The sequence below is a fragment of the Cryptomeria japonica genome, chromosome 3 (assembly GCF_030272615.1).
Source record: "Cryptomeria japonica chromosome 3, Sugi_1.0, whole genome shotgun sequence".
NCBI lineage: Eukaryota > Viridiplantae > Streptophyta > Pinopsida > Cupressales > Cupressaceae > Cryptomeria > Cryptomeria japonica.
In genome coordinates, this window is record NC_081407.1 from 662993266 (window position 1) to 663065354 (window position 72089).

Here is a 72089-nt window from a genome sequence, read left to right on the forward strand (position 1 = left end):
CATCTGATTCAAGTAGTGTCATTTGAGGACACTAATGCAGATTACAGTCTTCTCTACCTGGTCATGTTCTATTTCAGTGGAGGTTCTTCATATCAACAGTTACTCTTTGATAGTGTTTGTAGCTATTTCATGATTTAGTGGTGTTCTTCATTCTCTTCTTTATGTTCCTATCTTCTGGAACACTCTTGTTTGGAGGCTTCTTAGTCCTTCACTTGAGCTTTCATCTCTTCTTGGAGAGGAGTTTTTTTCCCACAGGGTTTTCTCTTTTTTCTCCACTTTACAAAGATTTTATTGTACTTGGGTACCTCATCAGGCCTAGTTGTCGGGACCCATTGTTGCTTTCCTGCATTTTTAACATACTTTTTTAGTTCTTAGTTGTTTTTTAGCTACTCCTTAAGTTCATCTTAAGGAGGGGTGTTAGAGTAATCTTTTATTAGCTAATAATTATTTATTTAATTATTAGTCTATTATACTCTATGCTTAAGGTAAACTTAGGAATCTTATAATTCTTTAGGGTTTTCACCTTTAGGGTTTTGAGTATCCTTTTATAAGGATTCTCTCTTTGTATTTTCATAACAACTGTAATTATTGAATTGCATTCTTGTTGCACAATCAATATAACTCCTCTTTTCTAGATCTCTGAATTCTGGCCTCCATAGCTTTTTTGCATCTCTCTCTTTGTGACAGGTTTGAATGCAAGTGATCTTTGGGAGTTGTAGAGTTTATTTTTCCTCAACTCCAATAGGATAGGTAAAATAAGGTCAATTCTAGAGCTCATTAGTCAATAGGCAAAGATGAAGATATATCATGAGGGTTAGCGGGTTCATCCTCCTCAAGGAGTTCTGAAGGTAAATACTAATAACTTTTCCAAAGGGGATCTTGGGCATGTTGGGGTTTGTGGCATTGATAGGGATAGTTTTGGGATGTCTTATTTTTATTTTCTATTTATAAATGGGTAACATACAAATAACCCTGTGAAAGCCCTTTTTATTCTTTATATTGTGGAAAGAGGTTATGTCTTAGGTCAAAGATAGATTATCTATGAATATGATTTGCACGATGCAGTGGATATGTTAGATGAGCAAATGTTGGATGAATTTAATTGATACTTTGCCTCAGTGGGTAGAATTTTTTTGAGTCAGAGTGGTTCTTTGGAGTTTATTTCCTTTAGTCATGTTCTTAAAGAGTGAATTAGAGTGGCAGATTGTCTGGCTAAATATGTTTCTAAGTGTATGGAGGGTGAAATATTGGTGTCTGGGACTCGTGAAATGTTGGTGTCTGGGACTCTTGTCTTCTATTTTTTCTCAATATTTGGAGAAGTTAGTTATGAAGGACAGGATTGGGTAGGTGGTTACCCCTTCAGGGCTCTCCGTAGGCGATCTTTCTCCTATTTATGGGTTCTTCTTTGTTGGGCCTATGGCTCTTCTTGTTGTGTAATTTTCCTTTGAGACTAATAAATTTTTATCCTTGAATTTTTTTTTTTTAAATAGAGAACTTGGTGGTGCTAATAAGAATTGCAAAGCTTACTAAGATAAGGTGCATAAAAGTGCTAACTTCACCCTTGTACCTTGGGCAAGCCTCGTAATTGATTCAAATATTTTGTAACAAGTTGGAAGACACACAAAATAATGTGTTCAATAATTACATATGTATTTGACAATCATGCAATACAATAAAAATGAGTGCTTTAAGATAATGATGCAATAAAGCACAATGAGTGTCAGATTGTTAGACCTAATGCAAGAACTAGGTTTTTGACATTTGATATTTTTTTATGTAAATAAGGTGATTGATACAAAAGTTGAGCAATGACTAATGAGTGTTTCTTAAAAATAGTGAATGTATGAGGGATTGTCTTGATGATGATAGATGATTGAATTGACGTAGTGGTAATTCTTGTATACAAGTTCCAAGTGCATAATTAGAAATTTTTGGTATATGAGTTGTCTAGTAATAAATAACATTAAGCTGAGATCATTTGGGACCATGATCAATATAAATTTGAAAATCAGGAATCAAGACTACATAGAAAACCTTGAATTAAATTAAGAATATTAAATACATCTAGTTAGAGAAGAAAAATATTAAATTTAGATTATTCTATATAAAAATTATTGAATAAAAGAAAATCATACTCTACACATACTATTATTAAATATAAAACTAAATTTAAAATCAATAAATATGATGAATCAAACAAAATCATATTTAATACGCTCTAGTTGTATCTAGAATAGACACTCTACAACTTCCCGCTCAAACCTATTCAGATTTTAAATTTTTTTATCTCTGCACATGGAGCCTGTGGAGGGTGGGGGTCATGCTCCCCTGCCTACAGATCCTCCTCTAAGCATTGGGGTACCCAGTGCAAAGGATTTTATTTCAGATGTTGCTAAAGTGCCTGTGGACAATACCACTCTGGCGCACTCTACTCCTTTGTTTGTGAACTTTGTTGCCTCCAAATAGTATGGTTATGATAATATTGATAACTCCAACAAGTTGGAGATATCGAATTCAAAGGGTGTGAATCCATAGGGGAACACACATCCCAATGGATGGAAGAATACACTTGTTGGTGAGGTTCATAGTCAAGTGGACATCAATTTAATCCCAAAATGCTTACAGACTAAAGAAGGTCCTGCTATTGTGTTACCAAGTTCAGTGGTGGATTGAGTTGTTTCTTCAATGAAGGGCACTCTAGTTGTTAAATTCTTCTCTTTCAATCACACTATTGAGATGGTAAGGAGTTGGGTATCCCTAAAATGGAAGTTGAAGTGTAGTGACATTGTTAGTGTCATGCCTAGCGCTCTCTTCCTATTCAAATTTAAAGCGGATGAGGACTTAGCAACAATCCTTTCTAGTTGTTGGGCCTATGGGAAACATAATCTCTCTCTTTGCAAATGGAATAATGGTTTTGATCCTGCAACAAATTTGAACAAGTCAGGCCTGGTGTGGGTTCATTTGTTAGGACTCCCGCTTGAGTTCTGGGATGAACAATTTTTTTGATGGATCAACAACAATTTTGGACACTATGTATCTACTGATGAGGTGACAAGGCTAAGGTGTAGGTTAGTGTTTTCTCATTTCTATGTGTTGGTTACTGTTAAAAAAAATCTCCCCAATTTTATTACTTTGCAATCTAAGTTGGAAGTTGGACTCAAGCAATTATCTATGAGAATGCCACAATTTATTTGCAAATATTTTCTAAGCTAGGGCATCTAATCTCTTATTGTAAGGCCCCCTTGAAAAATCCTCTTAAACATAAGAAAATTGTTGTTGAGTCGGAGGTAGTAGATAATCCTTTGGTTAGGGTTACAGGAGAAGATGGCAGCAAGTGTTATCCCTTTACTGAAGAGTTACTCGAGATGATGGAAACCCCCAACAAGTCCCCTCAGGGGGGCCAAAAGTTTTCCACTTCTTAGATTGGTTCTTGATTGGAGGTTGAGATTCCCTTACCCTTTGTTGTTTTTCCTTGCGAGGGTGCATTAGCTAGTGCGGGGGCTTAGGGACCCCTCAAGGAAGGGGAGATTCCTTCCCGATTACCCCTCCCACTTGCTCCATTGCTATTGACACCCCGATGACTCCAAGGACATATAAATCCAGTGGGATCATGGCTTTTGCTGCCCCGCCTATTGGTTCTCCTCCCCAAATGTGGTGTAGTCATTCTCCTCTCTTGGTGCATCCTCTAGTGGTGGTAATCAGGCAAGTGATAATGGGTGGGTGACCCAAAAAAGGAAGACAAGGAACAAGAAGATTGATGTTTGACTAGAAGTGAAGTCGGGTCGTCCATCATAGAGAATGACTAGACAAAAAGAAATGGCAAGGGAAATCACCAATGATAGGTAAAAGACCTTGAAATAATCAACCATAATTAAAAAATGAAATTCCTATCATGGAACATAGGGGGCTTAAAGAGCTCCCAAAAAATAGCTGCCCCGTAGGGATTGCATTCTTGAGAGACAGATTGATATTTTTCTCCTTCAAGAAGTTAAGATGACAAATAACTCTTTTTGTAATATTGCTGGGAATACACAACCTGGTTCCTCTTTTCTTATTAGTAATGTGAATTGTGCCTCGGGGGGTAAGGTCACCATGTGGGACCCTTTGAAATTGGATGGCACTCTTATTTCTTCCTCAACTAGTTTTTTAACTCTGAAGTTCACTCTCCAATCTAATTCTTTGCATTTGATTAATGTTTATGCGCCCAACACTAGGTTGGGTCATATGGTTCTTTGGGATAAAATTTTAAATTTGATTTGTTAGGACCTAGAATACCATTAGATGATGGTTGGTGACTTCAACTTCCCTCTATTTCCCTCTAAGAAATGTGGAGGCTTGATGAATTACTCGAATAGTATGACTGACCTTGCATGCTTCATTACTAAGAACAAGTTGATGGATGTTGACTTTAGGGGGTAGCCATTCACTTGGTCCAATTATAGGAAGGGAATCCACCTTAGCTAAGTTTGATTGGACAAATTTCTAGTCTTGACTAACTAAGATATTGGATTTAATGCCTCTCTTATGCTCTTCGTCAAACAGTTTCTGACCACAACCCCATTCTCTTGGAATGGTTTAACAAACATGTCAGTGGGAGAACCCCTTTTCGCTATGAAATCATGTGGACAACACATCCTGAGATTAGGGATTGCGTTAGTGAATGGTGGATTACCCCAATTCATGGTACTTCTATGTATAGAATCTCTCAAAAACTTGACCTCATAAGGAAAAATGTGAAGGGGTGGAATTGATTCACATTTGGTAATATTTTTGTTAAGAAGAAAGAGATAAATGCAAGATTGATTGCTATTTAGGAAAATTGGCTCGTGGGGATTTTTTGGAAGCCACCCATAGGATCAAGGAGGATTTGAGGAGAAATGGAAGGAAAACTTGAAACAAGAGGAAATTTACTGGAAGCAAAACTCTAGAATCCAATGGTTAATAGAGGGGGATAGGAATTCGACCCTCTTTTATAGATTAGCATGTAAACACAAACGAAAGAATTTTATCCTAAGACTTAGTGACCAATCAGAATGGGAAATCAAGGATGATTCCTAGTTGGGCAGTATGGCTTCAAACTACTTTTGCAACACCTTCAAAAATGATAACAGGGCTAGGAATTTGCTTCTAGAGGACCAACTTCTATATTGTCTTCCTACTACTATGGATGAGGCCAATAATGCTCTAATATTGGTCCCAGACACTAATGAGGAGGTTATGAGTGTTGTTTTCTCTATGGGTGCCTACAAAGCCCTAGGTCCTAATGGTTTCCCCTCGACTTTCTTTTGGGACATTGTGAGCTTTGTTGTGATCATCGCTGCTAAGGACTTCTTTAGAACGGGTAAGCTGCTGAAAAAACTCAATAACACTTATATTGCTCTGGTTCCAAAAATTCAAGACCCCTTGAGGCTAACTAACTTTAGACCCATCAGTCTATGCAACTCTGTTTACAATTTTTTGTCTAAAATTTTAGTTTATAGAATCAAGCCTTTCTTGGATGGGTTCATTGATTACAACCAGAAGGGATTTGTTCCAGGAAGACAGATTCTTGATGTGGTGGTCACTACTCATGAAATTATCCATTATATGGATAGGTGCCACTAGTCGAGGATTTCTTAAGCTTGACATTTCTAAGGCTTATGACAGAGTTAATTGGGATTTTCTCTTTAAAGTCCTAATGAAGATAGGATTTGGGAATAAGTTGATTGGTTTAATCGGGGAGTGTGTTGCTATATGAAATATGAAGTGTTGGTCAATGGTATTCCAAAGGGATCTTTTAGAACTACCATAGGTATTCGGTAAGGGGACCACTTATCCCTTTACCTATTCATCATGCTGGTGGAGGTTCTAGGGAGGAATTTTCTAAATCTTATTAGCAATGGTACACTTCAAGGGGTTAAGCATGCTTCTTCTCTACCTCTGGCAATCTTGCAGTAGTTTGTTGATGATACCATCCTGTTTGAAGTTGCTTCTGTGGTGGAGGTAAGGGAGTGGAAGAGCTTTGTTAATCAGTATGTAGAAGCCTCAAGGCAGTTCATTAACTACAATAAAAGCAATATTTATTTCTTCAAAACTTTGGTACAACTTCATGACAAAATTAAGGCTATTCTTAGCTGCTAGAGTGTTGTCCTCCCAGAGGTCTACTTGGGGTTACCCCTCCTGGTTAAGGAGGTCTCTCATACCTTCTAAAACATGATATTGAAAAGAATACAAAGGAAGCTTGCTGGTTGGAAGGGCAAGCTCCTGAGTAGTGCAAGGAAACTTCAATTGCTTGCAGCCTCTCCTTCAAGGAATCCTAGTCTACTTCCTCTCCCTATTTAAGATTTCGGTTTCAATGGTAAAAAAACTTGAAAGGATTCAAAAGAATTTCTTATGGATGGGCATGGAGGAAAAAAAGAGAATGGTCTTGGTTAGTTGGGACAAGGTTTGTTTTCTCAAATATATGGGGGGCATGGAGATTAGGAGAATTTCATTGCTTAATAGGGTGTTGTTAGTGAAAATCAGATGGAAAATGGCCCAAAATAAAGCTAATTAGTGCAAAATAATATGTGCCAAATATCTTAATTAGGAGAACTTTTGTAAAACTTTTTCAACCTAGGGGCTCTAGAATAGCTCTAAGATTTGGAACAATGTCCTCAAATCTAGGAACATCATCCAATCAGGTTTATTATGATTGAATGGGAGGGGTGACAATATCCATTTTCATTCGGATACTTGGTTGGGTGATAAACCCTTAACTCTACATAGTTCTTTTAGGTGTGTCTGTGATAATGTTAAGGCCTTTTTTGGACATTGGATTTTGGACTATATATCCCCTACTAATTCTTGGAGGGATATCTCACAATGTTGTCGTAATCAACCCCTTCTACTACAAGCAAAACTTCAAGAGTTACAGGATTTGCTTAATCAATCTAGATTTCCCCTCTTCCAAAGAGAGGATAAATTCGTATGGTGGTTGAACCCTATGGGTGAGTTTACAGTTAAGTCTGATTATCTTTCTCTACTAAAAGACAACAACTCCTTGGGACATTAGGAAAAGGTTTGGAATCAACATTTAATTCCTAAGATAAATTTCTTTTGGTAGACCGCCCTTCATAACAAGATCCTTACCCTAGAAAATCTTTCCAAAAGGGGGTTTCAATTTTCAAATTGTTGTGTCCTATGGAAGTAGGAGGAGGAAATCCATTCTCATCTTCTTCTCCATTGCACCTTCTCCAAAACTCTGTGGGGTTTGGTGCTACAAAAGTTGGACTTTCATTGGGTTATGGATTGCGATATTTAATAATTTGTTTTGGGTTGGCATGGCCCCTCTTGTAATCCTCTAATCAAACTATTATGGAGGCTAATCCCACCCCATCTTGGTTGGAGCATTTGGAAAGAGAGAAAAAATATGATTTTTAATGATATGGAAAATTCTATTGATGTGTTGTTTAGGTCCTTCTCCAAACTCTTCTTCACGGTTGGATGATAAAATCACTTTGTGTTGGGGCCTTCCTCTCTCCTATGCCAATTTTGACAATTCGAAGAGGCTGCTGAGAAGGAACGCTAAATGGACTCCACCTAAGTTGGGATGGTGCAACTTTAACTTTGATGGAGTTGGGAGACAATCTACAAGGGAGGTAGCTGCATGGGGAGCTATAAGATTGCATGCAGGGGATTTGGTGGCAACTTATGTGGGGAATCTGAAAGGTAATACAAACAACCAAGCTGAAGGGATGGCTTTACTTTGGGGACTCAAAGTTTCCCTCTCAATTGGGTCAAAAAATTTAGTCATTGAAGGTGACTCAAAGCTTATAATTAATGTGACCAAGGGATTGTGCAAGACTAACTGGTCGATTAAGGGGATAATCAAAGACATTCACAAGTTTCTTATGGAGTTTGAGCACTTGAAATTTGGTATGTCTATAGGGAGGGTAATATGGTTTTTGATGCCTTGGTTTCACTTGGCCTTCAAGTTGAAGGATGGAGATGCTGGTGGAGAAACAACACCCTCCCCGATAATGTCCAGATACTCCTACAAGGAGAGTGCCTATCTACGAAGCCTAATGGGTAGATTTCATTTTTTGGGGTGCTAGCTTTTGCAACTTCTATTATCCTAGGTTAGGGGTTGGATGTTTGAATGGGGACAATGGGAAAATTTGAACTTTGAAAAAAGTGGGTTTTGGTTGAAGTGGTACCAGTTGAGGTGGACTCCTAGGTGGTGTGGGTATCGTCAAACTCGCCTTGGCAATCCTTATGTGCTAATGTGGATTATTCTTATGTGTCGTGTGTATTTTATGGTGTAACGTTATGATGCATCAACATCATTGGAATGAACCATGTGTACACTAGAGTAATGATGACAAATTAACCCCTAGGGAAAAAAGGCCTATGAATCTCGATTCAACTATCATTTGCAATGCATGTTGTGTTGTTAGCAAGAGCGAGGGATTAAGGAGATATATGGATGCATTTATGATTATGACGACCTATTAAAAAAGTTGCCTTCACATTTATTGTGAGAGTTCTGAAAAAATGTTTGTAATTTTCTCTTGTGTTTCTTTGGTTTTTCTGCAACTCTTTGTCTACTAGTAGAATGGGAGGCAACCTTGTGTGCACAAAGCCAGATAAGCCAGATGAGTTAAAAAATGTGGAAATTGTGTGGCATATTTGCAAAGAAGAGGGAGTTGATGGTTATCTTGAACAAATGCAAGGGTTTGATGAAGAATTGTAGATCTAGTTTGCTACTTCATGGGTGAATAGGAGGGTCACTATGGATGGTATCCCATTCAAGGTTAGTGAGAAAGCGATCATGTAGGTAATTGGCCTCTCCTTGGAAGGTAGGAAGTGGAAGAGGATGAGCCATGTTGCAAACAGTGAAAGTGTGAACCGAATTTTTAATGGGAAGGAAGCCCTTGTGAAATTGCAAGGTGGTTATGCAAGAGAATAACTTCTTGATCACTAGAAAATTGTATGTTTAATGATAATGAAATATTTCACTCTTGAAGGTTGCCATAAAGTCTATTATTTTTATCATACATGCCACTCTTGAACCATTTTAGGAACGATGACATCATTTCTTTCCCTTTCTACCTTTTCCACTCTTTGAGCACTCGGTTAAAGAATCCCTTGATCTAAAAAAACAAGACAAAAAGTTGGTGCCCTTGCACTAGGGTCTGATTTACAGGTTTTATTCATTCCATCTTGCCATTTGTCCACCGAGAAACATTATTGTTATGGAAACCCCTACCACAACTGCCTCCCCCTTGCTTATTGGTGCACCTAGTTCCTAGACCAAGCACTGCATTCCTCATTCAGAGGTTGCTTTTATGGCCTCCCCTAGAACCCCTTCCACTTCTGTGGGTTTAACATAAATTGAAATGTCTAAAACCCAAAAGGCCTCAACTGACAAAAAGAAAGGGAAGATTTCAAGCCGCAAAAAGATTACAAGTGTTGATGAGTCAAGAAAGGAGGAAGACGAGGAAAGGGAAAGTAGTCAAAATGAAGGCATGCGATGGTCACACAGGCTTGCCTCCCATGAGCTAGGAAGGGTAAGAGATTAAAGTTGGTGGATTATGGCTCTGAAGAGGAGGAAGGGGAATAGGGTAGAGAGTATGGAGAAAAAGGGGATGGTAGGAATATTGATGGTGGCGGGAAAAATCTGGATGAGAACCTTGAGAATTTGGATGGGAACCTTAAAAAATTGGACAACCCTGAAAAGTTAGTCAACAATAGTTGGGTAGAGTCGGGGGGGGCGACAGGGGATGAAAAACTAGAAGAGGTAGCCATGGAAGAAGATGTGAGATGAATACTGTGGGTGAAAGGTTGTGCGAGATGTTAGAAGGTTGAGAAGGAGCTGAGGGATATGGGGGAGGAGCTACAAAGACTTAAGGATAAACTTATTGAGTTGGAATCGAAGATGGGCAACATTTGCAAATTCGGCCTTAGAGTCATGCACAACTCAACTTCTTCTCTTTGTTTAATGCAAGAAAAAGGTTTGTGGTAATGCGGTGGGCAAATAAGACACTCACAGGGAGTTGTTTAAGTTCTTAATTGAGAACTGGAACAACGCCCTGTTGCAAGCGAGCAAGGGGGTTAAAAAATCTAGCAATGTCTAGTTGTTCAGGGGTCTTTCTTTTTACTGTTATTTCTATTTTCAGGAGCTTAACTCCTTTGATAAACTATATAGGTTACTATGATAGATTTCTTTAATAGCTAATACTTTGGTTAATGGTTTCTTTCCGGATGGTTATGATTATTACTATTGAATTGCTATGATTTTGCTATTACTAGTGTGTTGTAATTTTGCTGTTTAATTTGGTTGTTATAAGAACACCACCCTTATCATGCTGCTTATAATATTAAAAACAAGATCATATAAAAGATAATAAACTAATAATAATAATGCAAATCATTAGGACACTTTTTGCCTTTTCCTCTATTAGATCGCCATTTTTTTTCCTACTCTTCATTCCTTTCCTTTTATATTTTAATGAGTTTTTGAATTTTGCCAATCCCAATTACCTGCACCAATGTGGACCCAGGTATAAAAATTATATCGATTAAGGAAAAGGAAAAGGTATATATATATACGTTTCGTGGAAGATTCGATATTAATGTTATTCGGCCTCCAGTCCCACCCTGCCTTATCTACGAAGGTACATACACTTTGTATTTTCGTTTTATTAGCGATTCATATTGGGTTTTTTTAAAACTGTTTTTCGTTTTGATCGAAAGAAGTTAGTTTGCAGCATCATCGAATTCATATTTCAAGGTAAGACTCGGGAATTTCGGATATTTTTGGATCAATTCAAGGGTTAACAATGGATGAAGAGTTGAAATTTGAAGATACGCTTAGAACAGCTATATTTTGGGTAATTCGGGCTCAATTTTGCACAATTTCGTTTTATTTAATTTGCAGTTGTCGAAATTTGGGTAGCTTTAATGTTTAGCGTTCGGATTAGCTGGGAATATTTGTTGTTAGGGTTTGTCGTAAGATAAGCTGTACGTTTTTATCTTGATGAATCAGTGTTCTAGGTTATAATTTTAGGGGGATTCTCGTGAGGAAGATTTATAGGCAGATTCACCAGTAGACACAATTTTGGATCAATTCGCTGTCTATGCGTTTCACTCGTTTTTTCTGAAAAGTTTGAATTCTTGATTTTTTGTGGCTCAGTTTACCTGGATTGTGGTGAGGAAGATTTCTAGGAAGAGATTCACCAGTAGACGCAATTTTGGATCAATTCGCTGTCTATGCGTTTCACTCGGTTTTTCTGAAAAGTTTGAATTCTTGTTTTTTTGTGGCTCAGTTTACCTGGATTGTCGTGAGGAAGATTTCTAGGCAGAGATTCATCAGTAGACGCAATTTTGGATCAATTCGCTGTCTATGCGTTTCACTCGCTTTTTCTGAAAAGTTTGAATTCTTGATTTTTTGTGGCTCAGTTTACCTGGATGTAAGTGAGGTTATGATATATTGCAAGGCTTATTGGCCGCTTTCCTCTTAAAGAGAGGAAAACGTTTTAAGCAAAAATTCGAAGGGAATTATCGGCACGTGTTTGCATTCCCCAAATTGACCGCTATGGACTGAAGATTGTGAAAAATATGATTATTTTACCTTGGAATGCTGTGAATAGGGTTGACAGGAAGGTGTATCACGGTTTTTTATTATATATTTGTTTTTTTAGATTGAATTGTACGGGAATTGTTTGGGTGAGACTTTCTGGGTGTTTTTTTTTTTTGCTTGAATTGAAGGCACTTCTGGCTCGATTTATCGCTTTTGAATTTCATTCAGTGAATACGTGTGAAATTTTGATTGATATTATGATTATTTTAGATAGTAATTATCGCTTTTGGGTTTCATTTAGTGAGTATGTGTGAAAAAATTCATTGATTTCAGGTTTCCTTTAGCTACCAATTACCGATATTAGGATTGTATGGAAGGTATAGGGCACAGGTTTTTCAATAAAATTGTTGTTTAAGGCAAATTTAGAAGCGGATTTTTGATTCTAGGCTTGATTGACAGATATTTTGCTTGAATTGAGATAATTCAGCATCTTATAAGGCTAAATAATGGGAGGAAGCGATATGGATGAAGTTGATGATTGGGAACTAACAGGGACTTCAAATGGCGTGACAACTTTGGTTTTAGTAGGGCGCACTGGCAATGGTAAGAGTGCAACTGGTAATTCGATCCTTGGACGCAAAGCATTCAAATCACGTTCTAGTTCTTCAGCTGTTACAGCCACCTGTGATTTGCAGAAAGGGGTTCTTTTTGATGGCCGAGCTATAAATGTGGTGGACACACCTGGTGAGTATTTACCTTCTTTCTTCAACTGATTTTCAGTTTTTCCTTTTAATGAAGATTGGTGGTTAGCTTCATGTTACTATAGGTAGTGAAGGCTTATGAATATTTTCTTATGAATGCTTTTTATTGAAAATGGGATATTATTGTTGTAAGAGGGATTTTATGCATAATCTAGTATCAATATATATCTTTAGCTATTTGTTTATATATTCCGTTAAAAATAGGTTCCCTGAGGCTTTTTCTTTCTTCTGTTTTTGGAGTTTTTATCCTTAATGCTGTCTAAGCACACAATTTGGAGTGGCTTAGTACATTCTTTGATATCAAATCAAGATCACCTAGCTCTTCTAATGCCAATTCCATGGTCACATGTGCTGCATGGACTGAACGGTAGATAGATTTGTGAGATAAATTTGACGAACCCCTTTGAGGAACTATTCACGTAAGTGCAAAATTGGATTGGGTGTGAGTCTATATCTAACCAAATGCACATAGAACACAAATCGAATTCTATTTGTATGAAATCTAACTGTATGGCCCGTGTTTCAGGCATCAGGCAGATACTTGTTTCTGTAGTTAGTTCAAAGATAACAGTTCAAATGCAGAATTGTTGTTTCTCAATATATCTCTGTGACAAGATGCTAAGATTTCTATCACTTTCAAGGGGCTTTCTTTATGAGCTTACAAATTGTTCATTTCTATTAGATGACTTGTGAGAGCACGACTTATATATCAGTATACTGCCTATTATTTTCTTTAATAATTGAAGTCCCAATATTTTTGGGAGGGTCCAAGTTTATGCTTAAACTTATTAATCTCTTATTTGACATGTTAAGAGGAAAAATGACCTGTAGAATGTTGGCTTTACATGGTAAGCTTTGGTGCTCTCTTTTAAGGATCAGCCATCTCATTACTACCAATTTTACTTTTAACAGATTGGAGGTGGTCCTTCCTTAGGTAGACCTTGTTGCCTTTTTAACAGACTCCATTAATGCAAGCTTTATCTTTAGAATATAAGTAAAATGCATTTTCATATTTGCAATTATAAAATTTGACAACCTTGGCTAAGGCTGGTTCCCTGTAAGCATTTTTTAATCCTTTGCGAAAACTCATTTTGGATTTATTGAATCCATATGCTTGTGCCCATTAATGCTTGCTTTGTGAGGCATTATGGATCAATTACAGGTAGTTGGCTTGGATGTAGTAAATAAATAATTGTTTATTCGCATGGATTTACTGTTGTTGTGTAGCTAGGTCGGATCCCTTCTAGGGCCGACCTAGTGCACAAAATGCCAAGCGGCCTGTCGGCCTTGGCATTTGGATATCTCAGTTGTATGAGTCTAATTTGGGGCAGGCCCTATTTGGGCGAACCACTTGTGTGTAACTTGTGATTAAGTTAAATGTAACTTGCAACTAAGTGAGTGTAACTTGTAATATATAGGTCTGACCCTATCCTTGGCACCAAAAGTATATGGCTGACTTGAGGTCTATTAGGAGTTATTGACTCATATATATGCAAGGTCACGATTGCATCAATGGACATGAATTCAATAACATGAAGGACATGTAGTGTGCTCGGGGGTGACGATAAGAGCTTATTGTCTATGGTTGGGAAGGCAACAGATCTGATGTTTGCCTGTGATTGATGAGCACTACCATAAAATCAACATGGTATCAGAGCGGGTTCCTTCTATAGAGCCTAACCGCTTGAAGGTAGATCCTATGCTTTCAAGGGAATTCAATCAGAAACAATTGCAGATTTAAGATCTCTTCCAGATCAAAAGGCGACTACAGAGGATAATGCAGCGATTACACTTGCTGACCTCTGCCCTTCACTGTGGTGTCGGTCAGGCGTCTAAACGAATCAGGAATCTCCGACTTGATTTGAGAAGTACTGAAGAGTCATCAATTGCACAAAGGAGATTGGCTTAAAAGCAGAAATGAAGTTCCGAGCCTTAGCTGTTATTCACCAAATTAACATTCCTTAGCATATATATAAAATCATGGGAGTTTTGTCGAGTGCTGCGATTAAGTCAGATTGGTATTGAGATTTAGGAAGGAGCCGTTCATGGTTTTGAAGTATATTCGTATTGCTTTGGGAACTCGACCACTTCTTCAGAAACATGGGAGTTCGGGAAAGTGTGTTGATTCAAGTCTGGGCGTACTCATGTTCCTGAATTATTCTTGTGAACATTATATAGCTGTGTATATTCTTGACGTCACCATTATTGCGAGAGTCGCTTAGTCTTTTGTGGTGATATCTTCTGCATCATACCTATCTTGTGTTTCGAATATTTGCTATTGCCATCCCTCAACTTATAGCCAAGTCGTGGACAGTAAACAAGATTCTCAAGCTACAGAACAGTGGACAGTTGGTCAAAGAAAGTCAATTGTGAGTTCAATGCAAAAGACTGTGGGAACGGTTAGTGATATGAACAAAGACTATGACTGCAGGATCTAGAGGAAAAACTCAAGAAAGACTTTGAAGGTAGATTGAGTAAGATGGAGAATAAATACCAAAAAATTAATGATAATTTGATATCTTTGGTTAGCTTCAATCATAAAGTGGTTAAGAACTCAGCTGAGAGTTTAACTAACATGGTTGGAAAGCTTGCAGCCATCCATCAGGAAGGATCTACAATGGATGTGAAAGCGCTGGATAAAAAGCTTGAGGAAACGGTGGGACCTTGCAAGAGAACCAGAGCTAATCTAAAGAAGAAAACTGCTAATCAGGATATTTAGGAGCTGAAGAAGATTGCACTAAATATGACTCAGCTGGAAACTGAGGCTGTTGAGGCCCTTAAAAACTTATACTAGTTTCTTCCTTTTTGCTGTCCCTTTCCTTGTTTTTGGCTTTGTGCTGGTTTTTTGCTAACTTTGGGCTGCAGTTTAAATGGCATATCTTAATGCAACTTTTTGATGTAGTTCTCTGTTAAAGGGTTTCAAGTCCCTTCAAAACCTATTTGTTCTGTAATCAAAAACATTTTGCATATGAGCATCAAATTGTGAAATCTGCCAAGGAACATATAGACTGCTACGAAGCTATCAACAAATTGAACCAATTGATAAAAATGGCAATGAAAAATATTCACAATTATCTAAAATAATGGCTTTGGAACAGTAGTGTTCAAGAACAGTACACACTAGAGAGGGGTCACACAAAAAATTGAATATGTGGGTGTATGGACCCCACAAGCTGAATGGTCACACCAATGTGTCAAGGTTGCCAAATGGATATGTTCAATTTTGTGACCCAGATCAGTAATCAGATTTTCAGTATTTAATTGTTTGCTAACATTAAGTAAAGTAAATGACAGAATGACAGTAAGTGCATAAGAGACAAACACAAATACTCTGGAAAACCTCCAAGGAGGAAAAACCCAGCACTAAAGACCCATAGGTCAGATTATGTATTCAATCTTAATTGTACCAATACAATACTTAGCTGGACTCTTCAACTTCTTATCAGATCTGCTCCTTTTAACATATCAGATCTGCCCTTCTAATTAAGCCAAGTCTGCACCAATTCTGCTCTCTAACAGAAATTAGGAACACAAAATGTCTTTGATCTCCTTGGATAAGTTCGCCCAACTTTTCTTTTTAGTTTCGCATACTTAGTTGCAGAAGAATTTCGCTTTACTTGAGAGAATGGAGTGATGATTGAGTTTGATAAATGATCCTTATTTATATGGGCATATAACCCCAAGTCGGCCTTGAATGAATATAAGAACTTAGGCGCCAAGTTAAATTAGTGAGGTGATATTAATATGGGGCTGGTCCTATTTAGGGGCACGTTACCCTCTTTAGGTCCAGTCCCTCACGTGACCTTTAAGGGAAAGCCCCAGCCCGATAGGGGTTCGGATGTTGCCTTTACGCAAAAGGCAACATCCAAACCCTCTTTCCTAGTTACAAACAACAGGATAAATAAAAGAGCTTCATTGTAGGGGCGTTTGACCACCTATCAGATCAGGTCGTCTTCAATTGAATAGAAATTCAAATGAAAATTGTTTTGAAGAACAAACCCCATGCGTTTTGCACTCATTACCTCTCATCAACCAAATCTTTCAATAAATTTCCCTTGCCATTACAGCACTCATACGAGTTGAGAACCAAAGAAAAGTATTTTTCCTTTATGAAAAACCAAACTGAATTCAATAAAAGATAAAATGCTTGCATGGGAGCACTAACTTCAAGCAGCAAGAAAAAAGCAGCGTGCAAATGGTTAGGACAGCTGACATGCAAAGGACAATATTCAACACAAAAGCCCCTCCAAATGACCCATAATGCAACACAAGCCATGCCATGAGAATGTTTGAGTGACAGAGCACACAGGTTATGGAATGCAAGGTGTGTAGCAGGCAGGGCCACATGGAGACCAATTTTTAGACCCAAAATGAACCTTAAAAAATAGAAGTTTAAGAGTCACAGTACCTCCCTTACAAGTTAAACAAAAAACACTCCTAGGATTTTGGACCCTTCTACACATAATGATGCAAACATTTTTTCTACCTAAGAAGCTTCAAAAATGTTGAACCTGAAAATACATCATTTTGTCCATGTATGTGAACCAGCATAACAACAAAATTAGAACTCCGATTGAAAATGTTGGCATTAAAAGGGATAGCTATGATACCATATTGATATTGGCCAATTCATTGTGCAAATCACCCATAAATACCCATGTCTATCTACCTTTCACATTAACAATCAAATTACAAATGAAAATACAACAATTATAATGGACAATATATATAATTAAAAATATGTTATTATTAAAAACAATAATAAACATTTTTTTAACTATATATTATAATTTATTATTTTAAAAAGGTTTTTAATCGAAGATCCCCACAAAAAATATTTTTTTAAAGAAAAAGAAAAACATTTTGAAAAAAAAATTTACCCTCCCATTTTTAGGAAAAATGCTTTTTGATATAACAAATTCTGACAGCCATATACAACAAATAACTAGCTATGAGATTATAAAATCAGTAGGGTACATCCTACATCGATAAAAAAGTGTAAGATAGTGGGTCCTTATACCATTCAAGATGTGCATAAATTACATGAGCTCTAAGTGGCAGCTAGATAGGAGGCTTTAGTAGATTTTGACATGCCAAGCATTGTTGTGCCAATAATATAAGGAAAAGTTTGTCGTTGGGTATTAAGAAAACCCTAGTTTTAGTGGTAGTGCCTAACGCTACTACATTCATTGAATTTGTTGTATTAAATCAATAAAATAACCTTAGCACATTTAAGAGGTTTGATACAGACAGAAGAGATAAGTAGAAGACAGGTAATTATGGATAATACTGAAAAACGCATTTGCAACCATTGGAGGCAACCAGGTTTAGAATCAAAGAGAAACTCTGTAAAGAGCTTGATTAGGCCTAAATAAGGATTCTAAGAAGCAAAAAGATCTAAGGTACTGCCAGACCCCAAAGAAGACTATATAGTAGCAAAACAGAACATTAGAATTGCTTGAAAACAGAAATTGGCATGTTATGCAATTTAATAAGGTACACAAAACTGTTATTCAAATAAAGAAACAAGGAAAGGTAATATTTTGTTCATTCCATTGTCTATTTAAAAGTTTCAAAGGATAATACATAGATTCTGATGCTAGTCAAGACTCACCATACAACAATAATAAATCTAATCTGTATAAAATGAAAAAACAGCCGAAATTGCTCACAAGATTTTAATGTATAGAGTGTTGTTTCATACAAAAGTTAATAATAGTGAAGTACAAAATATATAATATTCTTATATCCATATGGACTAGAACAAATGCAAAAAGAAGTATGTGGTAAATGTTGATTTTATGGTAGTGCTCATTAACCACAAGCAAACATCAGATATGTTGCCTTCCCAACCATAGTCGATAGCCTCTTATCGTCACCCCCAAGCACACTACATGTCCTTCATGTTATTGAGTTCATGTCTATTGATGCAATCATGACCTTGCATATATATGAGTCAATACCTCCTAATAGACCTCAAGTCAGCCATATACTTTTGGCGCCAAGGATAGGGTCAGACCTATATATTACAAGTTACATATGAGTCTCCCTTAGTTGCAAGTTACATTTAACTTAATCACAAGTTACACACAAGTGGTTCGCCCAAATAGGGCCTGCCCCAAATTAGACTCATACAACTGAGATATCCAAATGCCAAGGCCAACAAGCCACTTGGCATTTTGTGCACTAGGTCGGCCCTAGAAGGGATCTGACCTAGCTACACAACAACACTCCCTCTTAGCTAGGGAGGATTCCTTCTGAATAACCAAGGCACATAGTGACTACCACCATGGCTACTCCCATGAATAATATGTTCACCATAGCTACTCCCAGAGGGTGAACAAGCACATCATGGAATTTCTTCCATGATACCCACCATACCTACTCGCAGAGGGTGGGCTCACCATGCCTACTCGCAGAGGATGGAAGAGGGCTTTCACCTCAACCTTCTCCCAGAGAAGGGTGCATCTCCACCATGCCTACTCGCAGAGGGTGGAATGAGGGCTCTAACCTCAGACTTCTCCCAGAGAAGAATGCATCTCCACCATGCCTACTCGCAGAGGGTGGAATGAGGGCTTTCATCTCAAACTTCTCCCAAAGAAGAATGCATTACCAAGGGATTGCACCTTGAACTTCTCCTTCACAGAGAAGAACTCATTAACCAAGTCTTCATGACGATGAAGCTCCCTCTGAAGCTGAAAAATGACAGGCTCCCTCTGAAGCTGAAATCAATCTTTTGACCTCCTTGTCCAAGGTTACCTCTAGTTATGTATCAACTCAGCTTTATGGCAGTAAGTTGTCGCTAGACTTCAGCCTGTGATGCTTCCTCACAGGATGCCTCAAAGTCTTCCTTCCTTGAAGAAACGCTACCGGCCATCATCTCAGTCTCATATCAGCAATTATCAAGTTCTTCCTTCCTCGAATGCAATCTCTTATGCTTCTTAGTCCATCCTGAAAGCATTTCAAAGAGATTATCTAATGCAAATGAAGCATACATGATTCACTATCAAAGTTATAGCATGAAATAATAATTATACAAAAAAATCATGTGCATTAATCAAGCATGGAATACTTATCTCTTATTTAATGGATCTCAAAACCTTAGTCTATTTTCACTATAGTAGGGACACAATTGGAGCGATCAGGCCGAGCTTTCAGCTCTGGCTGACAGTCGCATCACTATCAATAACAAAGTCATCTCCATCATCTTGGGCATCCACAATCCATCCCCTGGTAATGACACCTGACTGGAGTTGAATTAGTAACAAGGTGCCGATGATAATCTCAAGCTTCTTGACTATGAATGTCTTTAGAAGTGGTAGAAATTCTCATCCCCATATATCTCATCCCCATACACAAAATAACAATGCTCAAACTCCAAGTGAAGACTCAGCAGGTCCACGAATGCAATGTGCAACTCCCAAGCAATGGCAACAGCTGATGAAGTCTCATGGCTGGCAATGGAAGCCATGATAGCAGAATGGATATGACAGCAGTTGAAAACCTCACACAACAAGGGTTTAAATGCCTAGCATAAACTACATGGCTTCCCTAAACAAGTCCTGGCGCCAACAGCTGGGTGACTTGCCCCAAAGATCCTCATGCCACACACTTGCAGACCTGTAACATTAGACAAGGGCAGCAGCTATATCAACTGTGCAAGGCTGGCCACATACAAGGTCCCACAACTGCCTCCAATGCTAATTGCCTGAATTTTCACATTGATATCTTTAATTTCATGGAAAGCACATTTAAACATCCTTGTCAACAACAACATCACGGACTAAGGACAAAACATCATTAGGATTCTCCCTTTCCATGTTGAGATAAGGAGAGTTGGCATTGAGCTCCTTTGGGAAGGGGGGTCTATCACTCCGGTTCGAGGCCTGGACAAATTTATCTGGAAGTGACTAGAGGGAAGGTTGAGAATCAAAATTTGAAGTAGAAGCAGGGGAGGTTCTTTTGCGTTTAGCTTGGTGGTTAGTCTTCAAAGAGGACTTAGACTCAGATTCAGAGTCTTCCATAGCAGTGTTCCAATCTTCTTCATTCGAGGAAAGACTAACATGGTCCCCTTCCTCAGAACTGCTAGAAACATCAGGAATCCTAGTCGAAGGAGAGGGTGGGATTTTGATATGTTCATGGATGAGGAAGAGCAACCCACCATGCAGGACATGGTATTTCTTTTTTTTGTGGTCCTTAATACTAGCATTAATGGATGCCATCAAGAAGAAGGGGAACAAGATTTTCTCTTTGTGCCTAAGATGATTGAGCAAAACAAAATGATGCCCATAGGCCCTAGTAAATCTACCATCAAGGGTAACATACTTCATCAAAACCACAATAATAGAGCGCTAGATAGATTTAATGTTACCCGTGTCGTAGCTGCTTTTGTCGACTTTTGCAAGCTTTGTCCTCTCCTCATTTTTGGGGAATTTCTTGACTGCAACATCAGCCATTTTCTTGTCTCTGTAGAACTTCGCTCCTTCCATTGATAGGCCTGTGACCTCAGCAATGAGCTTGTCATCAACTTTCACACGTCTGCCCTCAATTTGAATATTTTTCTTCCTTCAAACCCTTGGCAAATTTCTTCGTGACATTTGCTTGGGCGCCATGCAATCTTTCAATAAAGGGAGTGAGCCCTCCCCGATCTAGGATACACCAAATTGTTTTATTCTTGTTGAGCTCTTCATAGTTCTAGGGCTCCACCCTTTTCCTTTCTCCTCCCATGGAATCGGCAATGGCGGTAATGAGTAGGGTTGGGTAATTCTAGAGCAGGCCACAAAATACCCAGAAAGCGTGTGACCCAACTAGAAGTAATGCAAGGATGACACATTTAATGATTGAAATGCGAGCCATCAAAATAAAGCATTATGTGATCATTTAAAACTTGTCTCCCCTAGGCCAAATCATACAACATTAAGGCCTTTATTTCGGCCGATAGATTGTCCCCTAGCCCCCATTCTTTTTCATCATTGCTACTAACTCCAAGGTTAGCAAAGTGGTCAGCCAAACCATTGGCTTCTCGATAGGCATGAGAAATGTTATGGTTTTGGAATGTTTTTAATAAATCCCTATCTTTCTCAATCCAACATTTTATATTCCATGAGGGCTTATAATTACCCAATAAACATTGGATAATGTTATTAGAGTCCCCTTCCAACCATATTGACTTAGCATCAATTTTTTTGGCCAACAATAACCCATGATAGGCGGGAACAGCCTCAGCAAGGTGGTTAGTCTGACATCCCAAGGGGAGTGCCACCGCTGCCAACAACCTACCATTTTCATCCCTAATCACTCACCCACACCCAACCGGCCCTAGATTCCCTTTGGCTGCCACATCAAAATTGACATGTGAAATGTTTTTCAGACTTTATGTTGCTTATTTTTGCAGAGGCAAGTTGTTTTCAGCATATCATGGGAAAACTACAGTATTTCATGCCTTACTTTTTTGAAATCACATATTTTTGTAGAGATTGCTATTGGTACTCTCATATTTCATATAGGATGCACTATTTTTTTTGTGTTGTAGTGGCGGCTTCTAGTGCCTCATTTTCCCATTTTTTCATGTACATGGATTTTAAGAGTGATTTTCCCCCCCGGTCTTTTATTGTAATGCATTCTAATACTGCTATGTTGATAGGAGGCAAATCATGGGCATCGTGGCAACACATCTTTTGATTGTGATCCCACTCTTTGTGTTTTGATCATAGTTCCATGGAATCTTGGAATGGGGGAACAAGGGGTACAAGGGCTTGAGTTTGGGGATGGTGGAGGACCATCCCTAGTGGCATGGAGGGACAACACCATTGGTGCATTGCCTATTGCAATTCCATTTTTCATGGTTTTATCACTATGTTTTCTGAATTCTCCAATACCAAGTTCCCACTATTTCTTATCAAATCTTCATTTTTTAGAGTGGCATGTCTTTTTATAGTTTTTTTAAGTGTTTATCGTTTAGGTGGGGCCAAATTGATTATTAGGCTTAGTGACCCATAGCTCGAAAAAATACCTGTTAAGAAAACTCCATTTTGATGTTTAAGGTGTGAAAGATGATTGGCAGTTTTAGGGTTATTGTAGAGACCTAAAAAGTTTCCAAGCAGTTTTGAGGATGTCCTAATGCCCCTTTAGTGTTCCCATAAGGGGGGATGCCTTAGAAATGTCCTCTCTTTGAGGGAAATGTCTTGGGGATGACACCTTGTTGCTAGGGGCAGCAAGGGATTGTCCTCTTAGGTCATACTGTTGAAGGGACATCCCTGGGGGCATGCAAACATATCCTTGTGGAATATTGGTTTTGGTGTGTTTTAGCATAGTAGTGACAACAATTGGAAGTTTGGTTATACCTTTTTTGGGCCATCATTGAAGCATTCCTTGTCTAATATGACATTTTCAGTTTATTTTTTTTTGTACCAGTAATGAGTTTTCCCCAAGTTAGTATGCTTTTTACAAGTATCATTAGGACATCTTCATAGTAGTTTTTTATTGGAGCCTTTAGGGTTTTCAACTAGATGTGAGCTTTACTTGCTTCAAAGAAATCTTGCTACCTTTGCAAGTTTTGTTATATAGTCCATTGTCTGATCTAAATTGGTTGTGGCATTTCCCCTTCTTTGTTTGATTGGTAACCCTGTCAACTATAGAAAAAAATCATTCTTTAAATTTTGATATTAACAATATTGAGCCTCTTTTTGCATTATCATTGTTGATCATCCTACCTGAACGGTATTAACTTTGTTCACATTGCAATTTCTTTCAATAACTGTACTTTCTTAGACTAGTCTCATGATTGTTGTATGACCATTGAATAGGTGTTTCTTCAAGAAGCCTTTGTTTTAATTTTTCCAATAGTAGTCTTGAGGTTTTATCTTTCTTTGCATCTTTGGGCTTTTTGCTTTAGTTTGTGGATTTAAACCATTTTTAGATATTTGAGCTTTTTAGTTGGCGATCATGCTCTTTGTTTGAGTGGTGGTTCCGTTTCACTCTTTTACTTCATTGAGCTCACCATTTTTTTGAGCATGGTTGAACCTATGCTCTTCTTGCCATTGGTGTCATTTGAGTTCATGTTTCGATAATTTCAACAAGTTTAAGCCATCTGGATAGTGTATCATTGGGTTTTCTTCTTTCTTGGTGCCTTGTTCACCATTTTTGCTTTAGACATTATGACACTTGTCATCTTTGTATGGTTCCCATTGGCTTCAACATTGTTATCTTGTAGAGTTCTTTGATGTCTTCCTGATGCCCAATTTTATGTAGTTCTCATCAACTTCATAGTTGTCATCTTGAAACATATTGTCCTTTCCTACTCAATTACCATTAAGGGGGGATTATAGTGTGTTTCTTCTTGTTTGTGATCCTTATTGGATTACTGCTGTTAGGTGTTATGCTAGTTGTACATGGGTTCCCAAAAGACTACAAAAAGCAGGAACCATGGTTTTATTGAAAAACATAGAGTGGACCCAATAACAAGCACCATTATCTAGTTTACTTGGCAATTGCAGAGGTTGGTTACCCTTGCATTTGTGAGATGGAATGGTTATTTAGGGATGCTTGAAGATGATTGTTGTAAGACCTAAATTGGTAGATATATGCTACTGTAAGATCCAAAATGACAACCATGATCTATTGTAAATGGGTACCCAGTCAGGCCTAGTTGTTGGGACCTAATCATGAGGTTTAACCTCCTCTTCACATTCCATAAGTTATTCTCAAGGTTGGATTTTAAGAAAAGAAATAATGTTAAACTTAGGTAAGCTTAACCTTTTTAAGATTAAATTAGGTGCATAAACTCAACCTTGGTTTTCTAACCTATGATTTGAGACTTTGAGTGTGCGCATGTTCCCTTATAAATGTGCACATAGTCAACTTTGGTAGGTGTGCACATCACTATTCACTTGGAGCTGATGTGTACATTTTACATGTCAGATTAAAATTCATATTGTGGCACGCGTTTGTACACACTAAACTGCCTTACATTCCCATTACTGCTTAAAATAGAGGTAGTGTAAATAGTGAAGCTTGAATAGCATGGACAGTTAGTTTCCTATAGTTTGAAGGAGGAAGTTAATAGAATAATTGCATGTCTATTATTGCATTTGTATGTTCCTGTTGAATCTGAAAGGTATTGTGAAAGTTGCAAAATTAAATCTATGTGTGTTTTCAGCTATCCCATAGTTTATTAATTTGGGTGTTAGTAGTTAAATGCCAATAATTTAATAAGTGATTAATTAATTATTAATTTATAGACAAACAGTTAATGGATATTTAATACTATGCGATTCAGTGCAAGGCATTTCCTGAATTTAGTGCATGCACTATGGAGGTTTTGATGCATCATGCATGTGATGAAATTTGATTATGTAAAAGAAAATTTAATGTTTTAATGTCCCACAGTCAAATGCCACTGCACTATTCCATGATATTTAAATATTAAATTGAGTAGATGAATCATGAAACAATACAAGATATATTTGTAATATTCTGCAGTGCTATAACTGTTGTTCTTGACAGATAAGCATAGTTGTGAAAATTAATTCTTTAGTAAGAGTGTTTTAGTCAGTATTTAGATTGTTTAATTTACCTTTTCTTTTTATACCTTGTTCTTCATTAACCTCCAATATAGGCCTTCTGCCATTATGATGTAGTCTAGTCACAGACTTCCCCATATCTATTGAACAATATATGTTGAAGCCAATGAATTGATTTTTCTTCCACTGTAATGAGAAGAAGTCAATGCCTGACAAGTTGGTTGTTTTTAGTATTTACATTGAACTATTCTTCTGGGGATTTTTATTCTTATATAATGCTTCATGGTTTCAAGACTTATGTTCCTTGTGGACTTTCATCAAGGGTTAGTACTGCTGCTTTAGATGCATGTTGAGGATTATAATAAATTCTCTGCCAGAACCAAGTTTTTTCTTGGCCAGTATCTGTATGATAGCTTTCCAATCAATATGATAAAAAAAAGAAAGCAAATCGAATTAACATGTTCTTCATGACAGGACTCTTTGATCCATCTGTTCCCCCAGATTTTCTTGGGAAAGAAATTGTGAAGTGTATTGATCTTGCAAAAGAGGGAGTGCATGGTGTGCTTTTGGTGCTTTCTGTGAGGAGCCGATTTAGTTCCGAAGAAGTAGCTGCTTTAGAGAGCTTGCAAATGTTGTTTGGGGAAAAAATTGTGAACTACATGGTAATTGTCTTTACTGGTGGTGATGAATTGGAAGACAATGATGAGACATTAGATGACTACTTGGACGGTTGTCCATCTGAGCTTCAGGTTAGATTTTGTGTTACAGTTTTGTATTCTCTTTATTTTTAATAATTTGCAGTAGAAACTGTGTGAATGAGTTTCAGGGTGCATTTGTTACCATCAGATGAGGTGTCATATAATCTTAAATGCAATCTTTTCCTATGATCGAAATGAATTGATTGTATCCTTAAACTATTTGTATGTATTGTTCAATGGAATTTTTTTTTTACATTTTTTTGGGAACAGAAGTGGATGATAGGCACTGAATTTCTATTGGTACAATGTGAATTAGAGCTACATATGCTATCTTATACAGGGAGGCAATGCATGGCAGAAGCATTAGGAATGAAACACAGAAGGTCTCCATTGCTCTGCTCTGGGTGTACTTAAAAGTAGTCTAACACGTTACCTTTTCTCTCTACTGTTGCTTATTTAGGTGGATGTTATGTAGTTTAATGCGGAATTCAGTGGGAAAGTTATTATTCCTCATTGCTACCCACTTCTGATTTAACTTCTTAAAATATTTTAATATATTAGTATATTAGGGTCTGCATGTTTAATTTGTATTGCGTTGTTTCATTTATTTATTAGTGAATTACTATGCATAGGAAATTGGTCTACAGGTAAATGAGATGTGGAAGACAGAAAAATGGGCATGTAACATTGATATCTTTGATTAAGGTGATATGTAATAAATGGGTTAAGAATTGAAACTTTAATAACTGTTGAAGGAAAAACTTGAAAGAATGAAATCCATCTGTCTACCTCAAAAATATATAGATAATATTTTTACAGCAAATATTGAAAGGAGCTTATAAAATTTTTCTTTAAGCTTCCCTATGTTTTCCTTACATGCTCCAGGATTTGCAGTGGTATTGAACGGTTTTAAAAATATCTGTTGTTTTTTCGATCTTCAACTCATTTGCTCAGTCCTACAAATTGTTCCTATCTACCTCATGAATCTCCTTTCTTTTCTGAAGGCCATTGAGAAGGATGTAATTCAGATTCAGTGAAAATTTCTTTGGCAGGGTACAAAAATGAAATTCAAATACTACCTTGCTGGCTGATCAGAAATCATGCAACCAAAACATGATTGTGACTTAAACATCATGGACCTGGGCAACTTCAATTTGGCATTGACCTTAATTTTGCTTGGAAGTTCATTTTTCATCCAATCAATATATGATGTACAATCTTCAGGTACAAGTTCAGGCTAAATGAGGCTGAAATACTGAGCAATGCCAATTCAAAGGGAGGCCTCCCAAGAATTGCCACATAAAATAGGGATTGTTACAACTCTAAGATAAGGTCAAATGGCAAATTGGTAATGGTTAGGTTTCTCTTTTTGGAGTATTAGCTGGAATTCTTATGAGACTATAAACCTCTCGACCTACAGGAACTGAAACGCTACCTCCAATCACAAAACATTCACAAGGTTGCTGAGTACCATTCTGCCTCCACAATCAGCTTGCCACATTGCACTTGGATGACTAAGGTCACCCTTCAGCACACATTGTATCCTTAAGTGTTCATCCTAAAGGACATTATCAACCACATATTTGTCTGCAGATTACTGAGGCTGGAGTGGATGCATTTGATCTTGGGATTTTACTATGGCTGCTGCCCACAAGTCTTCTCTATGATCACTCATCACTTCTCATGGGAAATGGTTGAAAACCTGGAACAACTCTGTTTGGACCAAAAACAAATGCTTTCTTTGGTTGTCAACCCAAAATTAAATCCTCACACTGGATTAATTAAGAAAACCTGGTGGATTCATTGGTCCTAATGTTTGTTCTAGTTGTCTCCACATGGAGGAAACAATGACACATCCTTTAACAGTGTTCATTTACTGATAACATATGGATGGCAGCTGCTGTTTTCTTCTCGATAGAGCTGAGTACTGTAAGCAATATTTGGGAATATGTGGGGAAGCAGTATTGATTTGAGGGCCATATACCCATGGTTAAAATCATCCACCAACTTTTCCTTGGTTTCATAGTGTGGAATACCTGGGAAGAATGAAATAGACGTATTTTTGGCCACACATCCAGTTTTAGTGATAATTTGATCTGAATTATTAAGAATCAGATTGTGGCTCCTCACACCTACTTGGCCAAGAAAAGGGACAATCATGCTACATATCTTTTCAGGATTTGGCTGTCGGTTGAAAGGTCGGGTTCTTTAAATTCATTATTCTTAAGTGTTATAATTATTTTAATGTAGCACCTACCACCTAAATGGCACCTGTTGTGATGTTTTTACACATTGCCCCATTGCAAATGGGGACCCCCACTTTTTGCTTAGATTAGGTGCCTTAGTTAGGCGTATTAGTTTGCTTAGCTTGGCAGTGGTTTCTTAGTCATTAGCCTTTGCTTGTGAGAGGGTTTGTGTTGTGAGTCTTAGACTCTTAAGAGTGCAGTATCTGTCCTTAGGGTATGATTGAGTCAAGAAGTATGGTTTGGTGATGAAGTCACAAAATTGCAAAAGCTTGGCAGTGGTTTCTTAGTCATTAGCCTTTGCTTGTGAGAGGGTTTGTGTTGTGAGTCTTAAGAGTGCAATATCCATCGTTAGGGTATGATTGAGTCAAGCAGTGTGGTTTGGTAATGAAGTCACAAAATTGCAAAAACTTTTCAAGTTCATCAAAGTTGCAAAATTGTTGAAATGTCCACAAGGTAAAATTTGGTGAAAGTGCAAATCTGTCTCTTGGAGATCGATTTTCCACCCTTTGGAGAGTTGATAAAACCTAGTGTTGAGTGCTGAAGTTGGTGCAAGAAAATTTGAAATTTGGAAATTTCCTTCTACATGTTGAATTTCCACTCTTGGTAACTGAGCGAAAAATATGAAGGAAATAAAACCTTCCTAGTGGTGATCGATTTTCCACTCTAAGAGAAAATTTTCAAGGTAATTTTTGGTGAAGGTAAAAATCTTCCTCGGTTGTGGTCATTTTCCACCCCTTCCTTGTGATGGTCGATTTTCCACCCTTGTGTAATTGAGAAATTTTGAAGAAGGAATTGAGTAGGGTTGAAATCTTCCTCCTAGAGGTCGATTTTCCACTCTAGATGAAATTTTGCTAATAGGTGGAACAAGGAAGGTCAAAAAACATGGAAATCAAAATCTTCCTTGTGGGTGGTCATTTTCCACTCCTTCCTCCTAGAGGTTGAATTTCCACTCTTCAATCAAAGATGAGCAACACAAGTAAAAAATAGAACAAGGTGGACAAACAAAGAATTCAAAGTCTTCCTCATGCATGGCAATTTTCCACTCCTTCCTCCTACACAACAATTTTCCACTCTTGCTAAATTGAACGATGAAGGGATGAAGGTAAGATTCTAATGCAACAAAATCAAGATCTTCCTCGTGCGTGGTTATTTTCCACTCCTTCCACGTGCGTGGTGAATTTCCACTCCAATGTTTGATGAATTTTCAATGATGAAATCTTATGCATGTGAAATTTCTACACCGTCCTCCTATATGGCGATTTTCCTCTCCTATTTTGAGCGATATAAAGGTGATTAAAGTCGAACTTGAGCAAAAACAAAAGCTTCCTCCTAGAGTGTGTTTTTCCACTTTCTTATTTTGTGCGACTTAAGGTGATTTGAAATCAAATTTAAGTCTTCCTCCTTGCTATCGATTTTCCACTCTTCATGTGTAAGCGCTACACATTAATTGATTACAAAAATCACATGGGAAGGAAGAAGAATGCTGACTTCATCATGAACCAAGAGATGCTGATTGTATTTGCAAAAGAAAATGATTTAAAAGCAAAGTCAGCCTAAGGGAAAGATAGTGAAGGGATACGATTCTTGAAGCAAGACATATAAAGTGAAAGAAGGAAAGCACTATTCATCCAAAACCAATTTAAATCTGCTAAGTAAGTTCACACCAAGACAATCAGATCAGATTCGCAAAGGAGATATTCCCCAAGTTTGCACTTAGCCATCAAGTAGAAGTCAAAATTCAAGCAAATTTTGCTAAAAGCTTTGAAAGGAGAGGTTGAGAAACAAAATCAGGGGGGCAGACCTGGGCTAATCTTTTATAATTTTCCTTTCAAAAGAGGACAAATTTAATCAGGTCTGTGGAGCGAAATTCAGGTCAGAGGCTAATGGTAGACAAGATGTGTGAATCTCCACAAGAAGCATTGATTTCAAGGCCATTTATTGAGTAAGGGGAGATAAATTATGTGAGGGGAGTGACTCCAACAACAACATAATGAAGCGATTTAAAATGAAAATATCATTAATCAGATATTCCCAGATCTGAAAAGGATCATTTCCAGATTTTATAGAACTTTGTGAAGCATTTTTTATGAAAATTCATAGCATTTTGAGGACTGATTGCTATTTTACTTGCTTAGGATTTCACGATGATTCACTCTTTTTCAGGTGATATATGTGAAGCATGAAGTGAAAGGGTGAAATGAGGATATAATTCAAGAAAGGACCTGCCAATGGGAAGTGAGAAGGAAAAGGTTGACACCTTGATCAAAAGCCAATTCCCTAGTGGCCTGGATGATGTTTTTCTGGTTGCTGTTTGTGGAACAGGGATGCCATTGCTGGATGCAATGCTGTTGGTGAATAATGCTATCGTTAGTGGGCAATGGAGACTGTTTAACATCATGGGCCTTCTACAGAATGAGGCTTTAAGGAGAAGGAGGGCATTGAGAGGTGCATAGTTTCTAAAACAAGCCATGGGGCTGGTTGCGGCCGAAGGAATTTCATAGTTAAACATGCTTATCTCAGAGAATTCTGATGATGGGTTGGAAATGTGACTCTTTGCTTTTGTACCCTAACAGTTTGCTAGTTCTGCTTGATACCCTTGTAATGAATATATGACATAAGTTGATAGGAAGCTGATAGGAGTCTGCTGCCTTCTGTTTAATACAGTTATCTGGGTTTTTGTTGTAACCGACAATAGCTGAAGACAATGCAATTTTTTTTTTCGGTTAACTATAATAGAGATGATGTGGTCCCGAAGACTGTTATTTACCTATCATACTTTTTAACATATTTGGTATTTACAATATTTGATAATTCATGAGCTTATTTATATTTTAAAATTCTGCATTTATTTCACATATTAAAAAGAATCATAAAACTGAAATTCATATTAGGTTGAATTTAATCATGATTTTCTCTTTTGCAAATTTTATCTTTGTTAAATTTCATTTGAATTTATTTTTTCCGAAGGCAAATACAAACACAAACCTTGTTACATGGTTATTCAGAGCAAGTTTGATCTTGTTGACATGTCAACCAGTGTTTGCTGTCTTGTAATCTTTCATAAGTTCTCCATTTTATTAGTTGTTTGGTAGCTTTGGAATGTTTTCTCAATATATTCTTGTTTCACAGAGTTTGGGATTTTCATGTATATCCGAATGATTGCTTACAGTACTCTTGGAGTTAAATTATATGTCCGACTCTGTATTCTAAAACTTCAGAGATTTTGGAGTCTTGCTCATCTTTAGGCTGATACAAAAATGGTCCTTTTTCCTGTATAAAAACTATACTGATATCTTTGAGCTTCATGCAGGCACTTTTAAACCAATGCAATAAGAGAATGGTGCTTTTCAATAATAAAACCAGTTCAACAACAAAGAAGACAAAGCAAACAACTGAATTACTGAAGCATATAGACATTATAATTGCTAAAAATGGAGGCCAGCCTTATTCAAACGAGCTGTTCCGTGAAGCCCAGGTATGTTTGATTTTTTGCATATAAAACATTGCATGAATGAATATATAATAACCCTTTGCCCACTTTTTAAAATTTTGCAGGCAAGGGCAGAGAAATTGTCTAGCCAAAAGGAGCATATTGATAAACTAAGGGGATACTCCAAAGAAGAGTTGCAATCTCTTGAGAGTCAGATGAAAGAGGCATATGCAGAGCAGCTTAAGCAATTAACTGAAATGGTAATTTGTTTAACTCTATGCCTTGAAATATCTGCTATGAAGGCATTCATGTAGCCCTCCAGTTCATGCTTAAGAGTATAAAATTTTGAGTGAATATTGAAATGTTATGTACTTTGGGTCTAAGGGTATGGTAATGATTTTGTGTATAGGGAAAACTATGTTTTGTACTGACTTATAGTTGAGTGATACATGCCAAATTCAGCACTGGCATAATTCTGGTCTTCATATATATATATTTGTGTGATCTTTTATTAGCCTGGGGATACTGATGTCTAATTCAGTAATATGAGTTTTAGTCTATGACTGATTTATATGTTTATGTGCAGATTTTGTTTTTTGATTAATTAGTGGGGATTCTATGGGGGTCTTTTTCCAGTCTTCCTTCTTAGTTGCTTGAACCTTATAATCTCCAGTACTTGACAAGTTCGTAGTTCTACCTTACTGATTGCCTCTTAGCCCTTTAATGGGGATGTAATGTGCAGATTTTTATTACTATGTCTGTGGTTATGATTGTCAGTCCATTATGTATGATGAATAACATTTTGACTGGCTTGAACCCAAAGATAGAAGAAAGCCAATTTGGGCCTTAAATTTTTTCGAGGCCTTCTGTAGCCTTCATCCACATGTTCTAGAAGCAAACTGCTTTGCCCAATTCCATGACAAGGATAGATGCATGAATTTTATAATCACTTGGAGGTTGACATGTCACAAATATGGGATGTGAATACCATAAATATATATATATATATATATGTTTCAGGATTTTAGTGTTAAGTTAGATCTATAGCATTTACTAGCACAAGCTACTGCCATGGATTGTCATTTTCCCATTTCAGTCAATTAATATACTTCTATTTATATAGGTGTTTTAAGACTTCTTAATCATTTTTCTTTTTGCTATGATTACATTGGGATATGACAAGAAAATTTTATGCAACAAAAATCCCGTTAAATTTTATGCAAAAATTAGAAAATTACTCAAACCACCAGTTTGGTTCTGGGTATGGGGGTTTGGGTACACAGATATGGCAATTTTTTTGGGGTTAGTTTTGTTTTGAGTTAGTCTATACCAAAAAAACATATGAAAACCATAAACATATGCATTTTTGTGGCCTAAATGTTGGGAAAAGGTGTGTTGTTCGCCTTGCATAATGCCTGTAATGTAGAAATAATATTTATTTGTGTTGCAGGTAGAAAATCTAGTGATGCATGCATCTCATGGGATAGACATTTTTGGAGACACTTTGTATATTGTACGTAACATTGGGATCAATCTAAGTTGCCAGTTTTGGTTTGAATCTTGGTTCAGGTTTGTGGATTTGGTTTGTAGATTTAGCAAATTTTTTTTGGGTTGGGTTCATTCATACAAAAAACATGTATACATACATTTGCGGCCTAAATGCAAGAATTAAGTTTAGAATACCACATAGCATCATATAATCAACAAAAACACCATAAATTTGAGTGCCATTTAAACATAAATGATAAATATTTAAAATATTCATTGTTTAAACTTCAAGTTCAATATTAAAGTAATAATAAGTTTAAGTTTAACAATCAATTTTCAGTGTTATAGGGATTTTCTAAGTCATCAACATCATCATAGGAACATTTGAAAAACCACAAGTAGCGCCACTGCCACTCACACCAATAGTGTGCTTGTTTTCAGAACTCTGAAGTGCAATATGTTGGGAAGTGGTAGTGGCAATGCATAGACCTTCAAAACCACCCAAACCTTCATGGTGCATGCCATTTTCATAATTTTTTTCAAAGGCAAATAACCATGCTTATAAAGCTAAAGAAGAGTTTTTGGAGAGTTTAATCCACATTTTTCATACGTGGCATGAATCAAGGGCTTAGACTCATCAAGTACCCAACAAGTACTCACTGAAATCATTAAAGAATAGCTAGAAAACTTTGTAAAATAACTCCAAAAAAACTTGCCACCAAAGTCAAAGGTGAAAAATAAAATAAGCAATTTTTTTGGTCAAAAGTGTGATGTCAATAAATATTATAAAATACTTCTTGTTTAAATTCCAAGTTCAATATTAAAATAATAATATCAAGTTTAATAATCAATTTTCAGTGTGTAATGCTTGGGCATGGAGGTACCACTAGTTGTGAGCATCCTTTTTAAACTTGTCACAAAGAGGGAAAGTATTTTGACCATTGGAATGTATAGAATCATCAAATTCATTTGTTACTACATCCTCCAAAGCAGGATCATTGAAAAGTCTGGCAATTACTTTCTTGTACCCTTAGGTAACTTGCAAATCTTTGTATGCTTCAAACCTTGCTGGCAAAGAAAGGATTGCAAGCATGTAATATTTTGGAGTCAGTGTAAAGGCAAGAAAATATAGTGGGGTGGCTATTTTTTTGCATCAGTCAACAATGATTGCTTGCACTTGCTTGAAGATTTAGGATATTGCTCTTCTTCATTCTATTATGTTTTCATCTTTTTAATGCTAGGGCTAGAGCTGAGTTAACTTGCACCCTTAATAGGTATGGCTCTCCCATTGATTAATTGAACGTTCCAAACATCCGGTGTAAGTCATCTGTGATGTCCCCTCTCTGATTAATTATAATTAGTCTATTTCGATATACTAAAATTGATTGAGAGACTAATCATGAAGCCAGTCATCGATATTTTTTAATTTATTCGTTATTAATAAGTGCTTATTTATTTTTCTCATTAGATGATTAATTTCATTATTCATAGTTCTTAATATAGATATCAGACCCTGCTACTACTTCAGTTTTAAGGAAGAAGGGTCTATGTATGTTACCAAAGCACTTAGAGACCAAATACAATAGGTTCCCTCAAAGTTTATAGATCCAAGCCCTTACCTATCTTGGGTCTATACCCTCAAGGCTTATGGGTCGCTGATCCCCACCCTATCTTGTTGCTTGGATTTAGACTGCCCCTCTTTGGAACATCTTATTCCCATCTTCTTAAATACTGACAGGAATAAGCCCCTCTTTGGAACATCTCATTCCCATCTTCTTAAATACTGACAGGAATAAAATGATTTAGACTATAAGTATACTAATTTCTTATGTATTATGAATGTATATGAAATTAAGTATGACACTCATACATATTGCAGTCCATATTAATATTACTATTAATTCTGTATAAGAACATTATCGGGCTTCATATATTAAGTATACTTATTAAACACATCCCCATGCATTACCACCAAGAACAAGGATGTTACTGCCTGCAACTTAATAACAGTTCTGATCTCATCTGATCATGGTGATGTCACTAGATGCTTTTGATTTCTTCCCTTTATATCTCTCAATGTGAGGGAGAGGTCACACCTCTTCATAATGTATGTCCTTGGCAAGAGACACACCCTTTCACCATTAGCACCCTTTGAAAGAGTGCAACTTTTCATTCTTTCTGCCCTTTGAAAGGGACACAACCTTCCACAATCAGATCTGCACTTCTATTTTAAATCAGATCTGCACTTTTCATTTTCCAAATTCTCCCCCTCTGAAATGAGGTTCTCTTCTCCCTTTTATATCTCATTGTTGAGGGAGTCGCAACTTTTCCTTTCATGTCTTATGACTTTTTATTAAGTTAATTAATTTTTAATTAATCATATTGAATTATATTATTTTATATTTTAATATTATTTTTATCATTTATCTTAAATTCTATTTCAAAGTGGGGACATTACATCATCCCCTACCGTGTGCTTTCTCTAGTGATTGTCTACTGGTTTCATCCTTCAAGAGGTGTGGCAGAAATCACAACTTCTTCAATAGTAATTGTCATTGGGAACTTTAGCACACTTCATGCACTAAACTGAAGTTGTCTCCTTTAATGGAAATCTAACTCCATGCACTAACCAGGAGTATTTCCTGGTTATAGCTACCATCACTATTGATGATTGCAAAGAAAATAATACAAATCACATGGGCATTGTACAATAATCTTTGATATTGTCTAGGATCAGTGGGCTCTCCAAGTCCCTCGTTGGAGATCATTGGACATGTGCACAATGCAATCTTTTTTGACAAAAAAGAGAAGCATTTTTGCATGTTAATGTATTTGTTGATTACATGGCAAGTTCAATTTTAATAAGGCAATGCCATCTATTATATGTAATACTGTGGTGACTTGCACTAGATTTTATGGTAGGGAACAACATCACTTGTTTGTAGGACTAGCAGTTTTAGAACAAGACAAACGTGTCCTATTATGCATTTGCAGTAATTAACAGCTCAATTCTGGTTGTGAAAAATAATTTTGTGTCTAACTTGTTGCTGTGTGCTCATCAATCATGTCTTTTGTTTTAATGGCTAGACAGAAGGTATTAACCTTAAGACCACTGCTGAAAATTATAAATATAATAAAAGACCAAGTTTTTGCAAACAGTCCTATAAGTCTAGCAGCATCACAGATGCAGTTATGGCATCTGGCTTTATAAAGTCCAGGAATATCATATGAAGTAAGATCTGAATTTGTATCAACATAGCCTCATGCTCAGGAATGTAGTATAGAGAAAATTAATTTCTTTTCAAAATATAGATGCTAGTATTAGTCCACTCAGCAATCCATTTGTATTAGTTTCAATTTTCTATAGGTTTGGGAATACAAAGACTTACTTTGAAATCACCTATGGAGTTGACATCTGCCTGCAAATGATTATCCAGGATTATGTGTCTCATTTTTACCTGCTATCCCAAATGAAAATTCTCATGTATGAGTTTCACTTTTCTATCGGTTCGGGAATGCCTTGACTTATTTTTGAGTACACCGATGGAGTTGAAATCTTCTTACAAACAATCATCAAGGATTGTGTGTCTCATCATAACTACTATTCTCGAAATGATGCATAATGCCATGTGCAATGGTAGCACATGATGGTCCTCTAACTTCAGAAAGATATTAGGAACTAAATTTGATGAAAATCATCTTTCTGGGGGACATGTCTACCCCTGTTAATCTGTTTATATGATGGCCTATGATTGGTGACACTTTTGATATTCCTTCCAATTTTGATGAACTTTTGAATCCAATCATATTTGCTAGTGTCCTTTATGGTAAACTTAGTGCTCAAGTATGGCATTTCCAAAAAATTGCTTGTATTGTTTCTGAACTGTCAGCCTACAACTTTGTAAATTGAAGGCCCTCTATATATTACTTTCAAAAAACATGAAATATCCTTACCTCTTCAATTCTCTCAAATATTTGGTCAAATGGTTAGCTAGTGATCTTCCTTGTCTTAATGAATCTATTGTATGTAAGAAATAAAAGTTGTTTGTGAAGATACAAAGATGCTTAGAAATGGACTGTTGTGTGTATAGTCGAACTGTCCATTATCATCAGCTCTTTAGCTTAAAATGATTAGTTCTATAACATGCTTTTGCCAGCCGTGATAGAGGAAATGCATGATGTGATTAACAAGAAGGATGGTGTGCAAAAACATCATGACCTGTAGGGCACAAAGTCGAACTGGTATCTTCTGGATTTGGGTACGATAAGAGTAGCTTTGTTGCCATTTGGGTGCGTGGAATACCTGTACAAAGTAGGTGTTCCTATTCAACGTAAGAGCGAGTCCATGTCCATGACTCCTGCTCATTATGGTGATCTTTATATTAAAATGTTTAATAATTTGCATACTTTAGTCTTCTATTTTCTAAATTTTTCGTTCAATCTTATTATTAATATATGCATTATTATTTTTAATAATATATGATTAAATTCATATATTAAAATTATATTAAACATTTATGTAGAGTGATAAGAAGAGGAGAAATCCAAATTCATAAAAGAAGATATTTTGTAATATATTTTTTTGAATATTATTTTAAATTTTCCTAGGGCTTTCTACAAGAGTGTACAAAAATCAATATATTTTTAGGGAACCAACACATTCTTCATAATTTTTAATATATACAATGCCTCTTCAGTTTTTAACAAGTCAAAAAAACAAGAAATTACTTATTTTAAATGGTTACACATTTTTGTTTAACCTCAACCAATGCATTATCCAAAACGATTCGAAGAAAAAGATTAAGATTTGAAGCACCGCCACCAAATCCTCAAATATCGACATATCTTATCTTACTAGTTGAATATACAATTACCAATAGAGGGGAAAAGTTTCTTTTTCATGTCAGTAATGATGAGAATTGTTTTTCAATATTCACCACCACACATAATTTGCAATTACTGAAAGAATCTGAAAATTGGTTTAGTGACGGTACGTTTAAAACAATGCCAAGTATTTTTCAATAGTTGTACACGATTCATGGCTTGAAAACTGATGCAATATTTCCACTCATTTATATTCTTATGACCAACAAAACAAGAATCACTTATACACAAGTACTTGCAGAATTAAAACAACTTCAACCTGATCTAAACCCAAAAAATATACTTATTGATTTTGAATTAGGTTTCATGGGAGCTATTTCTGAAATTTTTCCAAATGTCACTATTCGGGGATGTTTTTTTCATTTCTCTTAATGCTTGTGGAGGAAAGTTCAAGAAGGTGGTCTACAAACACGTTACAGTGTCGATGAAGTATTTGCATTTGAGATCAAGAAACTTGCTGCATTAGCTTTCGCGCCTCAGATAGATGTCATTGATGCATTTGAAACACTTCTACAATCTCCTTATTATACGAAACATGAGGGGACTCTACAACCCATAATTGATTAGTTTGAAGACACAGACTAACCAAAAGAGGCAATAGACAATCACCCAAGTTTCCAATCACAATGTGGAATTGCTATTCAGCTATTCAAGATGGTCTTTCCAAAACCAATAATACTATTGAGGGATGGCATAGAGGATTTAGTGAATTGCTTCAAGCATCGCACAACTTAGTCTGGAAATTCATCAAAGCAGTGAAAAAAGAACATGATCTCAGAGAGAATAAAATAGAGAAATATATGGTTGGATACATTGGACAACCAAGCAGGAAAAAATACCATGAACTCAAAGAAAGACTAAAAAGACTGGTTGACGGTTATGACAACCATAACATTTTAGATTATATAAGAGGCGTCACTCATAATTTGACACTTTAATTCAAATTTGAGTGCTTGACATTGATTAAATTGCAAAATCATAAGAGGAAAGAATGCCGAGTTGACAAGCAATTGCAAATTCGAATTTTGATTGGTAAAAATAAAGCGTTTTAATGCAAGGTCGGCTTGTTAAGGAAGAGTGGAAGGAGTGCGACCTTTGGTTTCAATGTTAATAAAGCAAGAGAAAGGTGTGATTAATTTCAAATCAAATTCAAAATTCATTAAGCAAGTTCACACCAAGAAACATTTTCAGATTCGTGGTCAGGCAGAATTGAAAATATAATCAGATTTTTTCCAGCATTGAATGGCGGATCTATTGTGACCATTTCACACATCGCCCTATCAAGATGGGGACCACCCTTTTTTAGGTCCTAGCCTCTCAGTCTAGTCTCTCCCTCTCAGGTGAAATGAGTGAGTTCATAGGGTCTAGATTTCATGTGAGTCAGTCATGAGCTCAATCGAGGAGTCTAAAGAATTGCTAGTTAGTGACACTCAAGTGCTTGAGTTTAAAGGTAAAAGCTTCAAGTGCTTCTCATGAGGAGCGAAATTCACTTCGTATAACCTTGACTAAGAGCTAAGTTGTTCCGAGAGCTTTATCTTGCAAGTTTGAATGGAGAGAATGAAACAAGGTGATGAGCAAGCACTTAGTATTCAATTTCAACCTACTTCATCTCCAAGCCCCCAGGAGCAAACTTCAGGAATAGAGCTAGGGGAGCAAACTTCAGGTTTGGAGGTTAGAGAGCGATTCTTCCCTAAAAGCCTTGTTTGAGTGTGAGTTTGAGCAAAACCTAAGGAATGAATCAATATGCTTCAAAATAATTGAAGACAAGCTCGTTTGAAATCTACTTCATCTCCAAGCCCTCAAGAGGTTTACTTCATGTTTAAGCATAAGTGAGCGAACTTCATGTTCAGGCCTAGGGGAGCGAATTTGTTTCATTTGCCTACAACAAGATGCAAATAATAGATCATTTCCTTGAAGCTAATTTGATGCCTTAACATGTTTAGGAGAGTCTGATTTCGAATTTAGGATGATGAAAGGCAAGTTTACTTCATGTTTAAGGGGACATGAGCGAACTTCACAATTTGAGGAAGATGAGCGAAATGCACCTTTAGGGAGAGAACTTCACAAACTAAGGAGTGCTTTTAAGAGCAAGATCAAAAGCGAAGTTCAAGAGTCACTTCATGTGATGGATGACAGGATCTAACTTCATGTGCTTGGTGACAGAAGCGAACTTCACAACTCAAGGTAGATGAGCGAACTTCAAAAATCAACCTACATGAGCGAACTTCATGTTTCAAGATAGATGAGCGAACTTCAAGATTCAAGGGATATGAGCGAACTTCACCACTTGAGGTTTAGGAGTGAACTTTTTTTAATGTTTTAATGACTAATCAAACATTGTCTAGGCACCCTCTAAATAAAATTTAAAATTCAAATAAAAAGAGGTAAGTCGGCCAGCTTGACAGGATTTATTAATTTAATTTTATTACACTAAGTTGGCCTATATGGGAAAAGACACAATCTTCCCTTAATCGTCTATAAGAAGAAGTTCAAACATCCATTTCAAACATCAATCAAATCAAACTCTTCTCTCTAATCAAGGAGCAGATCAGTGAATTTTAGCAGCAAGATAGTGAATTTAATCATCATCGACAGCAAATTTACCCCAAAGGAGCAACGATTTCCTCATCACAAAGGCCAATTTAATCTTTCAATAGCAAAGAATAAAAGGTGAATTTAAGAAGATAGCGAACTCTTGGACTTCAACAGTCATATCATTGATCAGATTTTGAGTTCAAATATCAGAAATCAGAAGTAAGTGCATCATTTGGGCTGATACAAATTCAGGTACAGGTCTGATTAAGGTCTGAAAGTGATTTTGTTTAGGCAAATTAGACCTCCCTAATTCATCTAAAAGAGGCAAATCATTCTTATCTAGCAATTAATTTCACATTTATAAGGATGCAGGATTGATTTGGATTAATTTCATAGCTAACTTATTAAGTGAAAGATGGCGGCTCCTAAACCGAATAAAACCATGACTCGTCATGCGCTCATCAAGGAAGACTTGAAGAGCGGCGCATTTGAAAGAAGGATCACTTTTCATTGGAGCAAAATAGGAGACACCAATCTCGGGAAGTTCGACACCAAAAAGTTTTGACACCCATCATACACAAGTGAACCTACTGCTACAGCCAAGAAGATGATTGATAGTGGGATCATAAACACAGCTGGTTTTCCTCCTGTAGTGCAATGCTACGAGCTAATTGTGGAGTGTGCCCAATATTATGATTCTCCCTCAAGAAGGATAGTAGCGAAGGATGGAACAGTGCTCGCATATCTAGTAGAGACAACAATTGGGGAAGCATTCCATCTATCGGAGCCCAAGGACATGGTCTACATAAGTATGGAAGGAGCTAAATTCGCCTACGACGATGATCCAGATGCTTGTTCAAAGATCATCGACAAGTTTTGGTTGAAGAAGAGTAGAGGTGGTAGGAGCAGTTGGCCTGACAGACTACATAGGGTGGATTTCAAGGACAAGTTCAGAGATTTCATCACCTTGCTTCATCGATTGGTGGGTGCACCCGAGGCTTCCTATTTCGAGGACTGGATATTCTATTTCATAGAGATTGTCACTCATGGCAAGGATACAATCAATTGGGCGAGGCTCATCAGCAATAGTATTGATCTACAGTTGTGAAGGCTGATGCACAGTAGAACATTTTATATGAGCTCCTACGTCATATACTCCCTCGCAAGAAATTTTGAGTATCCAGGACTCATGTATAGGGGCGTAGTTGGAAGAAGACCCAAAGAGATAAAGGTGCATGAGTGTTATACACAACTTAATCATCCACCTAAACAACATTATAGGAGAGTGAATGATGCATTCACTGTGCATATCATGAGGACATTTCAAGGTGGACTGCAGCAAAGACTTTCTCCAAAGGCACAAGCATTGGTACAACAATGTGGTACATGGTTTATCCAATTCCCAAAGTTCATTTATATCAGAGTTCAAGGATGTCCTGTTCCTCCCTACATGTTGCCACACTACCCGATAGATAGGGTGGTGCTACTTGAGGTGGTGAGACAATTGGTAACATATGTCAAGGCATATAGGCATAAGCATGGAACTAGTGTTTCTTTTCCTATTACAATTGGAGACTATTGAAGTATGCCCTTCCATTCATGTAGCTGAAGATGCTGAGAAAGAGTTGGCACTCTGTTCACTCAAGCCATTCACTCCTAGAGATTGCTTCGATCCATATGATAATGTAAAAGGGATTTTGGGGAAGAAGTATGAACACCAACGGTATTTAGAGGACTACTGGATGAATGTTCAAGGCGATGTGGAAGTGAAGAAGAAGATGCATTCCAAGCTACCTCTTGATTTCATCAGGAAATGTAAGTTGTTTGATGTTGCTGATCAAGTTCAGGATAGTGGCAAATATCTCCAATCAGCCTACGCCAAAGAAAACGAGATCAACATCAAGTTGGTCGACATGGAGGTTGTTGATTTGAATGAATTGATGAAACCAGTTTTGGAATACACTCACATATGGATAGACATACAACACCAGAAGTTGAAAGAGCAGAACATAGCAATGACATTCCACTCGGATGAAAGAGTAGATGGTGAAGATGAAGCAAGCGCAAGTGGGAGTGCTTCTCAACCATCTCACTCAAGAGGTTCGAAGAGAGAGGAAGATCGTGGAGAAAAAGAACCCTCAAGGAAGATGCATAAATCAATTTTAAGTCATCCTTCCTCTAGGCATGAAGAAGAGTTGAATCAGGGAGAAAGATATGAAGAACAAAGGGTAGAGAAAGAGTTGAGTCAAGGAGCGAACGAATCGATGGAATCCACAATTCACAATGATAAAGGCAAGGAGAAATCGTCACAAGGACAAGATCTCATTCAAGAAATCGAAGGAAATGAAGGATAACGATGAGACTACTTCACCACCTAGAGATGAGCAAGTGCATGAAGAAACACAAATTCAAGAAGGAAGATCTTCTATTCCTGAATGGCTTAAGGAAAGACTAGTCCAAGAGGTGATAGCAGTTGATGAAGAGCCAACATATGACATAGCAAGTCTTCTAAGCCAAACTCGAGAAGCCATCGGGAAGAGGAAAGCTACAAAGATGTCCAAGGTGATTAGAGATGATTCGGGATCAAGGAAGTTGCGAATAGCTACCTCAAAGGTTGAAAAGTATGAAGGTGAGATCACAACAGATGAGTATGATATGGAGACTATTGATTTGGGTCCACTCATCTCTGAACAAGCCATAGGGGATGCTACTGATTCATTGAAGGCAGTTAATGATATGTTGAGAGCTGAAATAGAAAAGAATAGAAGATTAGAAAAGGAGATAAGTGTGTGTTGGAATTGTGTCCAACAATTTTAGGAACCATTGAGACATCAGAGTTCAGCAGCCACACCACCACCTTTGCTTCCTTTGGAATCAGTTGATCATATGGAGAAGATGAGGAACTACGCACAATTGATGGATACATGGATAGAAGATTCATATAAAAGAGTCAACAAGTTCATGAGGGGCATAATGAAGACACTCGATACAGTCATAAAAGTTCTTGGGGGAACTCACGTCCTCATAGAGCCTTTGAAGCATTTGCTCACGCTAGAGATGTTATCATTCCAGTACTTCAAGTAATAAGGAAAACACCTAGGGAAGTCTTATCAAGAGAGAAGATAAGAAGAGAAAGATCTACAACCAACTTTCTACAATGGAGTAGTCTACTTCGAACAAAGAAGATCATTTTTGAGGAGATTGGAAATGGATGCAGTCAAGTTCAAGATGATATGCATCGTATTCATGATAAGATAGTAGAAGTAGCACAAATTGTTTTTGAGAGGAAGATTGATCCAGGGACGGTTATAGAAGCTAGAGAGTTGGAAGAAAGGATAAGAGTTACCTTTCATGGGACTAATGGAATTATCACCAAGGGACAATTGGATGATATGCTTGAGCTCGTGGTATTAGCCAACAAGACTCAAGAGCTCGAACTTGAATGGGAGAATGCCATCGTCAAAGCCTTCGATGAAGTTATGCACATGGAAGAACAATTGAAGTCTCTACCTGAAGTTTTGATGATTGAGATAGAGGGCATAGTGACCAGATTCATTGAATATGCCAGAAGAGGAGAGAAAGGAAACAAGATTCTAGAAGATAGTTTGTTATGATCCTACTTGGCAATTCATTTTCTCATTGGAGGATGCTTCCTCGATTTTTGTGCTAACACATGCTATTTTCTCATTTGGTTGATTTCATGATGATGTTTATCTAGATAGGGTTTCATTTGTATCAAACCCTAATTAGGGTTTAGGTTGCAAAATCTTTGGTCTTCGATCTTCATTCGATCTCGACCCTTCATCGTATTTGGGAGTGCTATATAAACTCCATTTATTTCATTTTGTAAAAAAGTTAGTAAGTTAGTAAGTTAGTAAGCTAGAGAGAGATTAGATAAAGAATTCAAGTATGATAAAGAGGACTTGAAAAATTGTTGTTGTTTGGCTTTTGGATTAATAAGACATTGAAGTTATGGTGTTTCTATTCAATCTTTGAAGCTTGTTGCATGGTTTTTCATCCTCTCAAGTCAATCTCTGATATTAGTTTAAGTATTTAGATTGAATGATGGAATGTTGTACCTGATCTATTGTTAAACTTGTAATCCATATCACTAGCCTCTTGCTGATTGTAAGTGTGCCTTGTGTGGTCAATTGGAATCATTGAAAGTTTTTAAATTCAATTGTTGCTCAATCATGGTTATGCATTGTTGACGTGTATTTTGTACACAATCATACACAGAATAAAATACCTAAAGGGTACCTTATCCTCTCTTGAATAAAGCCTCTGATTGTTGAAGATATCGCAAAAAAGGATCAATCAGGGTGACTCCAATGTTCTTTTATGTAGGGTCTCTATGTGTGGATAAGCTCTTTGTGGTATGATGTGATTTGCTGGAATCACAAGGGGACTTACATTTGATGCCTGAACTTCTGATTTGCTTTGAATATTGCTGGAACACAGGATTTTCACTAGCTTAGATTTGAAAAAGGGAAAAAAAGACGAGGGCGAGGAGAGGATCTAATCCTAATACTAAGGAATGTAGGAGCAATGATTGATCTTTGATGAAATTCTAACTAGGTCTTGTTTTGACATCGCAGGACCATCTCCACAAGGCCAGTGCGATCTTCGAAGGAAAACTTTATGATGTTCAAATCATCACTGCAAGCATAGACACCATTAGGTTGATGCATATCAATGAAGAAGCGATAATTGAAGTTAAGCTTAAGCTGAATGATTCCAGTTGACTACGCAAGGCAAGTCTGCAATCAACAAACTGCTAGTAGTATGGATATACGAATTTCACCATCAATCAAGCACATTTCTTCCACTCATCTAATAACATGAAATCAAACATGAGAAGTATAAAGACCATGCAAATTGTCGAATTGACCCATAAATTTCACCATTTCTTCAATGAAGTTACAAGTCTTTTACAACAACATCTTGGCAACAATTTTTGCCTTCTCTCTCTACTCTACTCTAATTGCTATTCTATTTCTATCTTCTAACTATTTTCAACTCTCTAACTATTATCTAACTATTGCTAATTCCTTCTAATTATTATCTGATTAGCCTTTACAAATGAAATGCCAGGGCTTATATAGTGCCCACAATACAATTCGATGGCTTAGATCAATTCGAGATCAATGGCCAAGATTCAACAATGAAAACCCTAATTAGGGTTTGTTACAACCATTACATAACATTTAATGCTTGACCAATGATAAAATTGTATTGCTTGGACACATGTCCTCTCTAGAAAATTCGACCAATGAATAGCCGGGGTAGGTACATCGGAGTTTGTGCCACCTTCCGTGAGTTAGGTACATTGAATCTGGACATGCTGAGGTGGACCACACTGACTGGAGAAGTGATGACTAGGATGCCACCTCGTCTGACACTTGTAACTTGGTAAATATTCAACTTGGTGTTGTTGAGAAGCTAGCTTTAATTAATTCATCTGGAACTATCTGCTTCTTCAACGAACCCTTGTTCTAACTTCTTGTGTCCTTGATGTGCAGGACGACTGTTGTACCTTGCCTTGAAACGCTGGATTGGAGGAGGCCGCCCTTGTCCTTGCTTGATCGTCCTTGAGGAGACCGTCCTTGATCTGGCTTGATTTTCCTTGAGGAGAACCTTCCGACTTGTAAATCCTTTGAGCTTGGGAGTCGCCATCTTGATACCTACACAACATTTCAAAATTAGTAACATGTTTTGCAACGTGGAAATATAAACTAGAAAGAGGATTTAAGTTTTAAATTAGGAAACCTTATGATAAATCTTTGAATTATCATTTCCTAAATTTAACTAAGCCACTTGAGATTGAAAATTCAAAATTCAAAATTGAGACTAGGAGAATCTCGCCATACCTCCACTTGGGAATTAACTCTAAGAAAAGATGCAAAATTAAGCAAGTTTGCTAGGCAAAATGTGGATCAAAGTCTTCAAAATGTGCTTCTTCTATCAACTTCACCACTTCTAGCCTTCAATGTCTTGAGGAAAATTCGCTCCACCTCTAGCCTTCAACTCGTACTCCTTCTTGGACCAGATTTCGCACTCCTTTATTGCTCCTTCAAAATCGCACTTGGACAAATGATTGAAAGATGGATTAACATGCTCAACACACCCCTCTTATATAGGCGCTCATCTTGATAATTGCCCTTAGGCCGACTTGGAAAATAGGCCCAAAAAAACAAATAAAATTTAATAAAAGAGGGGGCCGACCTTGCAAAACAATACCCCAAGCGCTCCCCTTTTTTTTAAAATTTAATTTAATAATTAATTAATTTAAATGCCTTTGTAGTTAATAATTTCGATTTTTAAAAGGCTAAATAAATTAATTAAATACCTTATGCGCTATTTTTAAATGCCAATTTAATTTTTTAAAATATCTCAAGGTTTCATCGAAATTGGCATTTAATGTGTCATAGATGATATTGGCGCCTAGGCATGGCAAGATAATGGACATCAACAAGATCGCTCTGGTCCCTGGGAGAGGGACAGGAGTGCCCTTCATTTTGGCCTTGTTTTTTTTGTTTTTCACGTTCAGAGTCATGTCTTAGACGTCCAAAATAGCATTTTAATTGGGAATCTTGAGCTTAATTCGTCCCTTTTGTGGAAGGAGTGCGCTTTAAAGTACTTTCGCCCTGGTCCCTTGGTGAGGGACAGGAGCGCCCTTCATTTTGGCCTTGGGTCTTTGTCTCTTTAATCACCAATTTATATCGCAAGGCAGGTAACAATGTTATCTATTCATTCCATGCATACTTTACTCGTCCTTTACAATGCAAATTTGATATTTGAGTGAATATCGCCCTGGTCCCTTGGTGAGGGACAGGAGCGAACCTTTGTTCCTTGTGCTCATCCTTGTTTATATCAACTTGCAACTGTCTTCACGGTGTAAAATGATGTTCCTTACTCCCTTTTGAACACTTGAAATGTGAGTGGCAACTTAAACTTGGACACACTTGAACATTTCGCTCTGGTCCCTTGGAGAGGGACAGGAGCGAACTTCATTTTCTAGGCTCAATCACACTTTGCCCATGTTTAAAATTATCTTCAATGGACTTGTTGTGCCCCCTTTCACTCATCCTTGACATGTAATTTGCTTCATCTTGGCGAGAGATTTGTCTAAGGAAGAAATCGCTCTGGTCCCTGGGAGAGGGACAGGAGCGCCTAGGACAATATGGGCTTCACTTGGCGTTTTTGCAATCTTCAAATTATCTTCAACGGACTCGTTACGCCTCCTTTGCTTGCCTCAAACTTAACACTTACTCGATCTTCGCCCAAAACTTGTCTTATAGGGAAAATCGCTCTGGTCCCTGAGAGAGGGACGGGAGCTATCACTTAACTTCGCCCTGGTCCCTGGCAGAGGGATAGGAGCGATTTTGCTTCTAGGGTCAATTTTCCTCATGATTGCGCTTTCAAGTTATATTCAACTGATAAAATGTATCTCCTTTGATCTTCTCAATTCGCGAAATCGTTCAAATCTTTCAAGGGCAAGGCAATTTTGGATTTCAAGCTCCGGTCCTTCAGTGAGGGACAGGAGCGATTTTTGTCCTCCAGGCCCAAATGCTTCACTTTTCACCATGAAATGTCTTTGCTAGGGCAGATATCATCCTGCTTCATGCTATGAATAAAAGTTAATGTCCAAACAAAGTCTAAAAATGTGCATATGAATAAAATCGCTCTGGTCCCTCAGTGAGGGACAGGAGCGAATTTGACCTTCTAGGCAAAAACTTCATCATTTCATCGTTTTTGATCAAGTCTGGATGCTCTATCATGCTCATTTCGTCCTTCACCATGCTTTTGATGTCTCAATTCGTCCAAACAAGGTCAGGAATGGCTCAGGATGTTTGAGAGTGGTTTCAGACCTCCAGGAGTTATATTGCAAAATCTAGTTTTTTGAGGTCTTTCAGTTTCCAGACTTAGTCAAATTCAGGATCAGGACATCCCAGACTTAGCCAAATTTCAGGATCAGGACTTTCAGACTTAGCCAAATTTCAGGATCAGGACCTCACTCCAGCAGGACCTGCTATCCAATTGATCTCCCCGACAACACTCAAAATGCAAAGGCCAGCTAACAAAACCCTAAAGGACCTAGAAAACAAACCCTAAAAAGCAAAAAACATGGGTCCCCATTTGCAATGGGGCGATGTGTGAAAACGTCACAACATGCATTCAAGTGATGGTGTCTATGCTTAGTAACGATTTGAAAATCCCCAAACATCCTTAGAAGATTGCACTAGTTTTGGTGGAGTTGTTTTTGTATGGCGATGCTAATACTAGTAGAGTTTCACTTATGTCATTCTCATCCATTCATTCCTAGGATAGCTTAGAACCTCTCAACCATCATCTTTTGCTATTTTTTAATAAACATCTCATAGTAATAGGAAAGAACTCCATTGCGTATCATTCGCAAAATACTTGGTAAAATCTTTTCTTAAGCCAAAAGGCCCCTTGATGAAACAACAATCACAACGACCACTTGTGCTTATCCACACGTCAAGACCTGACATTTATGAACCTTGGAGTTGTCTCAAGTGATCCTTAAGCCAATCTTCAGCATTTGAGAAGCTTTATTCAAGAGAGGCTAAGATACTTTTGGGTATTTTATTTTGTGTTTGCATGTGCGTAAGAAACACATCAACAGGATCTAAAGGCAAAATTCATCAAGCATAAAGGGAGAATTAAGAATCAGATTTAGGGGTGAGGTTGTCAAGGAAGACTTCGTCCAAATTAGGGTGAATCTGATCAAAATCAGAAGCTTTCCAAAGGAACATCAGACCCTAAGCCTTATATGTGCAGAATTGGAGGCATCATTTTCCTAATGAAAATCATTATTTCCAATGATTAGCAAGTCTATTTGACGATGGATGGGTTTAAACTTTTATTTTGTTGTAATCTTGCATTTCACTTTTTTGTCTACTTTAATGATATCTTCATTGTCTTTCAGGTATAATTGCAATAGGAATGAAGAAGAACTTCACAAGTAACAAGAAAAGGCAAAAGTGTGGAAATGAGGATTGATTGCAAGGTCAGCTCATTGAAGGACTTTCAACGTAGAGGCATTCAAGGAGGTAGCAAGAAAGGATTTCACAATTTGATTTAGAGTTGAAGTGTTTTAAGGAGGTGAATCAAATGAGGAACTCGACCAAGAGCCCTTCAAAAGGTGAAGGGGGGATTCATCAATGACGTAGAAGATTGACACCAAGGCTCAACAACATGAACATCTTCACACCAAGGTTCAAGTATTCAAAAGGGCTAACATTCAAGAAGTAGGTGAATCAAATGAAAGACTCAACCATAGCAAGGGATTGCATTAAGAAAGAGATCAGAGCCACCAAGGGAGGAACATTTCAACAAAGTATGTGCAAGGATTTGTATGAGGAAGGATACCATTACAACACCTTGAATTTCCTTTGGAAATCCAAGATCCTATGTTCAATATGTGAATTCACATCAAGGAGTTCAAGAAGATGAAGAATGATGCATCAAGACTCAACTAAATGAAGACTTCAAGTTTAACAATGCAAGGAAGGACAAGATTCACACTCCAAGAGTGACAAAGAAGATGATCGAGTTCAAGGCAATGAATTCCCTAACATGAGGATGCAGATGTATCATGAAGAAAGAAAATTCCCAAGTATGGAAATGAAAATGGAAATGTGATCAAGTTAGATAGTTCAGAAGAATTAATCAAACCTAAACAACTTGATCACTTTGAGATGATGCAATTTGGGAATATGCCCCATCTTCATCCCATTGAGCAAATGGATAATGTTGAGTATCAAGAGATATTGCTCAATACTTTGTGATAATCTGCAATGCAAGCTAAGGTGGCATCCTTTTCATCACCAACCAATCAGATTGTGCCACATCAACATGTCCAGATATGTAGAACCCGACCCATCTAAAGGTGGAGCAAGTGGCACATGACACTTTACCAAATATTATTTTATGTACCAAACCTCAATTTTCATTGGTCAATATTAAGTGAAGGGCATGTGTTCGATTCAATGTAATTATTTCATTGGTCGAATGGAGTTTGTTGTAACAAACCCTAATTATTGTTTCATTTTATAATCTCTATCGTTGATTTGAGTCAATTTGAGCCTTCGAATTGTAATGAGTCGTCTATATAAGACTTAGTCTTCTCATTGTAAAGGTTACTAGACAATAGTGAATAGTTAGTAGCCAAGGAGTTAGATAATTTTAGTAGTAGAGTAAGAGGAGGAAGCTTGAAATTGTTGTCAAGTTATGTTGAAATCATTTCAATACTTTCATTGAAGCTATTGTGGATGTATGTGTTGTGTTTCTACATTTTGCATGGTTCCTTGTTACTTCTCAAGGTTAATTAGAGTTCATTGATTATGATGAAGTGTGATGATATATGATGAATCTTTCGGTTCATACCATTTACACCTTTTTGATTGCAAGTTGTAGTGCATGGTTAGTCTAAACCTTATTATTATTGTGGCTAAGTTCAATTGTGAAGACTTCATTTGGATTGCACTAGTATTGGGTATATGAATGGATTGTTTACGATATGAAGGTCTTTCACTACCTTAGGAGATCACACTCTTTCTATGGCATTGTGAGCTATCTCTGGTTTAGTAGAAAGTAGTTTCATGAAGGATTTGTCTGTCAAAGCATTATTCATTATTGTCATTGTCCTTAGGAATTAGAAGGTAGCATAAATTCTCTAAACCATTTCTCCTTTTGTCCGTTTTTTCATTTGAGTTTGAATTAGTTTAGGGCAAGAAGCATCACATGATTGATACATCCGATGTTCATGTTCTAGTTGTAGTTCATAAACGTTAAGTCCCCTTGGATTGCCAATAATCACATCAACACATTGAGTCTATCCACGCATAAAGTCAAGACTTGACTATTGGAGCCTTGGAGTCGTTTGATCACATAGTTTAGCATTTGAGAGGTCTTTGTTCAAGAGAGGATAGAATACTTAGTATTTTATTTTGTGTTGCATGACGTTGTAAAAAACACATCAATAGATACCACACCTTAACTAGTCAAAAGAACCATAAGTTTCTTGGATAGAGTAGGATGAGGGTGACAACTACCTCCAATCCACCCTATGACAACACAAACAACACCTAGATTCAAGAATAAGTCTTCACAAGAGGTTACTCTACTGGGAGGTACAAGCTCTCTAGAGATGAGAATTACAATTGGTCATTTTCGTGCCAGGGCATACTTCCCAATGCCAAAGATGTAATAACTTTCAGATTACAACTCTCGTTGACAAGGTGACTGACTACATGGGAATACTCACAAGACGAGGGAGCAACTTTCGTACACAATGTTTTCTAGGGAAATGACTAGAAATACCCATTGTTGACAAACAAAGGACTAAAATGTGCAAGGGGACACTAGGGTCTAGATAGGACACTAGTGCTACATTACTCAGGTGTTTGCTTCCTACTTTTGTGTTGTAGTATTGACCAAAGACTAAACAGATGACCGTTTCCAGGTCGCATACTCAAGGATGATGCCTTAGACTCACTCAAACAAGATTCAACTCAAGACAAGCCCCAAAAATGCCTACAAATGACCAAATAATCAAGGTGAAGAATCACACCCAATCTTTGAAATTTGAGCAAACAAAAGAGACACTTCACAAAAGCTAGGAAGTCTACAAAGGATTCTAAAATAAATCCAAGGATAGAAGGGATGAAGGTGAATTTTCCAAACACATCCCACACTCTTCCTTCACTCTGGGAACAAAAATGACATGACAACACCACCCTGGGTTTGTTAACACAACACGATAATGGGGGAATGGATCTATCCAACATCCGCAATATATCATAATTGAATATTCGCTAACACATTGTACTCATTTTAAGGTAAATTCAAAATGCCCTAAGTTCATTTTACCAATTTATTAAGAATGATGAAAAGCATTCAACTCAACATGTGTGTTCAAAACCAATGTTGAGATACACAAAGGTAATCAAAGGTCTATCATCACTTATGTGGGTGGATTATTTAACATCCAATAAGGAGTTTCTTAATAAAGCCTCTTCCAGCAGATGTACTAGTCCTTGATGGTGGTTCCATGCCACCCAACCATGTGGTACTTGTGGGTCCACCTCATTGTTCTAGAAGATAGTCACTTGGGCACAAGTGCACACACACGCAAAACAAGGGGTAGTAAGGCTCACACACAGGCCAAACATTATGAATAATCATCATAGCATACACATATCAATAGGTATGGTTAACCAACACAGCATACCCATGTCAACCAGGTATGATAAACTATCATAGCATAACATGCCAAACAGGTCTGATAAAACATCATATCATAAACATGCCCAAAGGGGGAACATCATCAACAAATAGGCATATATGATACCCTACATCATATAGCAAATACACGTCAACAATTAAGCCTACAACATAGGTGTGAATATGTGCAACCAAGATCTTAGCCAATCACATACACATGGCAAGAGTCAGGTCTCAATCAGATACAAAATCCAGTGGTAGAGGAAGGCAACTAGTGTCATCACAATAGCTTGAAGTGATGGCTTTGCTGTTTGAAAATGAATCCTAGTTGCAGGGTGAAGGGTGTACCCAATCGACATCCAACAACTCCAGAGTGCAGCATGTCCTTGATGTACCATATTGAGCCTTTACAAGTGCTTCAAGTTTGTTGTTGACTTAAAATCACTTAATTAAAACTCCCATTTGTTGTAGTCATTAGAATTGCTTTTGGATTTGGGGCAATGTCGAGAGCCACTCCTTTCCTACACCCTATATCTTAAACCTTAGGTTCTCTATTACCAAATCATTATTTGAGGGTGGCATGGAAATCAATACAACAAAAATAGAATAACAATTTAGGAGAGTCTTAAAAGATTCTAAAGGGAAAAATATTAAGTACTCAAGCTTTCTCCCATTCTAATTCATTCCCAATTTGAAAATTTTCTAAGCAATTTTTCCAATGCAAAACAATAAAATTCCCAATTCTACCATTCATGAACCTCAATTTTTTTAACTTTTTAATTAGGGAAAAGTTTTAAAATGTAAGAAGTTAATCAAACAATATAAAAGAGGGAAAATACCTTTCAATAGTTTGCCAAAAGGAGAAGAGTAGGTTGAGAGGAGAGTTTTTACACACACCGATTGGATTCAAGCAATCCTCTTCCCAAGTATTCTAATACAATCAATCGTTACACACACAGGTTTCATTCCCATTTCTTTAGAGAGAGAGAGAGAGAGTAAAAATGCAACCATTTCCCTTTTTTCCTTTCTCCAAGCAATGAACTATTTTAAAATTGCAATTAAAGTTAATTAAAATAATATGGATATTATTTCTAATACATTTAACCAGCGATTCCCCTTTGTCGTTGCCAATCTCCTGATTACCCAAATGCATCAAATATCGTTAAAACATAATGATTTTATCTTTTGAATATAGTTGAAATGCAAATGGGGAAATAAACAATCACAACTGCTATCGCTCATGTACAATTTTTCCACAAAACACAGATTCTTAAATCACCACCAATTTGGATCTTGACTCAGGCAAAAATGAGGACTCATCTCACACTTGAACCAAGTGTGATACACGTTACCAAACACACAAACCCAAAGTCTCATCTTTGATAACCACCATTGGGGAAATAACCCAGACCTGCATTTTTAGGTGGGAAAAAAACTGTGTTTTTGCATACTCAAGTCACTCATCAAGTATATTGTACCATACATAATAGCTGAAACAAATACACAATCATCCGACATGGTACAATATCGTATACTTCATATCATCATGTCATCTAGAATAAGTAATAACTCAATATTAATGCACATCATCTGAACATAGAAATGTGATAATCAGCAATCATCTAGAATCTGTTGTTGAACTTTTGGATTCAAATATGTGTAGTCTTTTCATCATCAATGTTCTGGATCATACTTCATGATTTATAATCAGGATGAGATATCTAGAAAGCAAGAATGTGAGGATAGCTGCAGACTGGAGGGTTAAATAGAGGTAAGGGAAGGATTCTAGAACATAGAAGAGAGGGAAGAGAAATTGACCCAAAAAAGAAAAAAAGTGTAAATGTAAACCAACCACAAGAAAGTACAAAAATTAAATAAAAATGAAAATAAAATAGAAGGTGAAAAAGGAGAAGGCCACTAGAAACCTAGAAAAAACTAAAATTAAAATGAGGACAAATAAAAATGGAAACTCAACATGGATAAAGGAACCAATAAAAATATTACAAAAAATAGAATTAAAATAATGCAACTGGATGTATTGAAATTAAACAAGACCAAACATTAAGAAACAAAAACAAGGGAACGAATAAAATTAAATAATACATAAGAGTGAAGGAAATAAATAAGAGTCATAAACATAACAATAGGAAAAAAACAATGATACTAGTAGAACATATGAAATTTAAGACAAACAAAGTTAAAAAGAGTTCAAGATGCATATAAAAATCTATAAACAACAAAAAAGTAGAATATGCCTTGGTGTATATAATACAAGATATACATACATACATATATGGAACAAGGTATATACATAATATAAATACGAGGAATTAATAACAATGATATATTTTATTTAAAATGCCAAGTAACTATAATTACAGAGCTATATTATGGTATGTTAAAATAAAATGTATATACCTTGGCAAATTTGATCTGAAATGTTGGATCATGGGGTTTGATCTAATGTTGATGAGTTTTTTTATGCAATCAGATCCAGAAGTATTTCATACTAAGTATGATTAGTGAACCTAGTAAACCGAATATCTGCTGTTTGTTTAGAAGTTTCCTTTAACATATGGAGAAGATGAAATGAAGAAGCTAAAAACACTAGAGTAATCAGCATATGTATTTTGCAATCACAATATTATAGAGGCCATAGTTGACCTCAATCCTTTGGATGAGACTTTGAAGATTTAAGCTTGCATATGTTTTTGACTATGGAATATTTTCCCTCACCATATGGTCATTACATGTTTTTAATCAGGTTGAAGAGAAGATGCGGATAGCTACAGACAAATTGGAACAGCGGCTGGTTTCTGAGCAGTCTGCGCGGAAACAAGCTGAAGAAGTAGCTCGATTAGCACAAGAGCGATCAGATGAACAAATCCGCAAGCTTCAAGAGAAATTAGAGAAGGCCCATGAAGAGACTGAAAACCTCAAGAAGCAAATGAGCAAGTGTGTAATCTTGTAGGAAAAGCTTGAAACCGTTTTGTTTCCATAACATATTATATAAAGGCAGATAAGTTTTCCAGTAGTCTGAGAGCTTCTGATTATTTATAATTGAATTAATCACATGTAGTAGCCTGCAATCCTATAAATTATGTTACTAGACATGAAAATATGAGTGAATGTAATCCCAATCCATGTATATATTTTAGTTGATTGTCTCTAAATTGTAGATGCCTAGCATAACAACTTCTATGATATTGCTACGTCAGCAATCTTGACTCTTTCTCTAAATTATAGATGCCTTGCATGACAGTTTCTATGATGAAACTATTGCTTCATTGGTTCTTTGTTCCTAATGCAATTAAATCTCTTATTACTTTTATCTTTTTCATTTCAGGACCTATCTGAGATGTTAGAAATCAATTTTTTTCTCGAATGTGACTGCTCTTACTTGAAAAAAATTTACGTTGTTTTGTTAAGTTAAACTTGACCTGTAATGAAGGTTTGAATTACAAATTGACAACTATATGACTGCATCTGCCAACATTCCATGCATGGATTTTACTTTTACATGAATTTCTCTTGTTGTCTTGTTGCTTCAGGCGGTGTTCGGATAAAACTTATGTCAGTTCTTTAATGTTTGAAAATAGTTGTGCTTTTCCATATCATGGCAGTCTTCCAAAGTACTGTGATTTGAGAAGTTGGGAATCAATTCCATTGAATATAAATTCCTTTTATTAAACCTCAATATAATACAGATTGTTGTTTTATAAGTTAAGTCGTGCCTATAATGAAGGCTTGAATTACAATATAATGGCTTACTGATTGAATCTGCCACCATTTTATGATTGGGATTTTTATGAACTGCTGTTGTTGTCTTGTTATCATCATGACGGTCTTTCTTAGTGTGCAAAGTTTCACAGAAAAAAAGGATTCAAGGAGGCAAAGTTATGAACCAGAGAGCTTACAGATTTCAAGAGTTATTAATATTAAGGTTAAAATTCAGGATTGTGTTTGCTATGCAATAAATTTCTGAGTTGTCTATGAATGCCACAACATATCAACCTCAAATGCCTAAGATCATGCTTGTTCTTATATCATTAAATCTTAGTTGGCTTATTTGATGAAAAATGTCGTAACTTTTGAATAATCTACCAACCATTTGAATAGGGCTCATTGATACCATGAAGACAATGATACTGGATACATCAGTTTGCATGGAGGATAAGTGAGTTCTCACATTTCCTTTTGATCTCGTAAGCATTTGGGGACCAAAAGATCCATAGTTTGGGAGGTGTGATCTAAAAAGTGGGCTGTCATAGGTGGACCAGAGAGCTTAAGTATTGGGACATGTACAACAATTTGCAAGTTCTCAGTGGAGCTACAAGTTCACTTGTAGCAAATGCCACAAGCATCTAGACTACCGCAAGCATCACTTGTAGTAGCATTAAGAGTGAGTTTATTCTACCAGCTAGTTTACTTTCTAGTGCTACCTTTGTTTCCATTATCCGAGAGTACACACATAGCAGCTACAATTGTTCTCATTGAAAGCAACATTATTGCTTGCAAGAATACTACATGTGTGGCTGAATGGAATAGGGATTTGCTCGAGCATTGTGATAGTGTCCAACAATTGGATAAAGAATAATACAATGCCATGTGGGTGTTTGTTGGTGGCTAAAGTTTGAAGAAGTAGAGGGGTAGTCTAAGGGACAATTTATTTGGGTGGCAACAAGTTTACCCTATCTTGGGCAGCAATTGCTATCCTTGACTTTGATAACATCTTCTCGATCATTGGCATAAGTACTCATTTATCCTTGACAATGATTGATTCCTCTCCTTTGATGATAATTTTCATGATTGGCAACGCCTATTTTTATTTGGACAACATAAACATTTTTTGATGGTCGGTTGTGGCTGTTCCTTCTTTTATTATGTGTTTTCCCTTGGGGAATGCGACTATTTTCATTCCCAATAGAAATTGTTCTCCATTGGGGCGACAATTACTCACATTCCCTGACAATAGACTATTTATGCTTTGGGTAGTTGTGACTATTGGTATTAACTAGTGGATTGCTTACCTTACATGGGTGACCACATATTTCATCTTTCTAGGGGTATCAATTTTCCATCATGGCGTGCATGCATTTCATCTCTTTGCAAGCAACGGTTTTCCTTGCTAGTGGTACCATTTAGGATAGACGATAAAGAGGAAAATTGGCATAGTTGTAGGGATAACTGTACTAATTATCATCCCTCCTAATGCCCAAGCTACTTGAAATCCTCTCTCTATTTTTAATAGTTCTAATTAAGGTTTTGGTGGAATCTTAGAATTTAGGTGCGAGGAGACCCATCTTTACACCTAGCGGTTGCATAATTATAAACTCTAATTGCTTATGAGAATAATCTAAACTAGGTATATGTATGTTATACCATTTGTCAATGTGTGCAATAGACTACACACTAGCCTACACACATCTTTCTCATCTAAAGCAATTACAAAGTTTGAAACCTTTGTTTCTATCATGTCTTGTTAAATTAAGATCACACGATACTAATCCTAGCAAATGACATGTAATAGACAAATTGATAGAAATTTTATGCTTTCATTTATTACCTTTTAATGATTACAATAGTATGGTTTTATAGGTGCTTAACTCTAATATGAATCTCAAATGTGCATAAGCTTGTTTGAGTAACATCTTATAACATTAATTAGACCACAATTGTACACATACATAGTTATTTCATAGATAATTATGCTATGCTCTAGTCTACTTACTTTGGCACGATGCAAATAGAAGGGTTGCATAGTGCCAATGTCTGTTTGATGCAAAATTGTGTTCACTTCTTCAAGCATAGATCAAAATTAAAACAAAAACTTAAAATATGTTCCTCAAGATGATGGGGTTATAGAGTCAAACTTTTGGCACACGTACTAGGATTTGTGTCTTCAAAATATTCCGTCATATAGTTCACAACAATAAGGAAGCAAAATCATTGATATTGGCAAGGAAATCCTTCATTGGAATGACATTATCATTGACCAAAATGTTACATTGATTCCACAATATTTAAAATTTGGTATACAAATTTTATGATGTTTCTAGCATATGTTGTAGTTATTTGTAGACTAGTTTGGAGAGCTTGCTCATGGATGTTAAAAAGGGGGTGAAATTTGATTCAATTATGGCATGGTGATCTTTCATCTGAGTTGGTGAAGTCCACATTAGTTGGGCTCAAATTCTCTTGTTTGAATTCTTTTTGGAGCATGCCTAACAAAATTATTTCTAGGTTGTGATGTTTGATTTCTATAGGAAGGATTGGTTGTATTGAGATAGGTCTTTGTCAAAATCACTACAGTTGACTTGGATGGGCCCAAAAAATCCAGTAAGGTTGCTTCTTAGAGCAGTCAAATAAAATTGTTGTTCATACTATGTCATTGTGGTAGCATGAACTTCATCCACTGAAGGTGATTACGACAACTTGGTGTTTTCATTAGGTGGAAAAATCGTAGCAAGAGTAGAGTTTAAAAGAGCATGGACCAAAGTGTCTAGACATTCAATATGTTTTTGTAAAGATTTTGGAAGACCTGGTGACTGTGTATCTAGTTGTAGAATGTGTGAGCACGTGTTTTAAGATAGCACTTTGAAGAAAATGGAGTGTCATGTAGGCCATTTTTGTGTTCTTTATGGCTAAGCCTTCAGATAAAATATGAACATATTTTCTTGTAATGATGTGTTGAAGCACATTTGCATGATCCTTGGTAATATTTTCTTGATCTCTAAGGGCATTCATATCCACGACCGCTTTTAAATTGTGGTTTGTGTGGCAATGCCAAAAACTTGTTCAATCTTCTGTGTTGCAATATCATTGTGTTGGTTGCCCAATGTGTGTTGGAGCATTACATTAGTAGAAGTCGAGGATAGGGTAGACAATATACGATTAGTATGGGTGCTAATATGATGCAAGTTCCATCATCTTGATGCTCAATCATTATTCCTAGGATGGTTCAAGGAATGTAAAAGACTTGGCATGACATAAGAGTGCATCCCAAAATGATGTTAATGAGACACTGATTGCCTAGTTATCTTCAAACAAAAACTTGGACTCTTGGTCTAGATAAATGCATGCAGGGTTTGTGTGTGGTTGCTTTGTAGGGGTTTTAGAAGAAGTTTTGGGTTATTGGATGAAGTGCTAAGCGAAAGGGAGGGTGACATTTTTGTGGTCTCAAACTTGACATGATAAGTTTGAAAATTACTTGAAGCGATACATAGGACGAGTTTGGTGGAGATGCAATGTGGAAAGGCATGGCTGTAACAAGTGAGACATGAAGAGAAGGAATGCTAGATAGGGATTGAGTAGAAAATCTTGTAGGTGATTACGCAAGAACTTATTGAGGTGGCGAGGTCCTAGTCTAGTGAGTTGGATCTTGCCGATGAATTTGTTGTTGTTGCGTTCACTTCTCCTATTCTTGTTGTGCTTTCTCTTTGCATTGTTTTTGTGTTTGAATATGAATCCCATAATTGGTGCACATGTACATTAGAGTTGGGGAATTGGCCTTACTTTTGCCCATGTTCTATTTTTGCATGACATGAGAAGATTTAGTACCACTTTGTTGTTGATGTGATGGGGAGTTGGTAACTAGGGAAAAAAGTAACATCTACCTCATCACCATTTGTGAGTTAGAGCCTTTGTCTCAAGACAATGGATATCAGCAATTGATAGTTGAGTGGGTGACTATTAACCACCTCAATTTAAATATGATAACAATGATGTGTATAAACTTCAAATTGAACATTTGAAAAATCCTATAGAAATGCAAGTGGGATATGTGATTACCAGTGCATTTCATCATGAGGGCCTATACCCAATGAATCACCCTATTTTTATTTAGCACGTGGCTTGAATATTTTAAGCATAAATACAAGAAAAAATTAGTGACATACACATTGTCACCATGCATAATTTTCTCTTCTAGTGGTGGCCCATGATATTAAGCCATATGAATAGTGAAGAGCATGTCATAGTGGAATCCCACACTATTGTCCCTAGCTTCCAATGGATTAAAAAACATATCATTAGAAATAAAACCCAAGTAGTCATAGAATACTCTCTTTACACCCACACGGTAACCAACATAAGCTTTAAAAGTTATATCTTTTGTGTCATACAATTTGTGCAACAACTTCCTGCTAATGAGGTGACAAGCATTTTATAATGGATTTCATCCTTTTCATATTTTGCCTTTTGTACCTTCTCAAGTTTGACATAGTCTCTAGTAGTATCTTCCCATGATTGGACACATCTTAATCATATAAGCTAAAAAACAAAGAGATGAATGGTGGAAGTAAATTTTTGTGGAGATACAAAAATCCATTCTGGAAGCAATTTGAGAAAAAGATAAGCTAGGATCTCAAGTGTGATAAGAAAAGTGAGCTTGTCAATTTAGAAGCCATTGACATTGAGAAGAGTGCGACTAACTTGATTCTATTTATTCATAAAATAAAGTAACATACTATGAAAGATTTCAAGTTAAAATATGACACCCTTAAAAAACTATAAATACATGACACTTCAAATTTTGCTAAGAGACTCATATTTAGCCAAAAGAACCAACTTGCAGACCAACCCTTTTCTATAGAAACTTGTACAAATATCCATTTTTTTGCCCCAATTGCAAATATAATTGGTACACGTTTCCATATAAACCAATATGTTGCTTTACAACGAGAGATAAATCAAATATATTTTTTCTCATAAAATATTGTCTTCTTTAGCTTTGAATAATCTTCTTCACAAAAATGGCCTTCACAATATCTCCACCAACATGCCATTCTATTGAAAACTATAGAGCAAAAATATTTAATTGCCTTATTTGAGCTCCAACATTGCATACACAATAAAATATCTTTATACCCCTACAAAATTATTTTTTCCAATGTGAAGAAGCAAACAATAATATTTCAAAAGGTTCTGATTTTTTGCCCCTAGCTTGAAAAAACATACAATTATTTGCTCATGGAAATGTTTTGCCATTAAGGTCAATAAGACAAAATATGCTATTGTAAACTTTTGTCTAAAGCTAACTTTTACGTTGTTGCATTCACTGTGATTTTCACTAGACATAATCATTTAGGGTAAATCAAAATATTTACCTTTATAACATAGAAGAGTCACTTGGTAGAGACCGCACAATATTTAAGCATTCCCTATTTTATCTTATCACAAGATTTGCTTTCAGAAATTGGAATATGCATGCTTAGGTAACTTTACACATATGAACACACAAATATCAATGATTCAAGACAAAAAAAATATGAAAGAAAGAATAGAATAGAATTTTTTTAATGTATATGAGATCAAAGATAGTCTATGAGATAGCAAGTCCTATCATTTTATCTTTCTAATTTATTGAGCAAATCTTGTTACGAGTTCCCCTATTTTTGCAATCTTGTTCTTTTTAATCAAATGATGTAATGAAGTAGCTCTTAATCTATTTGTATAGTTGTCTTTGATGTCTCTATAAGCTTTGCAATTTAGAATAAAAGTTCTTTTTGTTGAACACACCAAATATTGAGAGGGGGTGGGGGTGAATTAGTATCCCTTTAAAACTTACTTTTCTACACCAATCTAATTAGCACCAATGAAAGATAAAACAATCAACCCAAGTGGACAAGCCAACCCTAGATATAGTTGAAGACCCCACAGGGGAAAAACCACAATGAGAAAAGCTACTTGGAGCTATTGTCCAAATCTAGCCTCATAATGATATAAAAAGGTTTACAACTTTGTTTTAGGGCTACAAACCAAGGAAGCTACAACTCCCTGAAAAAATAATTTTAGGGCTACAACCGAAGAAAGTTCATTAGTCCTTGAATATCACAACAATTACAAAAGAGGCAACAACCTCAGAATATCATGAATAATTGATTTGACTCCCATTTCAATACCTTCGCTTGACCATATCAACTACCTTTGTCTCATTGCCTCTAGCAAATTTAAGTCATTTATGTGAATATTATAGCTTTTGGCTCACTGCCACTAGCATGCCATTAGTAATCCCCCTCACAATTCTCTCTAATGAATGATCTTCAATATATATGATCCACAACCTTTAATAACCCTTCTCCAAGTTGGCTATAAATGAAAAGCATGAAATGTGCATAAGGTTGACCCAAAACACCTTTGCGGAGCAAAGCAACCTAGTGCAGTCCTATTGAGAAGATAAATAGGACCAAAATGCCCGTGAAACAAATTCCTAGGTAGTCACATCCATCCAAATATTGATATAGATCACCCCAAGACAACAAGGAAATGTATACATAAAACATGTAGCATTCTTCTAGTTGGACCTACATAGATAAGAATTTGATATGCGAAACACAAAAAGATGTTACACAAATGTTCACTCATATTTCCATGCACTCCTTTCATATTGTCATGCCAAATTAAGTTGGCGCAAGCAAAAAAAAACAAAGTGCTTCATTCCTAGTAGGTCAAAGAACACAATCTTGATATAGAACATTGACAATCACAAATTTGGTTCTCTTCAACACTTGAAACCTGAATTGAAACATTTACCAAACAATATAAGCACACCCACCAAGCTACAAGAGCAAAAACATAAATGCAGAGCAATTCCCAGATAGATCCTAACATACACCCAAATTGTTTATACACTGTAATTATCAGAGACATCTGCAATAACATCTATGTTTGTAAAAGAGAAATATGCATCGTACACAACGCATGAAAGTTGATTTTCAAATGACATGTCCATGTCTTCAACTGCAAAGAAATGTAGAGAATTCTCCTAAACAGTTTCCTGTACAAATTCTTGCATTCTCATTCTTTCAACTATAAGAAGAGAGCAAAGCATCTTGGTAACATCAATTACCCACTCAAGAGAAACAAGAGAGATAGAACAACAATTTACAACATGTTCAACATCATATGCAATTCAATATCATACTTCTAATCCTCATCTTAATGCTTTTGATCCTCTTCTAATCCCCATCTTATTGCTTCTGGTTGTCATCTTAAAACTTGTAATTCTCATCTTAATGCTTTTGATCCTCATCTTAATATGCCATCGTGATACTTACTCTATTGAATTTTCAACTGACCTTTACTGGCATCAACATAGCACACCATCAAGATCCAAGTGCAATCATCAATGACAACACAACACACCGAGGGTTGACATCAATGACAATACATTATGTTGACACCATATGAATAACAATCTTTCCTTTTGTCATTGATGACAACACACACTTCCACTTTCTCTCCCCCTTTGACATCAAGGGCAAAGGGAAAAGGACAAATAATCTTATTTTAAAGCTCTACCACCAAACATGCTCCCCCTGTTAGCACCAAGAATCTATAAGTTCCTTCTGAGTGGTAGACACCATTAGTTTAGGAATAAAAATAAGATTTGAATTACTGCCCTTGGACATATGTATCATGTATGCACTAGTTAGGAGGGGCAAGTACCCCTAAATTTTGTGTGAGATCCAAATGTATCCTTTGAGAATGCCTCTGTAAAGAACCTTGTATACCCCTAAATTCTACTTGTGAATAGACTTTGTATACCAACCTTGCTTTGTTTCTTACCACTTCTCCATCTTCATTGAATTTGTTTCGAAATACCCATTTTGTTCATATCACATTTTTATTAGTAGGCCTAAGAACCATCACCTATGTCTAATTTTTCTCAATCTGACTAAGTTCTTCCATTGTCTATATCCATCCTTCATCCTTGTTGGCATCAACAAAGTTCATGGGTTCTATCTTGGGTACAAGACAAAAATTCATCTATTCACTTTGTTTTTCTAGTCTTCTCCTAGTCTGCCCTCCCTGATTCTTATCTCAAATAATATGATCTTTTGAATGATTCTTTTGGACATACTTGACAGGAGTTTTAGAGGCCTTCTTTGATGTTTGTTCCTTCCCTTCTATCTCTTCTTCTCCTTCTTCTATGTAGGAAGGTTCATATAATCTACAATACTTTGGTTCTTGTGTATTCTGACTTAATTCTTCATCTACCCCAACCTTTTCACTTTCAACTATCTTCCTCAACCATTTATTTTAACATCTATAAGCCTTGCTTCTAGTTGAATAACTAAGAAAGATCCCTTCATTATGTCACGAATCAAACATTCCCAAGTCTTCTTCATCATGTAACATTTGATACCAAATTTTTTGAATTATTTGATAGTTGCAGGTCTCTCATTCTATAATTCATAAGAGGTCTTAGTGTTGTTGACCTTTAATTGTCCTCAGTCAAGAATATAGTCAACAATATGAACTGTTTATTTCCAATACGTATCAAACATATTCGCTTCCTTTAACATTGTCCTAGCCATTTCCTTGGACAATTCTATTCTTTCTTTCCAATACCTTGTTCTCTTAAGGGGTTCTAGGAGAAGACAAATTTATTCTAATTCCATGATCTTCATAAAAATTATCAAACTCATGGGAAGTAAATTCACCTCCTCTATTAGATCTTAGACATTTGATTTTATCATTCATTTCATTCTCAATCATAGATTTGAAAATCTTAAACTTGCTAAGAGCTTTTGATTTTTTTTTTTAAAACTGCAACCCATGTCATCTTAGAGTAATAATCAACGAGCAACATAAAATACCTTTCACCTTGGAGACTTCATCTTGGTAGGTCCACACAAGTTAGTATGTATCAACTCCAAAGGTCTTGTAGAGGAGTACTCCTTGTTCCTAAAACTGGTCCTTGTCTGCTTTCCCACCTGATATTCCTTGCACAAGATTTAGCAAGCTTGATAATCTTTAACATGTCTCTTACCACATGTGTAGAGATGATCTTCACAAGGTTGTCAAATTTAATGTGCCCCATCCTCTTGTGTGACAATGAACACTCACTATTTTCCATCAATAAACACCTTCTCCCATTGGTCTCCTTTAGGTAATAAACATTATCTTTAGTCCTAGATCCTTCTGCAACTAAACTTCCAGAGTCTTCCTTCTTGATTGCACATCCTTTGTTATGAAATGTGAGATTATATCCCTTGTGGCACATTTGACTGGTACTGAGTAGATTGCCCTTTAGCCTTTGATATAGAGAACATCCTTTGTCTTATTCTTTCCATCAATAGTTATTGTACTCTTTCCACAAATTTGTGTAGAGCCTTCATCTCCAAATTTTATTGATCCTCTATTCCACTTCTTAAGGTTGATGAATTTATTCCTGTCACCAATCATGTGATTGGAACAACCATTGTCAATCACCCAAGCATTTGCTTCTTCACTGTTAATTAGCCACTGTTAACCATTGATTTTTTACTGCCCTTGTTAGTTTGGAAAGTTCTGGACTTATTACATTTTTCAACATCAACATTATTGTTACCAACTTTCGAGCCCATGAAGAGAGCCATCATTTGAATCATCATTGTCCCCATCTTCTGAAGAATAGTTTCTCTTTGCAATACATACTTCTTTTGAATTTTTCTCTTTTGTTGCTATCTTCTGAATCTCTAAAAGGACATTTAGAAAAAAAAAGACCAATTCTCTCACAATTGAAACATTTGAAGGGTAACTTACCTTTGTGTTTTCCAGTGCCCTTTTTTAGTCTTCTCACAATTTTTTCTTCCTCCCATCAAATTCATCAATCTATAGGTGCTTCGTCCTCCACCTTATTGAATTTGAAAGCGACTTCTTTCTTTGGGGCATCTTTGTCCAAATTTCCCATTTCAAAAGAAGTGAAAGCACCATATAATTGATCTACCGAATAGTTATCAAAATATTTAGATTCCTCAATAGTATGTACCTTATGACTATGGGATTTAGGGAGAGATCTTAGTACCTTTTGTTCACAATCTCATCTTCCTTCACTTGTCCTCCAAGACGTATAATGCCATTAACCACTTCATCCACCTAGAGCATGTAACTAGTAATGTCTTCATCCTCTCTCATCCTTAGGATCTCAAATTTTCTCTTGAAGTTTTGCATCTTGGCTTGCTTTACTTTATTATCTCCTTGATACATGTTGCAAAGCTTTCCCCATACATCCTTAACAGAACTAAAGTTCATCACTTTCAAAAGTTCAGAATCAACAAGCTCACTCAGAATAGTATTATTTGCCTTGTAATTGTTCTCATATAACCTAATTTCAATCAAATCAGTTGGAGTAGCATGAGCAGTGTAGGCATCCAAAATTAATTAAATTTTTATTTAATCAATTTCCCCTTTCTCGCATAATTAATTGTATTAATTATGATAGTCCTTATTATTCTTAAAATTAATTAGATTATATTTGATTAATTTTATCACCTGGCCATATTATTAATTTTATCAATTAATTATATAGATTCTCAATTGTTCTAAATTAAGATTCCCAACCTTATCTAAAATCCTAAAATTCTTCTAAACTCCCTTAGGTAAATTAATTCCTAATTAATTACCCCAATCCCATAATTCCTAATCTCATTAGCATTTCCTCTAATTTAAAATTCCCCTCATTCTTCATCCTCATACCACATCCTCCTAACTTGCCCACTTGCCCACTTTCTCCCTTAATCTTTCATCATTTCACTTATTCACTCCCACCAATCACTTGCGCATTCCTAATCCCCAAGATTAGAGATGCGTCAATTACATGTCATAAATGGCTTTCCTATATCACCTCCAAATCTTAAATGCCATGTACTTTTGTCTATCCAAGGAATTTTGAATTCCTTTATTCTTCCAATGCTCCCCCTTCCCAAGGAATTTTTAATTCCTTGATCTTTTTATTACCCCCATGATCCTCTTCTCAAGAAATTTTTAATCCTTGTTCCCCTTCCCAATGTAATTGGTCCATCTTCCCCATGTCCTTGAGGAGTTTGGAGACAAGAAATGCCTTTATTGCAAAATGTCTTGGATCTCTCACTTGTCCTCTCCCGAGCCACCTCATCTTCTTTCAATCTTGGACCTCCATTCTCCTTCAATCTCAACCGTCCATTTTGATCCCCTCAAGCCTATAAATTGGAGTCTCCCCCCTTCACAAATCATCCACTGCCATTACATTACCATGCTATCATTTTGAATCCAAAATTCTTCTATTGCATCCACGTAATGCCCAAATTTGGCTTGTTGTCATTGATGTGATTTGGTCCAGCATGTATGCTTTTGATTTGGTCCGACAGTTTGCTTCAATATACATTGTCTCTTTATTATGCAATGTATGTATGTTTACTTCATGTAGTTTTGAGGTTTGGTATCTACCTTATTGAAAGGTAATTTGGGTCTGATCCCATCCGGATGTGATGAAGACATAATCTACAAGGTGTTTTTGGATCCGGTCCTATTAGGACATATTGGAGGTGTGCTTTACAAAGAACTTTTTGGATCAAGTTGGAAGCTGAGACCTTATGAAGTTGACTAAACTACATGAAGTAAACATGAAGTAAACATACATGGGAAGTTGACTAAACTACATGAAGTAAACATGAAGTAAACATTCATGTCAAGCTTGAGGAATTTAGCCATCATGGGAAAATGTAGTTTTTCTTCAAGTTGGAAGCCGATATTATATGAGAAATTGTTTAGGATTAGGCAACTTACTGAAGAGGAAGAGCAAACTATTAAAGATCAGGTTTTTGAGTTTGTTGGTTCTGCTCTTTCAAAAGAAGATAAGGCTAGTCTCATTAAAGCTTGCAAAACTAAACTAAGGACACATAGAAGTCTAGGAAATCTCTTGTTAGGAGAGATTAATGCCAAGGAGGATCTTAAAAATGAAATCACAGAAACAATAATATTTGTTGCAAAAAATCTTGGTATGTTACCCTCTGTTGAATCCGATACTCCTACCGATGAGTCTGAGAATGTGGATAATAATCTTTTTGACAAACCCTGTTAATAATCCTAATGAAAATCCTATTAACGATACATCTATTATGGATAATGTGATGGATGCCCCCGAAACTTCTGATGTTCCTTTGGTAAATCCTGAATCCGAAAAAGGTAAGCAAATTGAAGGTTCTAATGATAAAGTTCAAGTTGAACATGTGATAGCTAAGTCTAAAAGGAATGAGCCCGAGCCCAAGGCTCTATCAGAAGAAAAGATAGACAATCTAGTGAAGGAATCAAACATAAATGTATTTGGAACTGTGACAATGATTGGTACTATCTCTGGCCGTGTTGATGATTCATGGAAGAAATTGTTTACTGAACCAATATCATTCAACCCATCACTTCGTCTATGCAGTTTGTTGATTTTTCAAATCTTGATCCGATTTAGAAACTCCAAATTGGAGAAGCCTTTCTATGATCCGTTAGACATGATTTTCAGAAGTAGGATAAAATTGTTGATAGCACTTCATGTTGCGATTCCTGAGTGTCAGTTAGATCTGGACACCTCCAGTGCGGACAAGTGAAAATTGTTAATGAGTTCATTGAACAATCATTTCGAGAAATTAAAAGAGAAATAAGAGAAAGAAAGAGAAGATGACAGAGAGAAGTTACCACAAGAACTCAAGAATGAATGTGAGACTTCACATCATCAACTCACACAACTTATTTCTCAAGGTTAGTCTTATTTGGCAAATGGTGATATACTTTTCTCATACAACCTTCAGTGGCCAGATGCCACAAAGAGTATTAAGGATGAAATGAATATCATTGAGGATAATGTCCAACAGGCCTATGCAAATTACAGGCTATCTAAGGATTTATTTGGTTCCGGAAGATCAGCAATTGAAGAGCTCCATGAGAAATTTTATGAGTTACAACAACAAAGGGATGATATCATTATTCCCTTAGGCAAATCATGTGATTTGAGCAGTGAGAGAATATGTGTTATGAACTGCACCCTTTCCAGAGCCATACAATTCACATATTCAACACTCGGTTCCATTAAAGAGGTAGAGCAGATGCATGCGTCCTTGTAGGTACTGATCAAATTACTATCAAAGGCTATCTCACATTGGGATAAACATAAGGATTCTTGGACTGTGCATGTTTAGAAGCTCAAGAAATTCTCCGGTTGACATTGATTGTCTCCCTTAGGGGGAGTTTCAAGTATGTTTATGCACAGTTTCTCATTTTTGGCCCTTTGTCATTGTTGTCAAAAGGGGAACAGTACTATGTCATGTTTATTATGTTTTATTATGAAAACTTTTAGACAAAGTCAATTAGTTGTTATTTCAGTTATTTTCCTAAAGAAAACTTACATTGTATTACTTTATGTTGTTATCAATGACAAAGGGGGAGATTGTTGGCCTATTGTCATTGATGTCATTGATGTGATTTGGTCTGTTGCCCCATATTTGACATACCTAAAATTTGAACTTCAAATTGGTCTCAATGTTGAATGAAGACCCAAATATGTGTCTATGCATAACGAGTGAGCATGTGATCCAAGGTCATTGTCAGTCAAAATATGAAAAATGGATGAGTTTTGAAAATTACAAAGAATTGAGGGAAATCGTTTTGTGAACATGTCCTACGCATCATTTTATACCATATGACCAATTTTTGTCTGAACCCAGTTCACAGTTTGCCATATTTTAAACTTTCAATTTTTGGTGTCCCTCGCTCAAAAATAATCAAAATCCATCATCCTAGGTATTTTCATGAGAAATAAATGATGGTATTTTCTTATTTCCCTACCATTAACATGTGTTTCAAATTTTAGAGCCTAACTCCTTACCATTTAAAAGTTATGACCGTTTTTCCTAAATTTGTGTATTAAATTTTATTGGGAAATATTTAAATTATTTTTCTTAAATAATTTAATCGTTTAAATGAGGTTTCTACATATTTCTTATTGAGATCATTTTTTGGGGAAAAACTTATTTAAAAGTACCATTATTTTCATTTCCCCTTTCTCCCACTTCGTGGTCAATGGTTCCTAAAGGTCAAAATCATAACCCTTGAGAGAAAATGGTTTGAAATGCTCCATTTTCGAGTATTCTTAACCCAAATTTATAACCTCTCACAGACAAAAAAAGAAGAAGGTTAGGTTTTCTCTAAAATGGTGCATCTCTAACCTTAGTTTCTAACCTTGTGTAAAAAGGTTAGAAATGCTCCGTTTTGAAGCATCCCTAACCTTTTTCACAATATGAATAAAGGATGCTTCAAAGAAATGTGTTCTCTTGACATGCCATGATGATAAGCTATAAACAAATGGATTATTGGGGAGGCTTCAGAAATATTTGAATTAATGTGACCTGCAGGTGTGAAGGTGTGACATATCATTCTTAGGTATGCATGTGAAATGTAGAATCATTTACTCCCACCCAAATTGTATGATTGAATTCCTCAGAGAGATGTCATCCCATTAAGTGCAAATTAATTCGGGGGAAATATTGGTTGTTGCAACCATTCTCAGCATCTTCAATATCCACATGATGATGGAATCTTTAGACAAGTTATGACATCTATCAATACATAAGTATATGGGGTTCTCATTGCAAGTGCGCTGGTAAACATACATGAGAAAGGTGAAAGCTTTGACAGGCAAGTAAACCGATTGACAAATGCCTCAAATCAATGTCATCTCACGAAATGCCATGTTTGCAAACTAGAAATTGTGGGAGCATAGACAATACACATGCCACGAACTGTTTGCAATCTGCATATATAGAAGCAAAGACAACACATGAGAAGTGTTTGAGAGAATGCCATGTGCTGCAGAATGTGGAAGCATAGCCAATTCCGTGAAGTGTTTGAGAGAATGCCGTGTGATGCAAATGTGGAAGAATGACCAATGCACGTCATAGAAGCATAGACAATGTTGCAGAATGTGGAAGTATAGACGATTTCCGTGAAGTGTGTGACAGAGTGCTACAAAAAGTGGAAACATAGACATGATGAATGTGGTAGCATGGACACCGTGCATGAATTGCATTGACATAATGCTTGCACGTGAACAGCTTAACAGAATGCTTCGAAGAGATGTCATCTCATGTAATGCAACGATTGCAGGATAAGCACTGATGACCATAAAGATAGAGAAGTGATATTGATGTCGATATCAACACCCCCATAAGTTTGGATATGTCATTCAATCGGGTTGTTGTATTACGGTAGGAGAAGATGGCATAAACAAATAGAAAGGGCATGGTATATTTTAAAGTGATGCGTGGTTGAAATAATCTTCAAAACTTTCCAGCATCTATCAAAGAACCATGAGGTGACATATCTTACGTTGGCAATTGCAATTGGTTACAAGCATACATTAAAGTAAGATCGAGTGGGTGATATTTTTATTGTCATAATGAAGTATAAGTTTCATAACCCCAATTACGCACCCATTCTCAAATGTACGCTTCCAGACATTGGTGATACAAAATTGGGAAATGTGAGTCTTTCAGATTTTTGGAAATCGATGGAAAAGAAGGACAAAACTTTGACAGCTCAGAGGTTACTAGATAGTGGATTGGCACATGCATCAGGGTACCCCACATCAGTCCAATGCACAAAATTAGTTTTGGAATGCATGAAAGCATTTAATCTGGATACCAAAGAAATTAGGACAACAAAAGGTAATATGGTCGCTAAACTTGATCCAGTCTCTATTGCCATAATATTCAGATTGCCCTTTAGAGACCAATTCACAGATGTGGACAAAGAGTATACAAATAGTTATTTTATCAATAATGAAGCCTAGTGTTTGAATAATATAGCTAGAAAATGGTTGGGCGCAAAACCAAGGAAAGGAAAAACATAGCTTCCTAAAATAATACACAGGTCTCTGTTCATGGAGGATATAGCCAACATGGTTATTTTCTTGAATTGGGTCACAGGAAATGAGGATTCAAAT

The 72089-nt window shown here is 36.5% G+C and overlaps 1 protein-coding gene across 4 annotated transcripts; it reads left to right on the top strand.

Moving 5' to 3' along the window:
- The first annotated feature begins 10486 nt into the window (after positions 1–10486).
- LOC131068408 (immune-associated nucleotide-binding protein 9) lies at positions 10487–55688 on the top strand. Of its 4 annotated transcripts, XM_058003595.2 has the most exons (7): positions 10598–10753; positions 12002–12286; positions 25299–25573; positions 31079–31243; positions 31324–31458; positions 32649–32767; positions 55122–55688. In XM_058003595.2, exons 2-7 carry the CDS (start codon positions 12049–12051, stop codon positions 55141–55143), a joined length of 954 nt encoding a protein of 317 aa, XP_057859578.2. In that variant the 5' UTR covers positions 10598–10753; positions 12002–12048; the 3' UTR covers positions 55144–55688. The 4 variants fall into 4 exon arrangements, with proteins under 4 accessions (XP_057859576.2, XP_057859578.2, XP_057859575.2 ...); XM_058003593.2 differs by lacking the exon at positions 32649–32767 and having other exon boundaries at positions 10487–10637; XM_058003592.2 differs by lacking the exon at positions 32649–32767 and having other exon boundaries at positions 10599–10753.
- The last annotated feature ends 16401 nt before the right edge of the window (positions 55689–72089 follow it).

What these genes read in the sequence shown, in the direction of transcription:
- LOC131068408 (XM_058003593.2), top strand. Translation starts at nt 12,049, where the DNA reads ATGGGAGGAAGCGATATGGATGAAGTTGATGATTGGGAACTAACAGGG. An exon ending in AAATGTGGTGGACACACCTG is followed by an intron (nt 12,287 to 25,298) that starts GTGAGTATTTAC and finishes TCTTCATGACAG; the next exon opens with GACTCTTTGATCCATCTGTT. An exon ending in TTAAGCAATTAACTGAAATG is followed by an intron (nt 31,459 to 55,121) that starts GTAATTTGTTTA and finishes GTTTTTAATCAG; the next exon opens with GTTGAAGAGAAGATGCGGAT.